The sequence below is a fragment of the Triticum dicoccoides genome, chromosome 7A (genome assembly GCF_002162155.2).
Source record: "Triticum dicoccoides isolate Atlit2015 ecotype Zavitan chromosome 7A, WEW_v2.0, whole genome shotgun sequence".
NCBI lineage: Eukaryota > Viridiplantae > Streptophyta > Magnoliopsida > Poales > Poaceae > Triticum > Triticum dicoccoides.
The window spans coordinates 103,364,745-103,436,833 of NC_041392.1; the positions used below are offsets into that span (position 1 = coordinate 103,364,745).

Genomic DNA, 72,089 nt, shown 5'->3' on the forward strand with positions numbered 1-72,089 from the left:
CTTGGGCATCAGCCCATCTGGCATGCATCCCCCGCGTCTGGGCCAGATGCAGCTGTGGCGGCAATGCATGGGGTGTTCATGTTGGGGAATGTAGTAATTTCAAAATTTTCCTACGCACACGCAAGATCATGGTGATGCATATCAACGAGAGGGGAGAGTGTTGTCTACGTACCCTCGTAGACCGTTCGCGGAAGCGTTATATCAACGCGGTTGATGTAGTCGTACGTCTTCACGTCCAACCGATCCAAGTACCGAAAGCACGGCACCTCCCAGTTCTGCACACGTTCGGCTCGATGACGTCCTCGCCTTCTCGATCTAGCAAGAGGGGCGAAGTAGTAGATGAGTTTCGGCAGCACGACGGCGTGGTGACGGTGTTGGTGAAGAACAATCTCCGCAGGGCTTCGCCTAAGCACTACGAAAACTATGACGGAGGATAAACTAGAGGGGACGGGGTTGCCGGCACACGGCTTGGTGTTTCTTGGTATCTTTTTGGTGCTAGCCCTACCCCTCTATTTATATGTTGAGCCCTGGGGTCGAAACTTGGAGTAAAAGCCTCCTCAAAGTCGGTTTCACCCGAAAGGCAAGAGTCCTTCTCGGACTCCAGGGCTAGACGCCAGGGTTCCCGGCATCTACCCCCTAGACGCCAGGGTTCCTGGCGTCTAGCCTCTGGTCTCCGCAAAACTTCCTTTTGCACTTTCCAAAAGCCCCGTGGGCTTTCCCCTTTGGCCCAGATAAAGTGTTCTTGTGCCCAAACATTTTGGGAAACATCCGAAACCCCTTCCAGTGAATTCCGGAACCCTTCCAGAGATCAAACACTACTATCCCATATATCAAACTTTATCTCCGGACCATTCCGGAGTTCCTCGTCATGTCCGTGATCTCATCTCGGACTCCGAACAACATTCGGTCATCAACATACATAACTCATATAGTACTATATCGTCAACGAACGTTAAGCGTGCGGACCCTACGGGTTCGAGAACTATGTAGACATGACCGAGACACCTCTCTGGTCAATAACCAATAGCGGGACCTGGATGCCCATATTGGCTCCTACATATTCTACGAAGATCTTTATCGGTCAGACCGCATAACAACATACGTTGTTCCCTTTGTCATCGGTATGTTACTTGCCCGAGATTCGATCGTCAGTATCTCAATACCTAGTTCAATCTCGTTACCGGCAAGTCTCTTTACTCGTTCTGTAATACATCATCCCGCAACTAACTCATTAGTTGCAATGCTTGCAAGGCTTATAGTGATGTGCATTACCGAGTGGGCCTAGAGATACCTCTCCGACAATCGGAGTGACAAATCCTAATCTCGAAATACGCCAACCCAACAAGTACCTTCGGAGACACCTGTAGAGCACCTTTATAATCACCCAGTTACATTGTGACGTTTGGTAGCACACAAAGTGTTCCTCCGGTAAACGGGAGTTGCATAATCTCATAGTCATAGAAACATGTATAAGTCATGAAGAAAGCAATGGCAACAAACTAAACAATCAAGTGCTATGCTAACGAAATGGGTCAAGTCAATCACATCATTCTCTAATGATGTGACCCCGTTAATCAAATGACAACTCATGTCTATGGCTAGGAAACTTAACCATCTTTGATTCAACGAGCTAGTCAAGTAGAGGCATACTAGTGACACTCTGTTTGTCTATGTATTCACACATGTATTATGTTTCCGGTTAATACAATTCTAGCATGAATAATAAACATTTATCATGATATAAGGAAATAAATAATAACTTTATTATTGCCTCTAGGGCATATTTCCTTCAGTCGCCCACTTGCACTAGAGTCAATAATCTAGTTTACATCGCCATGTGATTTAATACCAATAGTTCACATCACCATGTGATTAACACCCATAGTTCACATTGACATGTGACCAACACCCAAAGGGTTTACTAGAGTCAATAATCTAGTTCACATCGCAATGTGATTAACACCCAAAGAGTACTAAGGTGTGATCATGTTTTGCTTGTGAGAGAAGTTTAGTCAACTGGTCTGGCACATTCAGATCCGCAAGTATTTTGCAAATTTCTATGTCAACAATGCTCTGTATGGAGCTACTCTAGTTAATTGCTCCCACTTTCAATATGTATCCAGATTGAGACTTAGAGTCATCTGGATCAGTGTCAAAACTTGCATCGACGTAACCCTTTACGACGAACCTTTTGTCACCTCCATAATCGAGAAACATATCCTTATTCCATTAAGGATAATTTTGACCAATGTCTAGTGATCTATTCCTAGATCACTATTGTACTCCCTTGACAAACTCAGGGAAGGGTATACAATAGGTCTGGTACACAACATGGCATACTTTATAGAACCTATGGCTGAGGCATAGGGAATGTGTTACGACCCCGGCTCGCACCCACACAGGCAGCGCACTGGAGGGAATGGCCCAGCAGCCCACCAAGCGGATCCGCAGGCCCAGCACCCGGTTTCCGGCCCAACAATGGGAAACCTAGCCAGTACTTATGGGAGGAGGCAACGAAAGGAAGGCGAGGAGAAAGGAGACGACTCTGGCGGCGGCGGCTATCTCTCTCCCGATCCCCATTTCTTCTCTGTTTCTGAGCACAGCTACCTACCAAAATTCGTGTACCCCCGATAACTTTGTTCTAGATCGAGCAAGCGCGTAACAAGTGGTAATCAGAGCCTTTCTGCCCACCCCTTTCCGCCGACTGCCGCAAGCTGGCCGGTAGATTTCCGTCGATCATCCAGACGAGGCACGGCAAGGCTACTGCGATGGAGGAGCAGACCAAGGCGATCGCGGATCTGACGGCGGCCATCTCGGCGATGTCGGCCAAGATCGACGCGATCCACCCGGTTGTGATCGATCTTCAAGGGTGGAAGCCGGCAATAGAGCGATCGGTGGACGAGCTCCGCGCGGAGGTGGGAGATCTGCGGGGGCTGCTGCAGGACAAGGGCAAGGGCGCCGAAGGCGCGCTGCCACCTCTCCTGCCGTCGCAGCCACCTCTTCCGCCACCACCCCGGCTCCTGGACTTGCCGCCCTTGATCCCTCAGGCGGCGGAGGCGAGTCTCGTGCGGCCAGGCGACGGCCCGCCAGTGCAAGGTGGTGGCAACCACGGGCCAATCGGCCACGGCAGGACTACAGATCACCGGGGGATGTCTCCGGGGTACCGATCCCCGCGGGCGCCTCCGGTCACGGGTACGTTCGATTCCCGTCACCAGTTTGGAGAAGGTTCGTTCATGGGAGAGAGGGGGTTCGGCTTCGCCCGCTATCCTCCGCCGCCGCGCCTTGATTTTCCTCTGTTTGACGGGGATGGCCCCCGCGCGTGGCGTCTGAAGTGTGAGGCTTATTTTCGTGTGTGCACCCTGAGTCCAGATACTTGGGTGAGTTGCGCGTCGATGTATTTCATCGAAGGGGCGCTATCATGGTTGCAATCCACCAGAGCCCACCTGATTTACCAAGAATGGGATGAGTTTGCCAACGCTGTCTGTGAGCAGTTTGGGCGAGAGGAGTTCCAATCTCTGTTGCGCCAGTTCAATAGGCTACGGCAGAATGGGCCCGTGACCGAATATGCAGAGAAATTTACCCAGTTTATGCATAACCTTATGGCTCATTATGCCTCTTGGGAACCCACCTATTTCATTACTCACTTTATTGATGGGTTACAAAAAGAAATTCGTGCAGCAGTGGTGTTGCATCGTCCAAAAACACTCGATACTGCTGTCGATCTTGCTTGCCTGCAGGAGGAGGTGATGGAGGCGATGCGGAGGGAGGACAAGCGCGAGGATCGCCGGTACAGTGCGGCAGCGGCCACGCGATCGGTGCCGCGCACGGCGTTGCCCCTTCCACCTCCGCCCGCGACGGCGCCGCCCAAGCCAGTCGCACCACCGGAGTCGCGCAGCGCGGACCGTCGCGCTGTCGAGGCGGCTCACGCCCAACCTGAAGACAGAGTTGCAGCGCTGCGGGCCTACCGCCGAGCACGCGGTCTCTGCTTCACCTGCGGCGAACGATGGGGACGAGACCACCGCTGCGGGCCAACGGTTCAGCTCCACGTGGTGGAGGAGCTGATCGACATGATGACCAATGAGACTCCGTCGACGGACGAGCCCAGCCTGCAATGTGCGACACCAAGCGAGGAGGAGGCAGACTGCTGTATCATATCTCAGGAGGCAGTTGAAGGGGCTGAGTCACCCACCACCATGCGCCTCCATGGGTGGGTTCAAGACCGCGAAGTGCTGATGCTGGTGGACTCCGGCTCCTCACACAGTTTCATTTGTGAGAGCCTAGCAGAGCACTTACAAGGAGTGGAGGCGAGCAAAAATGCAATGGCAGTCCGGGTGGCGAATGGCGGGGTGATGCATTGCAACCGGGAGCTACCCGCCTGCTCATGGCGCACGCAAGGGGTGACCTTCCACACCGATCTTAAGGTCCTTCCATTGGGCTGCTATGATATGATTCTGGGCATCGACTGGCTGTCCCAGCACAGTCCGATGAACGTGCACTGGAAGGAGAAGACCATGCAGTTTGAGTATGACGGCAAACAAGTTCACCTCGCTGGAGCCCAGGCAGATACCACGCAGTGCCAGCAACTGTCAGGAGAGGATCTGGAGCGACTTCTTCAACGCTCAGGTGTGGCGCGAGTAATCCATCTCTGTGCGATGGCCTCAGAAGGAGTCAAGGCGACAGAACTGCCGGTACCGACGGCTGTGACTGATCTCCTCCGTGAATTCCAGCACCTGTTCGAGGAGCCACGCGGATTACCACCCAGGCGCGCCTTCGACCATGCCATTCCCCTCCTTCCGGGCGCGAAGCCCGTCAACGTCAGGCCGTACCGCTACAGCCCCGCGCAGAAGGACGAGATTGAACGCCAGGTGGCTGACATGCTCGCCCAAGGGATTATCGTGCCCAGCTCAAGCCCCTTTGCTTCGCCGGTGCTACTGGTCCAGAAGAAGGATCTTACTTGGCGTTTTTGTGTCGACTACCGACACTTGAACGCGGTGACTGTGAAGAACCGCTTCCCATTGCCGGTGATCGACGAGCTGCTTGACGAGCTAGCAGGCTCCAAGTTCTTCACCAGCCTCGACTTGCGCTCAGGCTATCACCAGCTTCGCATGAGACCCGAGGACGAGCACAAGACGGCGTTCAAGACCCACAGCGGCCACTATGAATTCAGGGTTCTCTCGTACGGCCTCACGGGCGGCCCCTCAACCTTTCAGGGGGGAATGAATATCGTGATGGCACCCCTGAACCGACACGGCGTCTTAGTCTTCATTGATGACATTCTCATCTACAGCGCCACGATGGAGAAGCACATTCAATTGCTGCGGCAAGTTTTCCAATTGCTGGAAGAGCACAGGTTGAAGGTCAAGCTGAGCAAGTGTTCTTTTGCTCGCTCAAGCCTCACCTACCTGGGTCACGAGATCAGCGGAGAAGGGGTGCGCACCGACGGCAAGAACATTGCAGCAGTACAGAAATGGCCGACGCCTACCAATGTCAAGGAAGTCCGAGGATTTCTGGGCCTAGCAGGGTACTACCGCAAGTTTGTGCAGAATTTTGGCATCATCAGCAGGCCCCTGACGGACTTGTTGAAAAAGAACACTGTGTTCTGCTGGACGGAGCTGGAGGATGCTGCCTTCCAGGAGCTCAAGAAGGCACTGGTGACAGCTCCGGTGCTGGCCTTACCTGATTTCAAGATACAGTTCGAGATCGAGACCGATGCGTCGGACAAGGGCATTGGAGCTGTATTGCGCCAGGGCAAGCACCCAGTTGCTTTTCTCAGCAAGGCACTTGGCCCCAAGAACAGGGCGTTGTCCACATACGAAAAAGAGGGGCTAGCTATCCTGATGGCAGTGGACCATTGGCGCACTTACCTTCAGCATGATGAATTCATCATCCACACGGACCAGCGTAGTCTGGTGCACCTGGAGGACCAGCGTCTGGCCACACCCTGGCAACAAAAGATCATGGCCAAGCTGTTGGGACTCAGGTACCGAATTGTGTACAAGAAAGGTGTGGACAACAGAGTCGCGGACGCCTTGTCGAGGCGCCCAGGGCCGCCCCAAGGCGATCTGGCAGCAGTGACAGTGGTGGTGCCTGCTTGGCTGGAAGCGGTCCAACAAGGCTACGCCGAAGATGAGGCTGCCCAGAAATTGCTGGCTCGTTTGGCAACTAAAACAGAGGGACATGACGGCTTCACCCTGCAACAAGGTATTATCAAGCAGAATGGGCGTGTCTGGTTGGGCAACAACGTGGAGCTGCAGAAACAAGTCCTCACTGCTCTCCATTCGGGAGCTATTGGTGGTCATTCGGGGTTCAACGCCACCTACAGGAGGGTTAGGCGACTTTTCACATGGCCGGGCATGAAGCAGCATGTTAAGCTTTATGTGGAGGAATGCCAAGTTTGCAAGCAGGCCAAACCCGAACGGGTGCGATACCCCGGCCTGCTCGAACCCTTGCCCGTACCTAAGCAAGCATGGGAACTGATCACGATGGACTTCGTCGAAGGGCTGCCACGGTCAGCGCGCTACAACAGTATTCTAGTCGTGGTGGACAAGTTCTCCCGGTATGCTCACTTTATACCCCTGTCCCACCCTTTCACCGCGTTTCAAGTGGCGCTGGCGTTCGTCAACAATATTTACAAGCTCCACGGACTACCAGAGGCTATAGTGTCCGATCGGGATCCCCTTTTTACCAGTACCATGTGGAAGGAAATTTTCAGACTGACCCACACTGAGTTGAAGATGAGCACCGCTCGCCACCCCCAAACAGACGGGCAATCGGAGCGGGTGAATCAGTGCCTGGAAACTTACCTTCGCTGTTTTGTGCATGCGTGCCCCTCCAAGTGGTCATCCTGGTTAGCCTTGGCTGAATTCTGGTACAACACTTCTCCTCACTCAGCTTTGGGCACCCCCCCCTTCGAAGCACTATATGGACATGCCCCAAGACACTTTGGCATCATCGACCCGTTGGCATGCGCGGCACCGGACCTGGCAGACTGGCTCCAAGACCGTGCACAAATGGAAGCATTACTCAGGCAGCACCTTCTCCGCGCTCAACAGCAAATGAAGCAGTCCGCGGATAAGCACCGGTCCGAGCGCACTTTCAACGTCGACGACTGGGTTTTCCTCAAGATGCAGCCATACATCCAGCGCTCTCTGGTAACGCGAGCTAACCAAAAGCTTTCCTTTCGGTACTTTGGCCCCTTCCAGGTGATCAAGCGAGTGGGGCAAGTGGCGTACAAGCTCAGGCTGCCGGCAACATGCACCATCCACCCCGTCTTCCACGTCTCGCAGCTTCGGCGCGCTCTTCCTCCCACGGAGCAGGCGCTGCCCGATTTACCGGAAGACGCGGCACCAAGCCCTATTCCAGAAGAGATCCTCGACACCAGCCTCCATGTTCGCGACAAGACTCAAGTGGAGCAAGTGCTGGTGCGCTGGACGGCACAACCGGCGTCGCTAGCAACCTGGGAAGACCGGGAGGAACTACATCAGCACTATCCAAGAGCACCAGCTTGGGGACAAGCTGTTTCTGAAGGAGGGGAGAGTGTTACGACCCCGGCTCGCACCCACACAGGCAGCGCACTGGAGGGAATGGCCCAGCAGCCCACCAAGTGGATCCGCAGGCCCAGCACCCGGTTTCCGGCCCAACAATGGGAAACCTAGCCAGTACTTATGGGAGGAGGCAACGAAAGGAAGGCGAGGAGAAAGGAGACGACTCTGGCGGCGGCGGCTATCTCTCTCCCGATCCCCATTTCTTCTCTGTTTCTGAGCACAGCTACCTACCAAAATTCGTGTACCCCCGATAACTTTGTTCTAGATCGAGCAAGCGCGTAACAGAATGACTTTCATTCTCTCTCTATCTTCTGCCGTGGTCGGGTTTTGAGTCTTACTCAACTTCACACCTTTGTAACACAGGCAAGAACTCCTTCTTTGACTGTTCCATTTTGAACTACTTCAGAATCTTGTCAAGGTATGTACTCATTGAAAAACTTATCAAGCGTCTTGATCTATCTCTATAGATCTTGATGCTCAATATGTAAGCAGCTTCACCGAGGTCTTTCTTTGAAAAAAATCCTTTCAAACACTCCTTTATGCTTTGCAGAATAATTCTACATTATTTCCGATTAACAATATGTCATTCACATATACTTATCAGAAATGCTGTAGTGCTCCCAGTCACTTTCTTGTAAATACAGACTTCACCGCAAGTCTGTATAAAACTATATGCTTTGATCAACTTATCAAAGCGTATATTCCAACTCCGAGATGCTTGCACCAGTCCATAGGTGGATCGCTAGAGCTTGCATATTTTGTTAGTACCTTTAGGATTGACAAAACCTTCTGGTTGCATCATATATAACTCTTCTTTAACAAATCCATTAAGGAATGCAGTTTTGTTTATCCATTTGCCAGGTTTCATAAAATGCAGTAATTGCTAACATGATTCGGACAGACTTAAGCATAGATACGAGTGAGAAACTCTCATCGTAGTCAACACCTTGAACTTGTCGAAAACCTTTTTGCGACAATTCTAGCTTTGTAGATAGTAACACTACTATCAGCGTCCATCTTCCTCTTGAAGATCCATTTAATCTCAATGGCTCGCCGATCAATGGGCAAGTCAATCAAAGTCCATACTTTGTTCTCATACATGGATCTCATCTCAGATTTCATGGCCTCAAGCCATTTCGTGGAATCTGGGCTCATCATTGCTTCCTCATAGTTCGCACGCTCGTCATGGTCAAGTAACATGACCACCAGAACAGGATTACCGTACCACTCTGGTGCGGATCTTACTCTGGTTGATCTACGAGGTTCAGTAATAACTTTATCTGAAGTTCCATGATCATCATCATTAACTTCCTCACTAATTGGTGTAGGTGTCACAGAAACCAGTTTCTATGATGAACTACTTTCCAATAAGGGAGCAGGTACAGTTACCTCATCAAGTTCTACTTTCCTCCCACTCACTTCTTTCAAGAGAAACTCTTTCTCTAGAAAGGATCCATTCTCAGCAATGAATATCTTGCCTTCGGATCTGTGATAGAAGATGTACCCAATATTTTCTTTTGGGTATCCTATGAAGACGCACTTCTCCGATTTGGATTCGATCTTATCATGTTGAAACTTTTTCACATAAGCATCGCAGTCCCAAATTTTAAGAAACGACAGCTTAGATTTCTTGCTAAACCATAGTTCATATGGTGTCGTCTCAACGGATTTAGATGGTGCCCTTTTTAATGTGAATGCAGCTGTCTCTAATGCATAACCCCAAAACGATAATGGTAAATCGGTAAGAGACATCATAGATTGCACTAAATCAAATAAAGTACGGTTATGATGTTCGGACACACCATTATGCTGTGGTGTTCCAGGTGGCGTGAGTAGTGAAACTATTTCACATTGTTTTAACTGAAGGCCAAACTCGTAACTCAAATATTTTTACTTCTGCGATCATATCGTAGAAACTTTTATTTTTGTTACGATGATTCTCCACTTCACTCTGAAATTCTTTGAATTTTTCAAATATTTCAGACTTGTGTTTCATCAAGTAGATATACTCATATCTGCTCAAATCATCTGTGAAGGTCAAAAAATAACGATACTTGCCATGAGCCTTAACACTCATCGGACCGCATACATCAGTATGTATTATTTCCAATAAGTTAGTTGCTCGCTCCATTGTTATGGAGAACGGAGTCTTAGTCATCTTGCCCATGAGCATGGTTCGCAAGCATCAAAATGATTCATAATCAAGTGATTCCAAAAGCCCATTAGCATGGATTTTCTTCATGCGCTTTACACCAATATGACCTAAACAGCAGTGCCACAAATAAGTTGCACTATCATTATTAACTTTGCATCTTTTGGCTTCAATATTATGAGAATGTGTATCACCACAATCGAGATCCAACAAACAATTTTCATTGGGTGTATGACCATAGAAGGTTTTATTCATGTAAACAAAACAACAATTTATTCTCTTACTTAAATGAATAAGCGTATTGCAATAAACATGATCAAATCATATTCATGCTCAACGCAAACACCAAATAACACTTATTTAGGTTCAACACTAATCCCGAAAGTATAGGGAGTGTGCGATGATGATCATATCAATCTTGGAACCACTTCCAACACACATCATCACTTCACCCTTAACTAGTCTCTGTTCATTCTGCAACTCCCGTTTTGAGTTACTACTTTTAGCAACTGAAACAATATCAAATACCGAGGGGTTGCTACGAACACTAGTAAAATACACATCAATAATCTGTATATCAAATATACCTTTGTTCACTTTGCCATCCTTCTTATCCGCCAAATACTTGGGGCAGTTCCGCTTCCAGTGACCAGTCCCTTTGCAGTAGAAGCACTTAGTCTCAGGCTTAGGACCAGACTTGGGCTTCTTCACTTGAGCAGCAACTTGCTTGCCGTTCTTTTTGAAGTTCCCTTTCTTTCCCTTTGTCCTTTTCTTGAAACTAGTGGTCTTGTTAATCATCAACACTTGATGCTCTTTATTGATTTCTACCTTCATCTATTTCATCATCATGAAAAGCTCGGGAATCGTTTTCATCATCCCTTGCATACTATAGTTCATCACGAAGTTCTACTAACTTGGTGATGGTGACTAGAGAATTCTGTCAATCACTATTTTATCTGGAAGATTAACTCCCACTTGATTCAAGCGATTGTAGTACCCAGACAATTTGAGCACATGCTCACTGCTTGAGCTATTCTCCTCCATCTTTTAGCTATAGAACTTCTTGGAGACTTCATATCTCTCAACTCGGGTATTTGCTTGAAATATTAACTTCAACTCCTGAAACATCTCATATGGTCCATGACGTTCAAAACGTCTTTGAAGTCCCGATTCTAAGCCGTTTAAGCATGGTGCATTAAACTATCAAGTAGTCATCATATTGAGCTAGCCAAACATTCATAACGTCTGCATCTGCTCCTGCAATAGGTCTGTCACCTAGCGGTGCATTAAGGACATAATTCTTCTGTGCAACAATGAGGATAATCCTCAGATCACGGATCCAATCTGCATCATTGGTACTAACATCTTTCAACTTAATTTTCTCTAGGAACATATCAAAAATAAAATAGGGGAGCTAAACGCGAGCTATTGATCTACAACATAGATATGCTAATACTATCAGGACTAAGTTCATGATAAATTAAAGTTCGATTAATCACATTACTTAAGAACTCCCACTTAGAAAGACATCCCTCTAATCTTCTAAGTGATCACGTGATCCAAATCAACTAAACCATAACCGATCATCACGTAAAATGGAGTAGTTTTCAATGGTGAACACCAATATGTTGATCATATCTACTATATGATTCACGCTCGACCTTTCGGTCTCAGTGTTCTGATGCCATATCTGCATATGCTAGGCTCGTCAAGTTTAACCTGAGTATTCTGCGTGTGCAAAAACTAGCCTGCACCCGTTGTAGATGAACGTAGAGCTTATCACACCCGATCATCACGTGGTGTCTGGGCACGACGAACTTTGGCAACGGTGTATACTCAGGGAGAACACTTTTATCTTGAAATTTAGTGACAGATCATCTTATAATGCTACCGTCAATCAAAGCAAGATAAGATGCATAAAAGATAAACATCACATGCAATCAATATAAGTGATATGATATGGCCATCATCATCTTGTGCTTGTGATCTCCATCTCCGAAGCACCGTCATGATCACCATCGTCACCGGCGCGACACATTGATCTCCATCGTAGCATCGTTGTTGTCTCGCCAATCTTATGCTTCCATGACTATCGCTACAGCTTAGTGATAAAGTAAAGCATTATAGCGCAATTGCATTGGATACAATAAAGCGACAACCATATGGCTCCTGCCAGTTGCCGATAACTCGGCTACAAAACATGATCATCTCATACAATAAAATTTAGCATCATGTCTTAACCATATCACATCACAACATGCCCTGCAAAAACAAGTTAGACGTCCTCTACTTTGTTGTTGCAAGTTTTACGTGGCTGCTACGGACTTAAGCAAGAACCGTTCTTACCTACACATCAAAACAACAACGATAGTTTGTCAAGTTCGTGCTGTTTTAACCTTCGCAGGGACCGGGCGTAGCCACACTTGGTTCAACTAAAGTTGGAGAAACTGACACCCGCCAGCCACCTGTGTGCAAAGCACGTCGGTAGAACCAGTCTCGCGTAAGCATACGCGTAATGTCGGTCCGGGCCACTTCATCCAACAATACCGCCGAACCAAAGTATGACATGCTGGTAAGCAGTATGACTTATATCGCCCACAACTCACTTGTGTTCTATCGTGCACAACATCAACGCATAAAACCTAGGCTCGAATGCCACTGTTGGGGAACGTAGTAATTTCAAAATTTTCCTACGCACACGCAAGATCATGGTGATGCATAGCAACGAGAGGGGAGAGTGTTGTCTACGTACCCTCGTAGACCGTTCGCGGAAGCTTTATATCAACGCGGTTGATGTAGTCGTACGTCTTCACATCCAACCGATCCAAGTACCGAAAGCACGGCACCTCCGAGTTCTGCACACGTTCGGCTCGGTGACGTCCTCGCCTTCTCGATCTAGCAAGAGGGGCGAAGTAGTAGATGAGTTCCGTCAGCACGACGACGTGGTGACGGTGTTGGTGAAGAACAATCTCCGCAGGGCTTCGCCTAAGCACTACGAAAACTATGACGGACGATAAACTAGAGGGGACGGGGTTGCCGGCACACGGCTTGGTGTTTCTTGATATCTCTTTGGCGCTAGCCCTACCCCTCTATTTATATGTTGAGCCCTGGGGTCGAAACTTGGAGTAAAAGCCTCCTCAAAGTCGGTTTCACCCGAAAGGCAAGAGTCCTTCTCGGACTCCAGGGCTAGACGCCAGGGTTCCCGGCGTCTACCCCGTAGACGCCAGGGTTCCTGGCGTCTAGCCTCTGGTCTCCGCAAAACTTCCTTTTGCACTTTCCAAAAGCCCCGTGGGCTTTCCCCTTTGGCCCAGATAAAGTGTTCTCGTGCCCAAACATTTCGGGAAACATCCGGAACCCCTTCCGGTGAATTCTGGAACCCTTCCGGAGATCAAGCACTACTATCCCATATATCAAACTTTATCTCCGGACCATTCCGGAGTTCCTCATCATGTCCGTGATCTCATCTCGGACTCCGAACAACATTCGGTCATCAACATACATAACTCATATAGTACTATATCGTCAACGAACGTTAAGCGTGCGGACCCTACGGGTTCGAGAACTATGTAGACATGACCGAGACACCTCTCTGGTCAATAACCAATAGCGGGACCTGGATGCCCATATTGGCTCCTACATATTCTACGAAGATCTTTATCGGTCAGACCGCATAACAACATACGTTGTTCCCTTTGTCATCGGTATGTTACTTGCCCAAGATTCGATCGTCGGTATCTCAATACCTAGTTCAATCTCGTTACCGACAAGTCTCTTTACTCGTTCTGTAATACATCATCCCGCAACTAACTCATTAGTTGCAATGCTTGCAAGGCTTATAGTGATGTGCATTACCGAGTGGCCCAGAGATACCTCTCCGACAATCGGAGTGACAAATCCTAATCTCGAAATACGCCAACCCAACAAGTACCTTCGGAGACACCTGTAGAGCACCTTTATAATCACCCAGTTACGTTGTGACGTTTGGTAGCACACAAAGTGTTCCTTCGGTAAACGGGAGTTGCATAATCTCATAGTCATAGAAACATGTATAAGTCATGAAGAAAGCAATAGCAACAAACTAAACAATCAAGTGCTATGCTAACGAAATGGGTCAAGTCAATCACATCATTCTCTAATGATGTGACCCCGTTAATCAAATGACAACTCATGTCTATGGCTAGGAAACTTAACCATCTTTGATTCAACGAGCTAGTCAAGTAGAGGCATACTAGTGACACTCTGTTTGTCTATGTATTCACACATGTATTATGTTTCCGGTTAATACAATTCTAGCATGAATAATAAACATTTATCATGGTATAAGGAAATAAATAATAACTTTATTATTGCCTCTAGGGCATATTTCCTTCAGTTCAGACGGTCGACGCCGACCCAGATCTAAGATCAAGGCGGCAAAGAAATTGGGCGACGATAGTGCAGCACTCCCACAAGGCTTTCAGGGGGCGAGCAGACGAAGTCGGACGATGGCGGGCGCATCGCTCCCAACGGATCCAACGCAGGAGCGGCGTCATGGTGTGGATCTGGAGCAAAACGCGATGGCGGCGAAGCTTCTCTGCCATGGCGGCTCGACTGGGTTCCTGCGCTGGAAGGGGAGAGAGAGACGAGGGAGGAGATAGACATGAGAAGATAAGAAGGAAGATGAAGGAGGAAAGGGAGGGAGAAGGCAGGGAAGAGGGTGGCGGTCGCGAAGCTATACTGCCATGGCGGCTCGGCTGAGTTCCTGCGTGGAGGGAGGAGAGAGACTAGATAAGAAGAGGACTAGGGAGAGGGAGGAAGGGAGTGGAGAAGGTATAGAATGATAGAAGAGGGCGGCAGCGCGAGGTTATCGACGGCAGTTGGGCTCGCCGGCCGGAGGTGAGAGGAAGGCGGCGGAGATGGCATCCCAAGGAAGAGCTCGGCCTCTCCTCGCTCGCTCGGGCGCAGCGGCGGCTGCTGGCTGTAGCGGGCACATGCTCCCATTTTTTAGAAGAAACATTTTTTATTTCACTTTTATTTAGGGGAAAGCGTTCTTTATTTGACGGGCACGGGATGTCCTATGATTCAACCCATCCAGTTTACTATTCTCTTTATTGGGCCAGCTTTTGGTACTATATTTTTTTTATTGATTAATAGTACCATCTATTCCTAAAAAGAAAATTAGTAGTACCACCCCGCAAATATACACATGATCTCACTAATTTATATATGGCCTTAAATAGACAACCAACAAGCCTCTTCAAAAATAATAAAAAACTGCGGGTGAGGTGTAGCTATAATCTGGCAATGACGGAAATAAACAAAACAAAGAATGAGGTGTGGGTATAATCCGACAATGACAGACACATGCAAGTCAGTGGTTAGGTTAGTAAAATCTTGAACCACGTATTATATTTTTTTCTCGTTACAACACACGGCCCTTTTGCTAGTAATAACTAGTAAAAATGCCCGTGCGTTGTAACGGGGCAAAAAGATAGCAGAATCTGCTTTGTGTGTGTCATTGCGCAACATTTCTTATATTCAATTCTGATTATCTCTTTTTCGGAGTATGAAGTGTGGATTTGAATAAGCCACCTTAACATCCTTCATCTGATTAAAGGGTACTTGTGCATGGAATAGTTTTTCAAATTTTTTTTTACTTTTCGAGAGAACATGAATATTTATTTATTTTAAAGTAACATATTTGAATTTTTTTTATCATTTTTTAAATGGGATTTTTTACAATTCACATTTTTAACACATGATTTTTAAAAATAATTTTGATTTATATAATTTTTGAAAATATTCTTAAATACAAACATTTTAAAAAAACTGGTACATTTTTAGGACATATTGAATGACGAGGAGACACGAGCAGGCGGCGGCAGTGCTTGGCCCAAACAAAACACTTCATACTCGTGTCTCCTCATCGTTCTAGGGATACAAAGCACTTCATGTCGTGTTCTTTCACCATGGCCATCAGACTATATTTTTAAAAGCGAACGGGCAACCAAACCGTTGCAGCTGTCACAAGTTGGACCGCCGGTTCATCGGTTTGTTTGTGACAAAAAAAAAACCAAGTTATTAAAAATAACCTTAGATCAAATGAGTACACATAATATGGGATGTAATATAAAAATAACCAAGCATAATTTATATGTACCCCACAGATTCAAAACAACAGAAAAGTATGAATGGTCATTGCCGGCCAACTATTTTGTATGCGAGAAGAGAAGGGCCATTGAATTAGACCATGTGCAACTGCACGCACGCAACCGATGTTATTTATTTTAATTGCTCCCTTCTCAGCCCGTGCACATCCAGCAACAGCATCGTTTTTTTTATTCTTTTCCTTTAATGCTCATACATAAGAGCAAATTTTATTCCTTCATATTTCTTTCATTTTTTGCTTTATAAGAGCCGAATTTACTCCTTTTAATCTCTTCCCTTTCCTTATGAGTGAAATAATTTCTTTCCTTTCTGCTTATATAAGAGCCGAGTTTTCTCCTTGTTTTAATTTCTTCTCTTTCCTTATGAGTGGAATAATTCCTTTCCATTTTTCTTACATGAGAGCCGAATTTACTTCCTTTAATTCCTTCTCTTTCCTTATGAGTGGAATAATTTCTTTCCTTATTGCTTACATAAGAGCCGAGTTTACTCCTTTTAATTCCTTCTCTTTTCTTCCTGCTTGTATTCCGGGACCCACTCCTTGAGTTGGCTTATTGATTTCGAATCATACACATGTATAAATTGGTGGGACATGATGAAATTATCAAAATCGATGGCAGATTATATGACCCTCACTATTTTTATGTAAAGAACCCAGATAAGAGGTGGCCTTGTTGCCTCCAACTTTTCATTCCCTTTGAATCTTCTAACACAAAGGCCAGCCAGGTCACAGGGGCTGAGACATTTAAACTCACCTTCCCTTTAGTTGCCAATTTGAAGGGAGGTATTGAATTAGGCTGTGTTTATGGCCAATTAAGATGCCACTGTCCATGAGCGATCAATTTAAAATCAAAAGTGATAACCTAGCTTCTAATATAAATAAAAATCCATTTCTTCTGTAGTTGGATACCCAAATTTAGCATACTGCACATTCATCTCTCTTATCGTTAGTGTTTGGTTCTGCAAAAATAGGTTCAGTATTAAAAATCAAGGCAGCTTCTCTGCACACAATTTCCTGGGAAGAGACAGCAAACCTTTGCATCACTCAAATGTCGCAGGTGACTTGTTTTAGTTCGGGATCTTGAAAAAGTCAAACCAACATACCTTTCCCGCTAACAGCCAGCAGTGGTAAGCATGTGCCGCTGGAGCCCTACCAACTTCCCTTGATCCCATTTACTGTCTCCTATCCACGGCGACAAAGGGAAAAAGGTTTCAGCGGACTTAGGCGGGCATCCACGTTCAGGTTTCAGAGGGAGAAGACTCACTGTCTGCTGCTAAGGTCAGGACCGTGGTCATCCATCTCCGCTTTGCTGGCCAATAAGATCATTCAGATTGACCAGCCAGCTGGGTACTCATCACCTTGCTCTGCTGAATCTGCTTGAGGCTGTCATTGGTGCTCGCGAGGCCTGCAGCCAGGCTCTGAAGTCCTCGATTTGCTGTTCGATTCACCACAGTGAGCAGGGAACAATGTCAGGAGAACAATGCCGCTTTCCGATCAAGGCGGTAGAATAAATCGAGATTATTTCGAAATAAAACGAACAACAGACTTCATACATCTATGTGAAAAAAATTATAATCAGCAGGGAACATACTTATATTTGACAGAAGCCTCTCTAACCCGATTGAAATCACAAGCAGTAAAATTTTCTAAATTTGGTCTTCACAACTATAAAAAGAAGAAGAATAAATGTACACCATCATTTCAAATTCAAGACAATATTATCAAGGTTAAGAAAAATCGAATCACAACATAGTCCACTGCAATGAATTCTCAAAATATCTTGGAATTACTCTGCTTCGTGTTGTTTAGTATGCTTGTTCACCTTCCCATAGAGTGTCCTTTGATTCAGCTAGCTGGTGATTATTTTTAGTCCATAGTAGCAAATTCTTGTATATGCTTCATGCATGTAAAAAACAATGCACGGTGTTGCTTTTTTGTCTGTGAATCATGGGCACAGCCCATGACAACATAACTGAAGATATACTAAATGTTTTCTGGTTAACTCTTCAAATGACTAATCAATACGGTAAGTCCTTACTACCTCTGTTGGTGAGAACCGAATATCCCGGGCTATTTTCTCTACCAGTTCAGATCTCACAAAAGCAGTGAGTACGAAAAATATAGCAGAAGGGATAACCTGAAGTAGCTATTATCAACCATGCATCATGTATATCAGTTGCCCATTAATTAATGGGTAGTTCGTACAATGTGTACAATTTCTATTGAAGTAATAAAAGTGATGGAAGACCTCAATTAGGTTCAACCCAGATTACTTACACATGCAATGCACTTGCCATCAATCGGGCTTAAAATTGGTTCACACGAGACGGAGATATGATTCTAGGGTGGATGCAGTAGTAGGGCTCTCTTGAATCTGGATGATGTGCCGGTCAGGTGTGGGCACTGAAGGAGATATGTGAGTTCTTAATATAATCATGAAATATAGGAAGCTCTTAATATAATCATGAAAAATAGGAAGCTTTAGTTCACAGGACCAAATTGGATCTTATAGGCCGATCGATCGGCACAACCAAGACAGTTGTTAAATTAACAACAAAATTGAAGGTCATGGCTTTGTTGGAGCAAAGGGCTAATCTCCACATCTTGAATATGTGGGAACCAGATTAGGATGACAATGTTGACAACATCCTACAAATTCAATACTTCATTTTTCTGTGATCAATGCAGATGTCTTCTATCACTCTATAGGCTTCTGGCTACTTATTGGCAGCAATAGTAGGTTGGTGAGCAACTGAGCCTGCTTCCTTGTTTAAATATTCGGACATGCAATGGAAAGGCTGAACAAGTATACTTATATAATACTAACAACCTGTCAGTACCAGGGTAATATTTGTTGGTGAAGATGCCTGAAAACCAAAGTTGAGAGTCTAGCTTGTTTCCACTTGCATCATCTGTGTGGAGGTCATGGCTTTCCTCACAGCGGAACAAGACTAAACTCCACACCTTCAACCAACCACAGAGAGGTAGTTAGGAAAGGTTAGGCAGATGCAAATGAGGTTACAGTACATTAGGAAAATTGACTGGTACAACGGATTTGCTATTTTGAAACTTATGTTCAGGACTGTATATGCCAATATTTTCAGATCATGTGCAGCCTCTTCAAATTGGTAATCTCGTTGACATGATCTGTGAAAGAATCCTGCAGGCACAAATTATTGATGCAGTAGTAAGCTAATCAAGTTTTGTCCAGCCCGTGGATGCGTCGTCGATGTTGCCGCTGCTATTGCCGGCTTCCGAAGTATAGCAAAAGAATCTGCGTCATGCAAGTTGTGACTCGCACAATCTTGCCGGGAAGCTTGGGAGCAGCATCATGAACCGCAGTGTGATGATAGTCTACCTGATGGATAACCTCAGGGTGCAGTCGGGGTGCTTGTGACGTGCTCCATCTCCTACTCGTCAAAATCGCCGCACTGCTCCTACGCCGACTGAGCGGAGGCAGAGGGGGAGGAGGAACACGTCAACGAGCAGCAAGAAATTGAAATCGAAGCAGGCCAAATTGGCGGAGGGAGGCGGGCAGGCGCAGATCTCGCGGCCCGGCGGCTCACCTTGTCATGCACTGCCGCCGCCTCGTCGTCCGGCTATCCGGGGTGTCCGGGCTATCTGCCGCGGGCTTCTCGGACGGCGGTGCCGCTAGGGCCTTCCTCGGCTGGCGCCGGCCCCATGAGGGGATCTCTGGCCGCGCCTGACTCCTACTGACTGGCCCGCACGATGGACTACAGTTCCGCGAGAATGGCAGCCACCTCCAGCTCACGCTCATCGAACTCCTCTCGCGTGCGTCCGCTCCCAGCTGACGCGGCCGTCTTGGATCTCGCCGAGAGAGCGAGGGATTGGGTGTGTAGCTCTGGGGGCGATGGAGAGTGCGCAGGGGAGCAGACAGAGGATTGCAAAAGTTCCGCCACGATGAACTCCCAGAACAGGCCCATTAGCCCTCGATGTGGCCCAGGGTGTCTGCGGGCAAGCGAGCAGGTGCGACGTTCGATGCAGAGGACCTGCTTCCTCGAATTAGTACCACCTTGCTGCGTATCTCTACTTCATTGTTAAGGAAATCGTTAACTGGTAGCTGCTCGGTTGGCTAGTGAGTAGGGGATTAATCAGCTAATCGACAAGTTAATCGGTCATTTAATCAATTAATCGGACGATTTTTTGGTTTATCGGCTACTCGGTGACCCTATGAGTAGGGATTAATCGGTAAGTTAACTGGTTATGGATGAATTCTTCAACAGGGCTCTACTCCTAATGTCTCAGTTGGTAGTCTGCGTTCCGGATTTTATTTTCATCTCACCTATTATGGTCTTTTTTGGTACTTGCTCTCACCTCCCGCTCAGTCGCGAAAAAACGAAGAAAACCCCGCGATCGAGTGCGGCACACTCCCAACCTCCTGTCGCAATTATCTGACACGATCGAAAATAAACCACCGAAAACAAACTGGCGAAAATTAACCAGCGAAAAAAAACCTACGCTCCTCTCGATCCGCTCGACGCACGCTCCTCTCGATCCACCCCTCCCGCCGGGGCCTTTCTCTCTTTCCCTCCTCCCCCGCTCCACCGCCGTCGGCCCATCTCCCGCCCCGTCGCCGCCGCCCCATCTCCCACCCCGCCGCCGCCGCCCCATATCCCGCTCTGCCACCGCCCCTACTGCTCCACCGAACCGACCTCTTCTTCGAGCATGAGCCGCTCCTCTCCCTGACACCCTCGTACTCACTAGGGTTTCGTGCGCCGCCGCCGCCGCCGGTCCTCTCCAACACTGCGACGGGCTTCACGGCCTACTTCGACCTCGGGCCTTAATGCTTCCTCTGCTTCTGTGTCGACCTGCTATTCAGCGAGGAGGACGTACATCAGGCAGCGGGTGACGCGCGGTGGCTGCGCAAATTCCTCTGCGGCGGAGATCTCCAGGATGGGTGCTTGTCTTCTCAGAAGAAGGAGATGATGAAGGATGCAGAGAAGGAAGGCAACGTGGTGTGTTCTTGCTGCAAAGTTCTCGTTCATATTTTTCTTGCTGTAAAGTTCTCGTACATATTTTTCTTCTTGGTAGGAAGGCAACGTGGTGTGTTCTTGATGATGATCGAAGAAGATCTGCTGGCTGCTGTTCAAGGGACGATAGCCAAAGAAGAAGAAGATGATTGCTATGTTCTGAGAAATCAGGATTCTGGAAGACCACGAAGAGGAATAAGACAAGCAGGCACATGTGTACCGTCACGAGCAGCAAAACGAAGAGTAAACCCAAGAATATCAAGGGGGGATTATGTTGGCTGCCGTGGAGGACGAGATGCAAGGGTGCTCCGGCAGCGGCTGCAGCAGCGTGACAGATCAAGCGAGCTAGGTTGTGCCATCTCTGGTCCTCTCTCTTCAAACGGTCGACACCGGGTGCTTACGATCGACGTGACGGCGGCGGTGCAAGAGCATGGCATAGCTGGTCTGAGAGTGGCGATGGACTCACTGCCCGCTGCTACTATATCATCCAAAGTAGTGGCAGGGCGCAGCGGCACGAACGGCTCAGCCTCTGCCTTGTTCATCCCATTACAACGGAGGCGCTTTAATTACTGACACATATGTTCTTATTATGCAACTGCAGGTGATTTCTCATCTTTCAACTCGGTCTATTTTACTTGTCATACATGGAGAGAGTTTATACAATGTTAGATGAAGAGTTGGCGGTGCCACGGTGCCAAGGTTTGCTTCTCAAAACTGATAAGATCACATGATGCTTTTATATGCTTATTATTAAATCACAGGCAAATAACCCACTTCAACCTGCGTGATAATTATGTAGTGAACGGAGCTTTTGTGTGAATAAACTACCCAACTTTGTCAAGTGACTTAATGGAGCAAGTCTTTAATTTGTAACTAGGTGTTGTTCAGAATTGAACTAGCGCTTCATACAGAACAATTTTGAGAGCAACTCCCCACAAAAAAATACATCAACTATAATTGTTGGAATCCTGAAGGTAGTTCCATCGAAGTTTGTGAGTATATTTGCAAACCTCTGTCTACCTATGAATACTATTATCGAGATAGTTTAAACCATGTTGTTGGCCTGCTACAATGCTCATTGGTTTACCCTTGCTCAGATCAATTCTGGTGTGTTTGTAATGGGAATGTGGGATGATGTATGAAGAGATAAAGAAAATTATGCTCGCGGAATATGAGTATGTAGTAACAGTTCTCTGTTATGGTTCGCGACAATTGTTCTGGTACATCTCATTGGTAGTTTATATGTAATGCAATGCCGTTTTATAATTATCATGCTAAAAAGTAATGTTACATTAGACATTTCAACATAAATGAGTTGGACAACTGAGCCCACAATATATAACCATGTATATTGGGACACAACGTTTTGCCTCTGTGTCCAGATGAGCCGGTCATTCATCAGTTGGAATCCGCGCCAAAGAGTTTCAGTGGTGTTGATGTTCGCCAGTAGTCCAGTACATCGAGTATAGAACAACCATGTATGCTGCAGGTGGTTACGGCGTATAGCGGATCTGACAGAACTATTTTGAATCTCGGTGGCTCTGTATCAGGGTCTTCCTGTACTGATGGTTGAAAGATTTCCATGTGGTATGTGATATGGTACAGATTTTTCGTTTCCTCGTAACTGTGATCAGATAATCATGGATGACGAAAGGCAAACAGATTCCTTGCCTTCCAATTTATCAGTCTTCAGTTACGCTCACGTACCGAGTGAATAGATTGCAATGTTCTGTGCTTCTTATTTCTAATTGATTTCATTCTCTAATGGTTGCATTAACTTGCCAAACATTTCATCTGGCGGATGCATGGGAGGGGATATGCATCCGTCTATGGTGGCAGTGGAACAGTCCTCACTGTAAGTGATCTTAGATAGGGATGAGGTTAGCAACGAGGGCGAAAGATGATGAGGCTCCAGAATCTAGAGAGTTGTTGTGAAAGCTGATCCACAAGCACCAGGGTTTGTTATAAAAGGAAAACTCTCTCGACCCGGATGGAAATAATATTCCTGGTAGGTATTGTTGAGAGATGATAAGCTAGCTTACAGCTGAATATTGCACTGTTCCATAGTTTTCCGGACTACGGATGTTGTCGATGAGCAGTATGTTTTCTAATGTATGTTGTCAGCCAGGTCTGCCACATGTCGTCGCATCGCTAGCGAGGTTTGCCTGCGCCGTAGAAAGGGGGGAGGGGTGTATAGAGGGATGGTCTAGGTGGCGGCTTGGGTGGGGATGGTGGTGGTGGTGGTGGGTGGGGGGTGGGGGTTAGCCCCGTTGCGTCTGTCTGGTAGACAACTTGAAGTATTTAGAGATATAATGCACTATCTGGAATCGATACACATTCCTGTGCCACTGTTTCTCGGGGTAGCCCTCTAATTAGCAAGTGTTTTGTCATGTGTGTGTGATTATGACAGAAATTTGAACAGTGTGTCGATTTATCTCATAAATAAGTATTCACTCTTACAGCACCACCATGCATGTATTTTCACGTTTTCAACAGTTCATCTTTCAATTTTGATTTCCATAACCATGCATATATGGTGTATTGAATCAGCAAATGATATTTAAGTGCTTATTAGTTGTTGTATGAACATTTTCAGCTTTCATTAGCCCAATCGGTGCTTTGCACCGATGCTTTCCTTTGTAGCCGGCAGACAACTCAGACAAATGCATCATTATCATTTTGTTTTGATGGTTTTGTCAAAAAAATCAAATGAATTGATCCTGTTTTTCTATGTGCAGAATTGCCTGAGATGGTTAGTGATAGTGAAAGTTATGATGACAGATAATTACTCCTCCAAGAAGAAGAATCAGAAGAGGTATACTAATGTCACTTTGTTTAAAATCTCTCCATACATATATCCTATATCACTAAGCTCCCTGGGGAAAAATCGCTCAGGAGCGATTCAGGCATCGATTGACCTGGACTCCGATTTTGACCTGGTCGTCCGCTTTGTGCCAGCTGGCTATTTGTGGGCCTTTTTCGTCAGTGGTAAGGTGACATGGGCCGCGTTTGTTAGTGGCTAAGGAAAGGCGGTTCGAGCCTGACGTGGTCGTCGATGAGGAGCTTTTGGATGTCACCGGCGCCGGCAATCCTCGAGGGCAAAGGCTGCGACAAGCGGCGGCGGCGGTGCTTGGGCAGCAACAATCTGAGCATGATGAGGTCAGAGTTCGCTATCAAATCCGCTACATTTATCTTGGATCCATGCCCAGCGTCTCAAACTGGCTAGCAATTTATTCAAAGGATGGGCGAAATCACGTCACCTCAGCTTGCGATGCATTTGCCTGCTAGGAATTGGGATCGATCAATTCTTTGCTCCGTTTCTATTCAGGCTTTCATGTCTTGATTGATTTTGCAAATTTTCCTCTTTGTAGCCACTGCGTGAAATGAACCTAGCATTGTGCATGGTCGCAGGAGTCTCAGCAAGTTACTTGCTTGTTGATTCTGCATATTGGAATAATAAGTAACTACTTTGTGAAGTTCTTCTAATTTCGAATGTTATAGACAGCTAGAAAGACAGCCCATTGTACAAGTTGTCTATATCGATATCTAGAGATGATATGGAGAGCCGCTACAGATAGATACTATCTAGACTATTGTACTTGCCTTTATTGCTGCAGGTCGAAGGCGTCGTAGTGGTGCATTGGAGCTGGAGGAGGAGGCGGGCCAGTGCTGTTTGTGCTCAAGACGTACGAGATGGTGGACAGCCCATCGACGGAAGCAGTGGTCTGGTGGAGTGATGCGTTGGACACAACCTTCGTGGTTTGGTGCTCGCTGGAGTTTGCATCTTCAAGCACATAATTTTCTCCAGTTTCATCCATGAGCTCCCCCCACCCCCTCTCTTACTGAATCCCTACGCACCCCAAGCAATCTCGGTCAAGTTTGTGCGGATTTGGGGTTTAAGATCTGTGCATGTGCGGGGAATTTATTAGTAGGAGTTGGTCTGGGTTTTATTTGTCAGATTTACTGGAGAATTTGGCATTAGATTTTGATCTTGGGTGGGGGCGAGGGTCCTCAAATGTCTACACTATTGTGGTGAAATGCTACTCCATTTTTACTAAAAATCATTTAGGATGCTGATTTTCTTAGTTGGTCTTGATTGCAGTTAAATGCCAAAAATCAGGACTCGGTATGGTGCCAAAATATGTTCATAATTTTGTGCGCTGGGCTGGTGGGATGCTATGTGAATCACTACATTCTTACTCCTTTGGTTCGCCGGGGGTTCGGATTGCATTGACCACATTCAGATTTTTCCTAGAGATTCGGGCTGGCAACCAAAGATGTCCAGCCTTGATGGCTTGTGATATATTATCATGTTTAGGATAGACGAAAATGAGATTGCAAAGGTACATTCTTTTCCTGCATAAACTAAATAGTGTTACAAATGGTGATAAACATGGGTAGTTTTCACTTCTTTATTACTGCTGAATCATGACATAAAATGCATGTTTCTTGTTGTATACCTTCAGTGTGAATTATTACGTGATGTACCTTGTCATTAACTTTCTTTATTTAGGACTAATTTTGTCTCATATTCATACTAAAACTTTTCTCAGGATACTAAAATTTACCCTTGCACTCAATTTTTCTAGAGCTAATAAAATATCTCGTTTTAGTGAAATTTGACTTTTACTAATTTTTTTGTCAAGATACTCAGTTTTCTTGTGTTAAAATTTATCTTCTTACTGAAATTTTATAGGAACGAAGAGCTCAAGATTTTGTTTTGTTCATGAAGATGCATAATCAAGAGGAACCACAAGGATTCCTAAGAGCAGAGGTGCAGCAACATCACTTAACCTTTTCATGTTACTCTAGATGATTTATCATCCTTGCTTGCCCCTCCTGACAAGGATTCATATCAAGAGTTCAATACTTGTTGGGGGTTCCTCGCAATGCACGCACAGAGAGGCATAACTTCTTTGCTTCCCCCATCATCTCTGCAATAATATGGCGTGCATGTGCAAAAAGAAGGATCTGATGGTCTACTAAGGGCTTATAGGAATGAAGAGCGGCTTATCTTCTTTACGTGTTTATCTGGTAAATATTCATCTGTCAGGCAATACAAATCATATGGTTACAAGTTCAACAACAGCATGGGGAGCGCTGGCGTGGTAGTCCGGCGGTAGAGGGATGGCTGGGCAGCAGCCTACCGAGGAGTTGGAGGGAGGGCTTGATTGGACCACATCTGTCCATGAGGGCTCGTTGGTGGGCTAATCAAGAAGGGGGGAGGGGCTGGGTGTATCTGTGTTGCGCGGTTCCGGCTGGTGTGCTCCTCGGCGGCGTCCTGGACAGGTGGATGTGTGGGCGGCTGCGTGTGTGCGTGTGCTTTGGCGGTGCGTGGTGAGGTAGTGGGGTGGCCAGCGCGGTGCCCTGGTGAGCAGGTGGTTAGATCCGGACGGATTTGGCCATGGTGGCTCGACGTTGGACTTGCTGGTGCATGTATGGTTTATAATCTGTCCGGACGGAAGATTGTAGTTTGTGTATAGTTTATAATCTGAGGAAATGTTTGCCGTCTGTGTTAACCTTCAGTCTTGTACTGCTGAAGATTGTAGTTTGTGTTGTATCATATGTGGACATGTTCTTTACTTCAATGGACTTGCGTGCCTTTATGTTAAGTTGTCTTACATCTCAAGTTTTGTATTTTCATGTTTCATGAATTATGTGGGTATGTGGCAGCCCACATAATACCACATACAGTATGTGGACAACCCACTTAATCCCACTTAAATAAGTGGACATATGTGGCAGGAAGTGGGCACCTGCAGGTTGTCCCACCTACAAGCTGAGTGGAAGAGAGTTTGTATTTGCCGTTGTATGATGAAAACTGGATGCCACCATGCTTAACGTGTATTTCTAAATAAAAAGAATAATTTGATCAATCTGTTCTTATTTCTATTATTCGGTGACAACTCATGGTTATTCGGATCGATTTTGCCCGTAGCAACACACGGGCCTGACGACGAAGAAACTTTAGCTAATTTTGATATCGAGATCCTGGAGAATCCATCTGACATAGTCAAAGACAAACGTCTTGCCTCAATCACTATCATACCCACGGACCAACGTGAATTACTTGCCGGCCTCTGCAACTACATCATGTCTATCGATGATGACGGGTGTTTGGAGTAAGTATCATGTATCAATATTTAATGTGTGGATTTATAATATTTTTCTTCTTATCATCCAATTTATAGGAAGGTATGGGTCCGGAGCTCGACACCCGATCCAATGGGCTTAAGTCTTAAGAAACTTCAGTGCATACTTAACATGGAGCAGACCATGGACAATGATTGCTTCAACACAGCCGTGCGTATGCTGACATGTGACGGGGGAGTATTGTTCATAGACCCTCCCGTGCACTACATGGATCTACGATTTTGTGTAAATTATCTTAACTCTTCATTCTATGTGTCATTACTATCAACATGTTGAAACAATATTTCTTTTTTTACTTAGTCCATGATGCTAGAGTCAACACGAGGTCAGAAGTTTTGCGAGAAGGAAACTATTCAGAGGTTGGCAACATTATTTGATACCTGGCCTGAGATGGACAACGACATCTCATCGTGCAACAAGGTAAGTAAAGTATTTTGTCCATTGTTATCATGGTTTATTGTTGTTTCTAATACCTCCACTTGTAGATTTATCTTCCCTATGCATCCATCGGCCGATACATTTTGTACGTCATCGACAAAGAGGCACATCGTCTATATATTATGGATCCTATTCAAACATCACAATCGTTAGAGGAGAAAAATTGAGGCATGCACTGAAATTAAAAAGTTTTGCAAGGGATTTCAAAGAAGCACTCAAAATAAAGCTGCCTGGTTGGAATTATGATCTATCTAAATGGCAACGTTTATTTCCGTCCAGCATTCCAACGAGTATAGATGGGTAATGAATTCATAACAAAAACAATTACTTTTGTTATTACTGAAAGATCGTGGATGTCGCCTAGAGGGGGGGTGAATAGGCGTTTTAAAATAATTACGATTTAGGCTTGAACAAATGCGGAATAAACCTAGCGGTTAATATGTCAAGCACAAAACCTAAAACAACTAGACTCACCTATGTGCACCAATAACTTATGCTAAGCAAGATAAGCAACTATGTGATAGCAAGATATATGACAAGAAACAATATGGCTATCACAAAGTAAAGTGCGTGAGTAAAGGGGCTCGGGTAAGAGATAACCAAGGCACGCAGAGACGACGATGTATCCCAAGTTCACACCCTTGCAGATGCTAATCTCCGTTTGAAGCGGTGTGGAGGCACAATGCTCCCCAAGAAGCCACTAGGGCCACCGTAATCTCCTCACGCCCTCGCACAATGCAAGAAGCCGTGATTCCACTAAGGAACCCTTGAGGGCGGTCACTGAACCCGTACAAATGGCAACCCTTGGGGGCGGTCACCGAACCCGTACACTTTGGCAACCCTTGGGGGCGGTCACCGGAACCCGTCAAATTGCTCGGGGCGATCTTCACAACCTAATTGGAGACCCCGACGCTTGCCTGGAGCTTTACACCACAATGATTGAGCTCCAAACAACACCAACCGTCTAGGGCACCAAGGCACCCAAGAGGAACAAGCTCTAGGGTGCCCAAACACCCAAGAGTAATAAGCTTCTCAAACTTCACTTCCACGTATCACCGTGGAGAACTCAAACCGATGCACCAAAGCAATGGCAAGGGCACACGGAGTGCCCAAGTCCTTCTCTCTCAAATTCCACCGGAGCAACTAATGCTAGGGAGGAAAATGAGAGGAAGAACAAGAAGGAGAACACCAAGAACTCCAAGATCTAGATCCAAGGGGTTCCCCTCACATAAAGGAGAAAGTGATTGGTGGAAATGTGGATCTAGATCTCCTCTCTCTTTTCCCTCAAAAACTAGCAAGAATCCATGGAGGGATTGAGAGTTAGCAAGCTCAAAGAAGGTCAACAATGAGGGCAAAAACAAGCTCAAGAGATAGGAAACCATTGGGGAAGAAGACCCCCTTAAATAGGTCCCACGTATCTGCCCGTTATGTACAGAACAACATAGGAGCGGTATAACCTCTGTGAGCACCAGTACAACCGGTAACTGGCAATAAGCGGTACAACCGGCCCACAACCGCCCAACAACCGTACCACAACAGAGACCAGTCTGATGGTAGAGCGGTACATGACCGGTACAACCTTCGGACCAATTCTGGAGCGGTACAACTTCTCCAAACACCTGTTGTACCGGTCAAGCGGTACAACCTCTCCATGGGGCGGTACAACCTCTCTGTGTAAAACAGGCAATATCAAAACAACCACAACTTTCGCATGCGAGCTCCGAATTCAACGAAACCAAGTTTGTTGGAAAGCTAACGACAAGGGCTAACACAATCTTGAGAGAAATATCAATAAGAAGCAAATGAGAAAAGTACCATAATAAAATGGTGAGAACCCTTTCTTGGATAATACCGGTAAAACCTCCAACACCGAAAACATCATAGAAGATGCATGCGAACTCCGTTTTCGATGAACTCAAGCTTGTCATCAAGATGACCATAAGATCTAAGACTCACAAATGGAACCAAACAAGAACCAAGAAAGATGATGCAAGGACGCAATGGTTTGAGCTCTCGACTAATGATACGATCAAGCTACTCCCTAGGGAGCCCCCTTGATAGTACGACAATCGATCCTACAACCCGGTCTTCCAACTACCACTACGAGACCGGTAAAATAGAAAACCTATCAAGGGCAAACCTTTGCCTTGCACATAGTCCACTTGAGCTAGATGATGACGATCTTGACTTCCTCAAGTTGGACCACCTTTCTTGATTGTGTTGGCTCGATGAAGACTAGTTGATTGCTCCCCCATACTCCATTATGGGTAAGCCACTCTTTGGCACATCTTCACAATTCCATTGACACCACAATGGACGGCAAGCTTCAAGCTTGATTGCTCCCCCATACTCCATTATGGGTGAGCCACTCTTTGAGTTGCTCCACTTGAACTTGCACACTGCAAACTTGATGACGATCACCACTTGATGTCATCCTCCATGGGTTGTATGAGATCTTCCTCTTGACGCAAGACCATGGAAACATACCTAACCCCACAAAGAACTCTCACGTAGACCATGGGTTAGTACACAAAGCGTAATGGACAATTCTTACCATACCATGGGATCACTTGATCCCTCTCGGTACTTCTTCTACGCTTTGTGAGTTGATCAACTTGATTCACTCTTGACTTAGTCTTAATCAACATTGAATCTTTCCAGCTCTCTTCATTTGGATGCTGTCTTGAAGGTAAACATGAATGATCACACAATATTCTTCTTCAAGACATGCTTGCAATAAGCTCAACTCACACATGACCAATCTTTGGATAATCCCTTGAAAATCACTTTGGCCATCTCAACTCACACATGACCAATCTTTGGATAATTCCTTGAAAAGCACTATGGCCATCTCATAAACTCCTTGAAACCAACACATGGACTTCAAGACAATCCTATGGACAAATGCTTCAAATATAACTCAAGGCAACCGTTAGTCCATAGAGATTGTCATCAATTACCAAAACCACACATGGGGGCACCGCATGTCCTTTCAATTACTATATTATTTACATTGTTAATTTAAAGTTTTACAAAGAATTTGTCTGGCTATTTTGTTTTTCATTTTATGCTCCGGTGGAACGGTGAAGATTTGGTCAAGCCGATTTGTGCGGTGAGTATTGTCCGTTACATGTTTTAAGACCTTCGACATGAAATTTTCATACTAACTACATGTATGCGTTTGTGCAGGATGGGTATGAATTGAGGAAGCAGTTTTTGTTATACTTGCTAAAACATTGTGGGAATGAAGCTAAAGGAAACTTGCCGGATATTGTGAAAGAATTTCTTAAGCGCATCATCTAGATATTAATACTTTTGTAATAGATGTTTAGTTGGAACATCGCTCAGTTTGTTACATGGACATGTCTTTAATTTTTCTTATGTTATCAATTTACATTGCAAAAATAAACTTCAGTTATTAAATAATTATGTTTCTGTTATATTGTTTGTACATGTGGAATTTAACATGTAACTCCTGCAAACTTTTTCAAAATCCCGTGGCAACGCACGGGCACTCTACTAGTAGGTTTTAGATTCAAACTGAAAGCGTAAATTCACGTGAAGAAACGTATTGTGAAAGCGTAAATTCACGTGAAGAAACGTATTGTGACGGTGAACCCACGGAGTCAATCCGTGCTTTATTATTAGGGAAAGATAAAACACGGATTGACTTCGTGGGTTCACCTTCACAATACGCTTTCTTCTCATGTCATAATACGCTTCTTCTTATCCGTTTTTTCTTGATTTTGATATTTTTCTTAATATCCGAGGTGGTACTATTTATTTATTCAACGGTGCGTTTGATTTTCCTGTACGTTGCTCGATTGGGCCTCCGCATGGCTGCTTTCTTCACTTGGTTGGGCCTCTGGCTGGGCTGCATCGAGCCTGCGTCACATATATCATAGGCTGCTCAAACCGCCTTCTGGCGTCGCCGGGGTTCCCCGGCCGCCGTGTCTCTCTCTGATGCCCCCCCTCCGTGCGTAGCTCGATCCTTCTCAAATTGGAGATCTCATCGCACGTTTGCCGCCATGGAGCACGAGCTGTAGAAACACGGCCTCCTCATCAGCCGCTGCGAACCCGAGCAGCCACACCAATGTTACCCCGCCGCCGGCCATCACCCGTGTTGTGCCTCCGCTAAGCCCTCGCCTTCCTCTGCTCGAGACCTCCCCATCTTGCCTCACTCCTCTTCGGCCGTCATTGGGTTCGACGGGCTGAGGCAGGGAGGCCGGGGATAGCTGCTTGTACGAGCAGTGGGCATGCTCGGTCCTGGAGGAGAAAGAAGTTGTTGCGGCTGTCGTGCGCAATGGAAGCTGGATACGGCGGTCGGCGGATGGGATGCAACGGCTGCAGGGGCAGCGTCTTTGGCGGCTGGCGCTGGGGCATTGGATTCTACTTGTGCGTTACAGTCAGTTCGCATGCTGATTGGACAGTGCGCTAGCTTGGTCTGTAGTTACTGTGTAGCTACCTGCTACCAGTGATCGAAGTTGGAAGCTCAATGTAAGTTGCCCACTTACCTTGTTTACTTGTGATGGTTTTTCCATGCGTGATTCTTTGGGGCATAGGAATTTTACTAAAACAAGCTTGATTTCCACAAGAATCAGAACAATTTCCTGGTCTGGTCTGAAAGATACATGTTTGGGTAGATAGGTTTCAGTGATTGAAAATATTGCATGTTATTATTGGTGAATAAGTTCATGGACAAACAAAATTGGAAGATCAGGGAAAAATTTGCTATCAATTTTTGATTTGATACTTTGACGTATTCTGTTGTCGACAAAATTATATTGTCGAATGAGGCCTGTAGCACAGGTATTCATAGAACGCTGATATTTGGCAGTTGTAGAATATCATATACATTATTTATTTGAAATATGACATCTTCATTGTTACTGTAGAATATCATATACATTATTTATTTGAAATATGACATCTCCATTGTTAATACTGGAGCTGAAAATATATTTCACAGCTACCTAAATTAATCCATAGAGATTGTCATCAATTACCAAAACCACACATGGGGGCACCGCATGTCCTTTCAATCTCCTCCATTTTGGTAATTGATGACAATCACTTTCAAGAGAGTTTATATAAGGAATTATTTATCACCATGCAAAGCAACAACCAATAATGCATGTGTATGAGATGCAAATGCTTAGGTACAAAACCAAAGTAAGAAGAAAAAAACTCTCTAAACTTATCCACAAAACTCTCTGAAACTTCTCCTCCATTGGCATCGATTGCCAAAATTAGCGAAAAGCTTAGAAGGCCAATATAAATTGTGATCCTCCATAAGTTGTGTATTTCTCAACAAGAGAGTGGAATGCAATACACATATCCAACGGTAATTCTTGGAGGAAGACCAACTATATTGAGGCACCAAGATTGCTAAAGGAATGATATGCCACAAGGACATAACAAAGAGAGACACAAGCAATCAAGCAATTAAAAGGTACCAATTGAAGCAAGCAATCAATGGGTATCAATTGAACCAACTAGACCAAAGATCCTACGAGCTACATGAATAAAGGATATTATGATATGAGCAAAGGAGTGTTCTAAAGAAACTAGAGAAGCTCCCCATGATTTGTGCACACATAAGAATTTTTGTATTTGGATACAAAGTGCACAAAATAGGATCACAGCTCCCCCAAAATCAATAGAAACTTACAACAAGTGCAAGTGAGCATATAGGAAACAAAACCTAGTACTTGCAACAAACACATGGTTGAGCAACAAGTGAAAGAGGCAACTTAAGAAAGGGCTCAACAAAAATGATGTGTGTGAGTCAAGGCAAAACACTTGAGAAGACTAAAGTACGGATGAGCATTAAGCATCAATAAAGTCTTGAAAGAATGAGGCACATGGTGCAAGGACTATCATTCCCACACACAACTACAAATGGGTTCACAAGCTTACTAATAAGGATATAAAGAACATATGCTTGTGACAACCCGTCGTGAAGATAGAAGATGAAAGCCTCATCAAGACGAGGGATACCAATTAAGATGGCAAAAGCCTCGTAAAGATAAGCATGAGGAAAATAATCTTCACCACACAAGAGTGCATCAAGATGCAATGATAGAAGACACACACTCAAGGCAAAAGCTTTCACGGAGCCACCAAAGAAATAACATAAAAAGACAAGGTGGACGTGAAAGAAAGGATATCAACTAGATATGCAACTTATCTCAAGTGTATAAGATTCTAGGTAGACGAAATCATGATGATATATATCTACAAAGAAGGATGTACACCCAAAATAGTTACAACACGAGGAACAAGATATCCAAAGGGAGGTCATACATATACCAATAAGATATTTTCTTGAGATCATAGCACATGGCTAGATATGGTCTTATTGTATATAAATGAATTCCAACCACACGAACATCAAAGACATCACAACTAGCAACAAGACATCATTGTTGGGATGCTTTGAGAAAGGAAACAAGTATCACTAGAAAGAATGGATAACATGCCATGATACAACCTACACAAGGTTGATGCAAGAAATGTGTGCATGAAGTATATGAAGATACTTGTTACTGAGATAACATTGGAAGGATGTAGTAGATACCAATTGAAGGTACAAAGTAGTTCATTGATCATCCTAGCTTGACTCCAATAAGCACATGGTGACAACACCTTCCTTGTGAGTGAGCCGAGCATCCAATGCATCTCCACTTGTTCCTAGAACAACAACACAAACAAAATGGTACCCAAACTCATTGGGACCAAAGAGTTAGAGAACCAACAACACATAGGACAAACTCCACATAAATATGTGCATATAGATATGAAAATGAATTTTATGCACATCTCATCCAATTTGAGACTTGGTGGAGTTCCCCCTATATATTGGGTCAAAGAAAGAAAACATGCCAAAGAAACTACAAGAAGTAAATATGCATGCTCAAGACTTTCAAGAACCGAGACCAAAAGACAAAGAAATACCAAGCGAAGAAAAGATACCAAATGAATAAATCATCACTTGGAGGATATCCATAAAAGATACATCAAGGAATGAGATATCCATTGATACACTCAAAAAGAAAGATGTCAAACTCCCAAAAGAGAGAATGGTTCCAAACAAACCAAGCCCTCTACAAAGTTTCATGATGGCACAAAGTAGCAAAAAGAAACGGCTTGCCTTCCACAAACACACACTTGATAAGGATCACAAGATGAGTGTTTTATAGAGAATATGATAGCTCCCCCAAGACTAATGCATTATAGAGAATTTGCATTTGAATACAAAATGCACGAGGTGGGATCACCCCTTTCACTATATCTAGAAAACACTAGACAAGGTCAAGAAATTAACAAGATCCACAAGTGGTATGGAATACAATGGGAGTTGACACAACCCTAGGCAAGAGATAAAGCAAAGGCCAATGTAAAGATGATCAATAATTTCTACCACACATAAGTGAGTACCAATTGTCAAAATACAAGAAGTATTTGGGAATAATTCCCGGTGGTAGATAACAAGGATATCCGACATAATCTTCACACCAAACAAAAAGCAAATTGCAACTTGTAGAGCTAACATGCCACCTAGGAACAAGATAATTTACAATATCAATTCTAGGTGACAATATCTCAAATGTACACATTTTCTAGGCTAGTAATATACACATAGCATATTACTCCCCCATAATGTGATATTCCATTAATCTCTCACAAGAGCCAACTAAGAAAAGAACAAGATGCAAAAGGCTCAACGCATGACACACACGTACATGATGTGGAAACCAACACACACATACTTGATTGCTCAATATAATCAAGTTGGAAGCACAACATATACAAACACATGCAAGGAACAAAACCAAAACATGCAAGGGGTCAAGTAACTTTCAATGTAAGCAACTGAGGTACAAGTTACCGCAAGGAGGCACATTGGATATAAGATATAATCTTGATGATTCAATTGACTTGGCTTGAGACAATAAGAATGATGAAGTACCCTTAATTCTTCATAATGTAGCCAAGTCTCCAATGACCTCCAACATCACCTATTGATCAAGTTTGAGCTTGTTGGTCCCCAACCAAGTTGGGTCCTAAGAGGTTAGTCACAATAGGCTTGGCTACCCAAATGGTTTTTTGCTTCAAACCACTTTGAGTACCAACAAACTTGGCAACCACATTGCCAACCTTATCCTTCCCAAGAGAATAGACATCATCAATAATAATTGGGTTGGATAAGTTACCACTAGTGCATGAAGAGGCGAGGTGACCTTTCTCGCGACATAGGTAGCAATGTCTACTCCTCACTTTCTTCTCACTTGATTTCTCAACTTGAGAAGCATAAGCTTGAGTCTTCTTGAGAAGAGGCCTTTCTTAAACTTGAGGTTTAGCATGAGAATGAACTTGTGGCCTCTTCCCTTGTTGCTTGTCATTAACGGACTTCTTCTTCAATGGGCAAGATCTAACATGATGCCCTTCAATTTTGCACTTGAAGCAAATAATCTTGGCCGAATTCTTGACTTGTTCTTGGCCCTTCTTCTTGATCATGTTGGACTTCTTCTTATTGGAGTTGAATCCAAGTCCACCTTTGTCATTGGGGGATTTTTGCACACTCAAGATATTTTTGAGTGTGGCTTTCCCTTCATGACTCTTTTCCAAGTCTTTCTTCAAAGAAGTGACTTGGGCCTTGAGCTCTTTGATTTCCTCTACACGGTTAGTCTCAACACAAGTACTGGAGGAAGTATAAGCTTCATCGTTAGAACAACACGACAAGGAAAGCAATTCATCACAAGATGTACCAACATTGTGAGTAGATGAATTACAAGGACTAGCACATGGCAATATAGCATTTTGAATAGAAGTAGTGCTAGTATCCACATGAGGCTCACTAGATGTTACCTTAGCAAGCATGGCCTCATGAGCTAATTTTTGCACATTATGGGATACTAGAAGATCATCATGAGAGCTTGTGAGATTTACATGATTTTTTTCCAACATTCCATAATTGCTAGATAGCAACTCAAGTTGAGCCCGAAGCTCAACATTCTCCTTCAAAATGGATGCTCCACAAGTAATAGAGTTAGTATCCCAAGCATCATCATTAAAAACAATAGGAGAGGACACCTTGGCAAGCCCTTTTAAGTAAGAAGCTTCAAGTTGAGCATGAGACTCGGTGAGTTTTATGAGCTCACCCTTGATGACCCTTGAGCCATTTTCGAGGTGCTCAAAATCCTAAAGGAGTCTAGCACGAGCAACTTCAAGCTTAGCATTTTTAGTTTTGAAATCATTGGCCACCTCGAGTGCTCTATCATGAGATTCCTTTATTCTAGATAATTCTATAGCAAAGGTCTCCTCAAGAGATTCGGATGAGGTTTGTTCATGTTCAAGAGCTTGAGATAGCTCCGCGATCTCACTTGCGTAATCACGCTCATGAGCTTCCATTTTCTCAATGGTGACCTCATGCTCCTCTAGATGAGATTCCAACTCCTCAATGTATTTCTTGCCTTCAATGGCAATAGACATGATTTCCATGAAGTTGAAACGAGCAAGTTTATTTTTGTGAAGAGCTTTAAAAATCATTTCCCCCTTAGTTTTTAAGGAGGCAACATTATCATTCTCTTCATAATAATCAACATCATCATCACTCTTGCCATCATCAATATCATCACAAGATATATTGGGATTCAAAGTAGGAGATACCTTTGAAGCCTTGGCCATAAGGCAAAATGTAATAGATGATGATGTAGGATCCGTTGAAGGACCATTCAAGACCACATCTTGTTCCATGGGGTGTTGGGTTTCCTCTACATTGTTAGCACAACAATTCGAGGAAATATATGCATTTTTATCATGGCAACAAGACATAGTAAACATATCATCATGAGATTTAGTCAAGCAATTTCTACATGATATGAAAGGACTATCAACACAAGCATATGAAGCATTTCGAGTGCTCAAAGTGTTAAAGCCCAAAGAAGGAGCATTGCAATAAGATAGTGATGAAGGATCATCCACAATAAGCATACTATCATCATTGCAATGACCAACACTACTCACCATATCATTACCTTGTGGCAAACCACATGTAGGTGAAGTAGAAGAATTTGAGAAGACTATACAACCGGAGGTGGAGGGAGAACAATCATCCCCACAAATCTTGGACACACCATATTTTTCTTGAAGCTTCGTCCACAACTCATGAGCATCCCGGAACGGCATGAGTTGAAATATAACTACATTGCTCAAAGCATCGAAAAGCACATTAGAAGCTTGAGCATTGAGATAAGAGTTTTTCTCATCCTCTAAAGATAATCTTTGGGGATCCTTTGGAGGAGAAAAACCCATATCTACAATTCGCTCTAAATTTGAGTCCATGACCCTAAAGAGATTAAGCATGCGAATTACTCAAACATCAAAATTTGTGCCATCGAAACTAAGAGTGTCAGAGAATCCTAATCCCCTAGTCGACATCTTTACTCTCTAGGCAGTAAAGCTTAATAAAGAGAGACGAGGCTCTGATACCAATTGAAAGATCGTGGATGTCGCCTAGAGGGGGGGGGGTGAATAGGCGTTTTAAAATAATTACGATTTAGGCTTGAACAAATGCGGAATAAACCAAGCGGTTAATATGTCAAGCACAAAACCTAAAACAACTAGACTCACCTATGTGCACCAACAACTTATGCTAAGCAAGATAAGCAACTATGTGATAGCAAGATATATGACAAGAAACAATATGGCTATCACAAAGTAAAGTGCGTGAGTAAAGGGGCTCGGGTAAGAGATAACCAAGGCACGCAGAGACGACGATGTATCCCGAAGTTCACACCCTTGCAGATGCTAATATCCGTTTGGAGCGGTGTGGAGGCACAATGCTCCCCAAGAAGCCACTAGGGCCACCGTAATCTCCTCACGCCCTCGCACAATGCAAGAAGCCGTGATTCCACTAAGGGACCCTTGAGGGCGGTCACTGAACCCGTACAAATGGCAACCCTTGGGGGCGGTCACCGAACCCGTACACTTTGGCAACCCTTGGGGGCGGTCACCAGAACCCGTCAAATTGCTCGGGGCGATCTCCACAACCTAATTGGAGACCCCGACATTTGCCCGGAGCTTTACACCATAATGATTGAGCTCCAAACAACACCAACCGTCTAGGGCGCCAAGGCACCCAAGAGGAACAAGCTCTAGGGTGCCCAAACACCCAAGAGTAATAAGCTTCTCAAACTTCACTTCCACATATCACCGTGGAGAACTCAAACCGATGCACCAAAGCAATGGCAAGGGCACACGGAGTGCCCAAGTCCTTCTCTCTCAAATCCCACCGGAGCAACTAATGCTAGGGAGGAAAATGAGAGGAAGAACAAGAAGGAGAACACCAAGAACTCCAAGATCTAGATCCAAGGGGTTCCCCTCACATAGAGGAGAAAGTGATTGGTGGAAATGTGGATCTAGATCTCCTCTCTCTTTTCCCTCAAAAACTAGCAAGAATCCATGGAGGGATTGAGAGTTAGCAAGCTCAAAGAAGGTCAACAATGGAGGCAAAAACAAGCTCAAGATAGGGAACCATTGGGGAAGAAGACCCCCTTAAATAGGTCCCCACGAATCTGCCCCTTATGTACAGAACAACATAGGAGCGGTAGAACCTCTATGAGCACCGGTACAACCGGTAACAGGCAATAAGCGGTACAACCGCCCAACAACCGTACCACAACAGAGACCAGTCTGATGGTAGAGCGGTACATGACCGGTACAACCTCCGGACCAATTCTGGAGCGGTACAACTGCTCCAAACACCGGTTGTACTGGTCAAGCGGTACAACCTCTCCATGGGGCGGTACAACCTCTCTGTGTAAAACAGGCAATATCAAAACAACCACAACTTTCGCATACGAGCTCCGAATTCAACGAAACCAAGTTTGTTGGAAAGCTAACGACAAGGGCTAACACAATCTTGAGAGAAATATCAATAAGAAGCAAATGAGAAAAGGACCATAATAAAATGGTGAGAACCCTTTCTTGGATAATACCGGTAAAACCTCCAACACCGAAAACATCATAGAAGATGCATGCGAACTCCGTTTTCGATGAACTCAAGCTTGTCATCAAGATGACCATAAGATCTAAGACTCACAAATGGAACCAAACAAGAACCAAGAAAGATGATGCAAGGACGCAATGGTTTGAGCTCTCGACTAATGATACGATCAAGCTACTCCCTAGAGAGCCCCCCTTGATAGTACGACAATCGATCCTACAACCCGGTCTCCCAACTACCACTACGAGACCGGTAAAATAGAAAACCTATCAAGGGCAAACCTTTGCATTGCACATAGTCCACTTGAGCTAGATGATGACGATCTTGACTTCCTCAAGTTGGACCACCTTTCTTGATTGTGTTGGCTCGATGAAGACTAGTTGATTGCTCCCCCATACTTCATTATGGGTAAGCCACTCTTTGGCACATCTTCACAATTCCATTGACACCACAATGGACGGCAAGCTTCAAGCTTGATTGCTCCCCCATACTCCATTATGGGTGAGCCACTCTTTGAGTTGCTCCACTTGAACTTGCACACTGCAAACTTGATGACGATCACCACTTGATGTCATCCTCCATGGGTTGTATGAGATCTTCCTCTTGACGCAAGACCATGGAAACATACCTAACCCCACAAAGGACTCTCACGTAGACCATGGGTTAGTACACAAAGTGTAATGGACAATTCTTACCATACCATGGGATCACTTGATCCCTCTCGGTACTTCTTCTACGCTTTGTGAGTTGATCAACTTGATTCACTCTTGACTTAGTCTTAATCAACATTGAATCTTTCCAACTCTCTTCATTTGGATGATGTCTTGAAGGTAAACATGAATGATCACACAATCTTCTTCTTCAAGACATGCTTGCAATAAGCTCAACTCACACATGACCAATCTTTGGATAATCCCTTGAAAATCACTTTGGCCATCTCAACTCACACATGACCAATCTTTGGATAATTCCTTGAAAAGCACTTTGGCCATCTCATAAACTCCTTGAAACCAACACATGGACTTCAAGACAATCCTATGGACAAATGCTTCAAATATAACTCAAGGCAACCGTTAGTCCATAGAGATTGTCATCAATTACCAAAACCACACATGGGGGCACCGCATGTCCTTTCAATTACTATATTATTTACATTGTTAATTTAAAGTTTTACAAGAATTTGTCTGGTTATTTTGTTTTTCATTTTATGCTCCGGTGGAACGGTGAAGATTTGGTCAAGCCGATTTGCGCGGTGAGTATTGTCCGTTACATGTTTTAAAACCTTCGGCATGAAATTTTCATACTAACTACATGTATGCGTTTGTGCAGGATGGGTATGAATTGAGGAAGCAGTTTTTGTTATACTTGCTAATACATCGTGGGAATGAAGCTAAAGGAAACTTACCGGATATTGTGAAAGAATTTCTTAAGCGCATCATCTAGATATTAATACTTTTGTAATAGATGTTTAGTTGGAACATCGCTCAGTTTGTTACATGGACATGTCTTTAATTTTTCTTATGTTATCAATTTACATTGCAAAAATAAACTTCAGTTATTAAATAATTATGTTTCTGTTATATTGTTTGTATGTGTGGAATTTAACATGTAACTCCTGCAAACTTTTTCAAAATCCCGTGGCAACGCACAGGCACTCTACTAGTAGGTTTTAGATTCAAACTGAAAGCATAAATTCACGTGAAGAAACGTATTGTGAAAGCGTAAATTCACGTGAAGAAACGTATTGTGACGGTGAACCCACGGAGTCAATCCGTGCTTTATTATTAGGGAAAGATAAAACACGGATTGACTCCGTGGGTTCACCTTCACAATACGCTTTCTTCTCATGTCATAATACGCTTCTTCTTATCCGTTTTTTCTTGATTTTGATATTTTTCTTAATATTCGAGGTGGTACTATTTATTTATTCAACGGTGCGTTTGATTTTCCTGTACGTTGCTCGATTGGGCCTCCGCATGGCTGCTTTCTTCACTTGGTTGGGCCTCTGGCTGGGCTGTATCGAGCCTCTGTCACATATATCGTAGGCTGCTCAAACCGCCTTCTGGCGTCGCCGGGGTTCCCCGGCCGCCGTGTCTCTCTCTGATGCCCCCCTCCGTGCGTAGCTCGATCCTTCTCCAATTGCAGATCTCATCGCACGTTTGCCGCCATGGAGCACGACGCTGTAGCAACACGGCCTCCTCATCAGCCGCTGCGAACCCGAGCAGCCACACCAATGTTACCCCGCCGCCGGCCATCACCCGTGTTGTGCCTCCGCTAAGCCCTCGCCTTCCTCTGCTCGAGACCTCCCCATCTTGCCTCACTCCTCTTCGGCCGTCATTGGGTTCGACGGGCCGAGGCAGGGAGGCTGGGGATAGCTGCTTGTACGGGCAGTGGGCATGCTCGGTCCTGGAGGAGAAAGAAGTTGTTGCGGCTGTCGTGCGCAATGGAAGCTGGATACGGCGGTCGGCGGATGGGATGCAACGGCTGCAGGGGCAGCGTCTTCGGTGGCCGGCGCTGGGGCATTGGATTCTACTTGTGCGTTACAGTCAGTTCGCATGCTGACTGGACAGTGCGCTAGCTTGGTCTGTAGTTACTGTGTAGCTACCTGCTACCAGTGATCGAAGTTGGAAGCTCAATGTAAGTTGCCCACTTACCTTGTTTACTTGTGATGGTTTTTCCATGCATGATTCTTTGGGGCATAGGAATTTTACTAAAACAAGCTTGATTTCCACAAGAATCAGAACAATTTCCTGGTCTGGTCTGAAAGATACATGTTTGGGTAGATAGGTTTCAGTGATTGAAAATATTGCATGTTATTATTGGTGAATAAGTTCATGGACAAACAAAATTGGAAGATCAGGGAAAAATTTGCTATCAATTTTTGATTTGATACTTTGACGTATTCTGTTGTCGACAAAATTATATTGTCGAACGAGGCCTGTAGCACAGGTATTCATAGAATGCTTTTTTGTGTTCTTTCCTGATATTTGGCAGTTGTAGAATATCATATACATTATTTATTTGAAATATGACATCTTCATTGTTACTGTAGAATATCATATACATTATTTATTTGAAATATGACATCTCCATTGTTAATACTGGAGCTGAAAATATATTTCACAGCTACCTAAATTAATCTATTTTGTTATTTATTACTGACTTTTTGACTCCCAGGTCCAAAGAAAAAAGTTCTGCAAATGCAACCTTATGTATGAATGTACAAAACATTGTTGGTTAACCAATAGAAATGATCAGCAAAAGTATTTCATCATACGAAGTAGCCATGTGACAATATCTAGATTTTTCATCATCAAACATCTTCCTTCGACACATCATAACTTCGTCAAACATTGAAGAAAGGCCTTTTTTTTGTGATTTCACATTCCACGTGGCTGTAAGTGTTTATTAATGCTAGCAAGTAATTCAAGCCTTGACTTGCTCTTGCCAACTGGGTGAAGAATCATTATGAGAAACAACCAGATCACTCCACTAAGTTAAAATTAAAAAATCCAATAGCTTATGCAGCCTATAATTAGCTTTTCAAGATTATTAGATGATTTCTGTCAAGATAAATACATGGATACTCCACTATCTACAATTTTGTAATTTTTGCTCCGTGTTTAATTCAACTCCATGTTGACTGCATCTTCAAACAATCCGAAATATTGTCCGAACAAACTAACTCTTGGTGACTCTTTTATTCTTGTTGGAAGCTAAATTGACCATTGTAGAGGATTTTGATAACCGAACTTCAAAAAACAAGCAAAATGTTCTGAATCACGTGTACTGCTCTAAATTATCAAAATGATCAGGTGTCCTGCTATATGAACCTCCAGGCATTGGGAAGGTAGGTGTACTGAGTTTTCTACTTTGTCTGAATTGAGTTTTCATTCCCATTTTCCAAAAGTTAGTTGTATTCAACAGCAACATATACATGCTAACTGGGATGTTTTCTTGTGAATTTTTAGACATTACTTGCGAAAGCAGTAGCAAATGAGTGCTCATTAAACTTTCTTAGCGTAAAAGGTCCAGAACTAATAAACATGTATGTTGGAAAATCAGAGAAGAAATATCAGGGACATCTTTGATAAGGTAGATCGATATGCACAAGCTATGTAATTGCCATGAAATATGCACATACACTCAGGTTTTCAGTTTTCACTATCAATTTTAGGCTAGATCGGCACACCCATGAGTAATTTTCTTTGATGAGCTTGATCCCCTCGTTCCTGTATGAGGGTCCTCTGCAGATTCTGGCGGTGTGATGGATATAGTGGTTTCTCAGGTATAATTAATGGCATCAACGAGGTGGTGACTGTTGTCTCAGTCTTCCCTCTCTTTTTTTACTTGCGCCTCAGTTTCCCTCTTATTTTCATTGTTTAAATGTTAGATTAAGCTAATTTAGTTTCCTTTTTTCTCTCTTTACTAGCAAAAATGCCTGACAGAGATGCATATGTTTGGCATTCTATCAGAGTATCAGTAAGCATACACTTGTGCTAGCTTGCAGTACTACATTTTATGATTGTGTAGTATCCACAGCACTACTAATCATTAAGTCCGTTACCTTGTCGTGTAATTGTGTCAAATGCACACCAATACTGATGCTCTATGCTCTTGCCTGAGAGCACGTGTTGTGCTTTGCATCATCTAACAAATATGTAAACTCTGTAAGTATAAACAGACTTTAGCACTGTGATCCAATATGTATTTATTTAGTAGTGGACTAATGTATGTATTTGGTATGCTTGCAAGTGCTTATTTATTACTTGCACCAGAAATATCAATAAGTTACTATTGAAAATTCAAATATGCTATCAGAAAAATGAAGACACACACACGCACTGGTCTCAACTAGCTCAACTGCTATGCTGCCACCGCCCTCCCCTAAGAGCATGCAACCCTACAGCAAAGCGGGTTCTGCACCTCGAGCACTCAACCCTAAGATGGATTTGGTTCTGCATCCCATCATTTCCTCCCATTGCAATGCACGGGCTCAAATCGACTTTGTTTACCAGTTCACTTTTGTAGTGCCTCTTCTGGTGATCACATCTGTTGTTTATTCCAAGAAAGAAACATGTATGCAATTTTTGGGTTTGTCGTGAAGTTTGTAGGATATTGTAGGAATCGATCATGAACTTGATGCCATATCCAAGAAAGGTGAGGCTGCTTTGGGAGGGCGGGCGTGAGCCGTACTTAGCCGACTTTTGATTTGTATCACTACCACTGGCTTGATCTCCGTACATAGATGTATGATGTGCATGTAAAATCTAAGTTTTGGATTAGTATCATTCTTAATTCTCAAGAGCAAATAGGAGAATACATTGTCACAAATTGTACTACCCTGCTGAGTGGTTTCCTGATAAATCTCAGTTTGTTCTTAATGGGCAGATGATATTTTTTTGTAGTAATATGTATTGAAGATTTATAATGGAAATGTGCATATAATTAGCTGTTTTGTTAACAATTTAGATTTCTGTTGCAAATAATTATGTTTCATCTTTTTTTCATCTACTATACTCCAAATTTGAAGGTTGATGTTATACAAATTTTACCGAACTAAGAAATCTTGGTTGTGAGAAAATTTTCATTATGTAACAATGCACAAACATCAGGAAGCAATTCGTAGAAGGCAGCCCTCACAGTCTGGCTCGACAAGATTAGTTTTCTAAGTTTCATCGCCTTGAGATTGACCTTGTTCAGATGCGCCGTGACAAGGTGAACGGCCTATGTCGGTGACGACGAAAGGATGATAACTACGAGATGGATGGGTCACCGTGTTCAAGTGGATGTCGCAGATTGTGTGTGTGGTGACGGGTTGTGATGTTTTCATTTTTCCCCGTTGCAACACATACTTCCCCCGTTGCAACGCACGGGCATGTTTACTAGTTACATATAACTATTGTACTCCACAATTTACTCCGGAGCCAATCGTTGCTAGGATCAACGGTGCATGTACGGCATACATTACCGCAACGCCCACCTCAAAGCAACAACGCAAACAACATGTTACAGATGAAAGGAAACCAAACATAAATTATCTACCACGGGAGCAGAGGCGGTGGCGCCTGGAGTAAAGGCATTTGCCCCACCGGCGTGCTCGATTGGGGAGGAGGAGGCGCCTTGGGCGTCCTCGTCCCTAACGACCTCATTCTCCCCACCTTGACTCTCCGCCCACCACCATGGAGGGCTCTCTCCGCGGTGTGCCGCTTGACGTCTCCACCGCAGCGTCGGGGCACGACGAATCGGCGACAGACATGGTGCAGGCGCATAGCAGGAGGGCCGCTACGAGCAACGAAATGGTGGCCATGACTAGTGGCGGAGTGGTGCAGTAGCTGGAGCCGGGAGGTGGTGGTGCAAGTGTGCTGGTGTGGTGCCTGATGATCATGGACTCGAGCCATTTATATACGCGATGGACGAGGCTGGAAACCCCTCTTCTGGATTGTGCCTCCCGGAGCAAAAAATATAACGGATTCTCGGTAAAATGATTAATCGCAATACTCTGTTGAGGTCCACATGCTTTTGTTGGATTCGGGATCGTGACCGACATTTTGCAACCAGAATGGTGGCATACAGCATCTTGACAAGCAGAAACTGTGAGGTTCGATGCACCACGTAGCTAAGCTATCCGTGCCTAACTTCAACTTTGTTTCGGACGAGAATTAATTGATGAAGTGTGGCGAACTCGCAACCATCATCAAGTTGCATGATTGAACAGCTTTTCTTTCTGGAGACCACTAGGGATCCGACTACTGATCCATGCTTCTTATCAGACTAGTGTACAGCCGTTGGATTAAATGGATGGGAGTCGTTCGATTGTGTACCGGAGCCCGCATAGAATTAGTTGATCCCTGCACTAATTACGTGCATCCTCATAACTGCTCCCGTGAAGCAGTCTGATAGCCGATAAATAAACTAAGAGAAAATGGCATAACTGACGCATCAAAAAAGCATAATATCCATCCCCCACCTGCGGTGGGGATGAAGTGCGAGAGAAATCCTTGCCGGTTCTTCGGCTCCGATGCGGTGACACCTGCAGGTGCCATCATTTCCTGAAGGGTGTCGGTGATATCCATCCCCCACCCCCCTCTGCGTGTCGGGGAAAACTCTATGACATGTCCGGGCAGCAGCGACGTCGGCGCCGTATTCCTTCTTGGAAGTGTTGCTTGGTACACGGCGGTTCGGAGCCTCGGGTTGTGGTGGTTTGTTTCCGGAGGGCGTAGCGGTGGCGGGTCATCCGCACTTTGTCAAGCTGCCGTTGTTGGCATTTGTTTCTTCTTCTTTTTCTTTTGAGATTGATGTACTATTCGCCCCAGCGATCCCTGTATTGGTGTTGGTTGCTTTGGAATACAAAGCGGGGGAAACCCCTTTTTCGGTAAAAGGCATAATATTTTGGATTATATAATTTTTTTTATTGGAAGCAGCACCACCGTGGGCATTGACATGGTGGATGCATGGCGAACATGGTTTTCGAACCACTTGATGCATCCACCTTATTTACAGTAACGACTGCATCCACCATACGAGAAGTATGCATCCACCTTAGGTGCCATTTGCATCCAGCGTATTAATAGATTTTCCTTTCTTCCGCCGTGATGGAAATTTGGTTTGATTTAGCATGATTTTTTGTACTGTGTGCCAATATACTTTGCTTCCAAACCAATATGAAACTATTTTCATTGACTCAAGAATAGCTTCCATGAAAATATGGATTTGTTTCATCGATTAGAAAATGTTATATTGATTTCAATCACCATGCTTCCTCACTGATCAATATTGCTTCCATTAAATAGAGAATTTGCTTCCATGATGATCATGAAGCAATACAAAAAAAATTCAAGTGGTAATGACGTATTTTATCATTGTTTAGGTTATTGGCTTCCTACATAGTGCTGGTGCTTCAAATGGTGTAGCACGAGGTAATGTGTCCGCACATTGCATTGATGCCGAAGATATCATGGCACCAGGACAATGTGAGGAATCATATGAGAATCCAGTAAAACATGGTTGGCATCGTGTACAGTAAAACATATATGTAATATAGAAGAACATACAAGAAAACAAGGAAGCATGACTTCTTTTGAAAAAAGAGGCGACATTGAATAATATTGTACTTATTTAAACAATAAAATACAAACTATTACAACAACGTTGTTTTCACATCCTCTAGCCAGCATCACAGAGGACGTTGAATGGAGCATCTCACATGCACTGTGAGCTTGCGATCATCAACAAGGCAATCACGTCTCGGCTATATTGCAGCCGACATATTCACAACACATCAGGCTGTAGAGAAATCTGCATAGTAAAAGCATCAATGAGAAACAATCAAGCACACATAGTGTTCAGTGGTTGAGACAAAAGTTCACTCCGAAAAGCAACACCGGCAATGGTTGAAGGGCACACAGGGGGTAGTGGGTGAAGCAAAACTATGTGAGAAATCAAAAGTAGGAAGCATGGCAACACGAAGCAATTATTGGATGCGCATGCGCCAGAAGCATAAAAGATCGATTTGACAGATCTGCACACTTGCTGGGCAAGATTTCTGTGCTAAAATTTAATGTCTGTGAAATATTGTTTCAGTTCCGCACTACATCTCTACACTAGAAGCATATGTTAAAACTCAAGGAAGCATGGTTAACAAGAAGCACTAATTTGGTTCTATCATAACATATATGAGACGCATCCGAAGCATACATATTTGAATTCACAAATTAACATGCCAGAGAACATATGCACATTTGATGCAGTACATCTAATTAGATGTGGACATGAACAAAGTGTTTCTAAACCATTCGCAACATATGGGAGGAAAATTTTGTGCATACTATACTTCAGTGCTTCAAAACTACAAACAAACAGAGAAAGCAGGAAGCATTATTAACATGAGTTTGCACTGAAGAAATACAAGAAGGAGACATAGGAAACATGTGTTATTTGGAAGAAAAAAATGAACACAATCCCAAAACACCCGTGCTTATATGCCAAAGCATCAAAGTCATGATGTCTCAACATACCTGATAGTTAGTAAAAGCATTGCAATTAAAATTTGAAAATTAGAAGTGCTTGCCGTCAACAGGTGGGTGCATAATTTTGTGATATACTCTGTATGAGTCAATGACATCAAAACTGCAAAATAAAATGGTGATTTTGTTAGTTTACATAGTAAAACGACACCAAACATTAATCAATACATGTCGGGTGGTAGGTGCGACATATGCCAACGGGTGGCTTATCGTTGTGGGTGCCAGTAAGACGTCGCCGGTGCCTGGAAGCGGGATGAGGCGAAGACATGCACGCCGGCGAATCTTACCCAGCTTCGGGGCTCTCCGTGGAGATAACACCCCTACTGCTGCTCTGCGGGGTCTCCGCATGATCACTGGATGAACAAGCAGATACACGATGCTCCTTGAGCTGTTTGGTGAGAAGAAGAAGAAGGGCACGGCTAGCTCTCCTCCCCTCTCTATACGGTGTCTAGGACTAGCTTGGATCAACCCTTTGCATGGGTGCCCCGGGGGGTTTATATAGGCCTACCCCCCGGGGGTACAATGGTAATCCGGCTGGGTGTGGGGCCCAGCCGTCTGTGTCTACACTCGCCGGCTTCTGCGCCGGCTGCTGGGGCCTGCCGGCTGGTGGGTCCCGCCGGCTGCCGGCTCCTTGGTCGACAGGCAGGCCCCACTGTCATGGGCCTTGTCGGTGGCTGGTTACTGTTACTCAATCCTGGAGACGAGGGCTTCGCCGAGGTGGGCGTGGCTACAGTGCCGCCGTCCGGCGGGTGATCGCTGTAGCCTTACCGCGTCTTGTCTCCTTAATGGGGCGTCTCCTTCGAGGGAGGTGGCAAGCCGGCTGCGGGGAGCCGGCCCCGTCTCGGGCCGACTGGGGGAGGCCTGGCCGCCTTCGGGCGTCTCTCTGCCCGAAGGGGCCCACCGCCCGTGGGCCGCACTGGCAGCCCGTCGTGGATGACATCAGGGTCAACATGGCAACAATGCTGCGCCGGACGGGTCATGGCCACCCGTACGGCGCACTGTGCCAGGCGTGCTCCGGGATTCGGGGGTGGCAGGGTTTACTGTAGCCACGCCCCATCACATCGCCGTTATGTGGATGCGGACTTCGAGGGTACGATCTTGACCGCTTTGTGGGAGCCGGCTTCTTGGAGTCGGCCTTCTCGCGGCCGGCTTCTTGGAGCCGGCCCTCCCACGGCTTTCTTCATGAGGGCTAAAGTCGGGCCGCCTTCCGATAGTCGGTCTGGGAGACAGCCGGCGAGGGGAAGGCGGCCCCACGTCTTGGATTCTTGAGGGCCGGATCGGCTCGTAATTTTTTCAGAAGGGCCAGGGGGAGCCGGCTTGGCTACCCGTGTTCATTTACTCCGACAGTAGTCCCCGAAGCTGATCGAGCTTCGAGGCTGACAAAGGGACGAGAAGCTTGGTCAGCTTCCTATCCTGAGGGGCCGACTTTGCTAGTGCGCGCCGTCTTCGGAAAGCTCCGTTTCCCGTAGGCGGGGACGCGGGTCGGCCTGCGAGCTGACCGCGCGCCATCCCGCGGGCCACGTGGCAAGGAAATCCTGCCAACGCACGCGCGCGACGGGACACCGCCGCAGGCCCGGGCCCGCCACTCCTAGGCCTCGGCCCGAGCGCGGATCTTCTACGGCCCACACGGACCGCTCGCCTTCCCGCAGCGGTTTTATTACGCCATTAGGGAGCAATAATCGCGGGACGTGGGGGAGTGGGCGCAGTTGATCTCACGTTCCCCCACACCACGCCTCCTCGGCTCCGCCGCGCGGGTCTATAAGTAGGGGGAGCAGGGGGAGTGGCAGAGGCTCGCACGCTCTCCCTCGCTCCGCCCCTTCTCGCCTTCCTTCTTCTTCCTCATGCCACCGCAGCAACCCATTGCCGCGCCGTTCCGCCGTCGGACCTCTAGGTTCTTTTGGTCTCGCCGCAGCGGGGTCGTGCACGTCTCCGCCGTCGCATCGTCTTGCTCCTCGCTGCATCGCCCCCATGGCGTTGTCGAGCTCGTGGGATGGCTCCAACGTCCACGAGGACCACGTCGAGTTCCTCCGCCGGACGTGGCGCCTACCGGGCGAGAACTTCGTGTGGGTTCGTCAGGCGCCGGCAAGGGAGATCTCGCCGGCGCTGGAGGAGGGCGAGCGGGTGATCTTCCGCTTGCACTGCCTGCGCGGCTTCGGCCTCCCGGCGAGCGGATTCCTTCGAGCTTTCCTTGAATTCTACCACCTCCACCCGCATCACCTCACGCCCAACGCGGTGATGCTGCTGTCGGCTTTTGTCACCCTGTGCGAGGGCTTTCTTGGGGTTCTCCCCACTCTTGAGCTCTGGGGAGAATTCTTCCAGAGCAAGCTCGGCACCGTCGTCGCGGGCATGCCCGCCCCCTGCGGAGCCTTCATTGCCATGAGGCGGACGGTCGAGAACAATCCGTTCCCGCCCATCCCGCTGATCCAGTCGGTGAAGCTCTGGCAGAAGTCCTACTTTTACGTGAAGAATGTCGCCCAGCAGGGCGACTACATCAACCTGCCGGCTTACATAGCCGGCCCACCGGCTGGGAGGCAACCTTCATGGAGCTACCGGGCCAGGTCGTTGTCTCAGGCCGGGAACGCAGCCGTCTCCCGGCTCCGGGTGATGATCCAGTCGGAGGGCCTGACCAGAGCCGACTTGGTGGCCGCCTTCATGGAGCGCCGAGTACTTCCGCTCCAAGGCTGGCCTCACATGATTTGCCAGATGAGCGGCCGCTTCGATCCGTGCCGGCTGAGCACCAGGGAGATGCCTCATGCAGAGGTGTCTTACATGGTGAACTACATCTCCAACTGCAAGCTCGCCGAGGATTGGCGATACGGCAAGGGGCCGTATTCTCGCGCCAACCCTCCGCCTGCCGTAAGTTTTTCTTCTTTTCTTCCTTTTTGTAGCCGGCCTCATGATGGCCGACCTCTGATCAGTTGGTTTGCCCTTAGCAGAACCCTCTTCTTCCGCCGACGGCCGGGGCCGCAGGGGTAGAGCGCCAGCTCCTCCCCGACCGCACGGTGGACGACACCGATGATCCGGACCTGGGAGCGGCCGCCATGGAAGATGCCATCGTGGGGGAGGGCGACGAGGCAGGAAGCGCGGGGCTCGGGGCCGGCTTCGAGGACTGGTCGGACGATGACGAGGTCGAAGCCGCCCCGCACCGCCAGCCGACGCTTGATCATCAAGGCGCGGGCCCGTCTGCCGCGCCGGCTGCCCGTGGCGGCGCGCAGAAGCGCCGGGCCGCGTCGACCTTCTTCGGCAGCCGGCCGAAAAAATCCAAGGCTTCCACGGCGGCGACCAAGCGGGATGAGGCGGCCGTGAAGGCGGCCCGCTTCCGCAAGGCGGTGAAACAGCCGCAGGCGATCTCGGCGTAAGTCGTCGAACGTCTTGTATTTATTTTTTGTTGTCCTTTTCGATTGAAGCTCTTCTAAACCTTTCTTTGCTCGCCGGGCAGGGCACCACTTTCCCTTGAGCGAGGTCCTGGCGGCTTTGTACTCGGGCCGACTGGAGGGTCCTCAGGCTCCTATCGCGTGGATCCCCACGCCGACCTTAGGGAGGCCACGGAGCGGAACGCACGGGAGGCGCGGGAGGAGCGTGAGGCGGCAGAGCGAAGGACCGCCCAGGCGGCAAAGGAGCAGGCGGACACGGCGGCCAAGGCCCGGGCGGAGGCGGCAGCCGTGGAGACGGAGGCGGGGGCCTTGCACAACCAGCCTCCGCTGCTCGTCGTTCCCCTCCGCGCTGTGGCCCCCGACATCCCCGTGCCCCCGTCGGAGGAGGTCGACCAAGACCCGCCGGTGATGGAGAGGAGGGAGGACCACGTGGTCTTCGTGGAGGGGGCGCCGCAGACGGCGCCGACTGGAGCGGGCCAAAGCGGCCACTCAGCCGCGGCGCTGGAGCAGCCGGCCGGGGGCGAGCCGGAGGCAGGGGCCGGCCTCGAGGTGCAGCCGGCATTGCGCCGGCGCGCGGGGGGAGGCACCTCCGCGCCGGAGCCGCACCAAGCTGCGGGCGCCAGCCAGACGGCGGAGGCCCTGGAGGCGGCCAGCGTTAGCATGTCCGAGTGGACTCCGAGCGGGGGGACGGGCGAGCTAAATGTGGCGGCCCAGGAGGTCCGGAACTGGCTTTAAGCCCAGGCCACTTCGCTGCAGCGATACACCCAGGAGTTCCTCGCGACGCAGGCCGTCATCCGGGTGAGCCTTCTGGCCTTGGTTATTTTGCTCTTTTGATTTCTTCCGTGGGGGCGCGTCAGCGCACCCACTGGGTGTAGTCCCCGAGTTCCGAGTCGGCTACTGCGCAGGCGGCTTGGAACTTACTAGGTCCTGACAACTATCTTACCCTCGCCTCCTGTCTGATCTTCCAGGAGTATCATAACCTCCGCGCTGCTGCCTTCAACTCCCAGGCTCAGGAGCTGGGCCGGAAAACCGAGGACCTGACCAGCTGTCGGAGTGCGTGCTTTGTTTCGTTCATCTCCTGTGGGGGCGCGTCAGCGCACCCACTGGGTGTAGTCCCCGAGATTCGGGCCGACTGCTGAGCAGTCGGGTCGGATCTTCCTCGACGACTTCTTCTTTATTGATTTTTCCTTTGTCTTCATGCTTGCAGGAGCCAATGCCGACTTGAGGGGGCAGCTCAGCGGGGCCCAGGCCGCCCTTCGCGCCAAGAAAGCCGAGTACAACGCCTTGGTCCTGGAGCGTGACCGCCTGGCCAAGAAGTTGGCCGACCAGGAGGAGAGCCACAAGGCGGCCCTGAAGAAGGCGTAGGACAGCGAGGACGCCCTGAAGGCCGAGTTCGAGACCGAAGCGGCGGGCTGGGCTGAGGCAAAACAAGCGCTGAGCGAGGGCTTCGGTCGTATCGAGGATCTGATCGATGGTAAGCCGCCTTCCTCATTCCTTGCTTGCCCCTTGCCCCTGATTTGTATTCCGACTTGTGCTGCTTTTGTTCTCTGTGCAGACTACTTTCCCGGCTACTCCGTCCTCGCCACCCAAACCATCGAGGCCCATCGCGAGGCACGCCGACAGACGGGGGCTGAAATCACGTCGGACGCGAGCCGGACGCTTGAGGAGCAACTCTTGGCGGTCCAAGCCCGGCTGCAGCCGGCCCACCGCATTCTCCGCCGCCTCCAGCGCACCGGGGCGCAGGTGTTGGCCGCCCTCTGGCCAGGCGAAACGATTCCCCGCACCCCGAGTCGGACTGCCGACTGGCTGGAGGTTGCGGTTGGCCGCTTCGAGGCCTAGAAGGCATCGGCGGCCCGGCTTGGAGCTGGGCGGGCGCTGGAGTTCGTCCGAGCCTGGTATCCCGGGCTAAACCTGGACCAGCTGCGCACCTGGCGGCTGGAGGCCGACGAGGAGATGGAAGAGGTGCGGCCGACTATCGCTCAGCGTGCCTCGACGATCGCCGAGTGCACTGACATCAGCGTCTTCGCTCCTGAAATAAATGACGATGGCGTGGCCCAGACGGAGGAGTGGTTCGGGCTGGACCTGGCAGCGGGTGAGGCCTCGGCAGAGGAGATTGCCTCCAGCGATGAAGGCGAAGACGACGAAGGAGAGGAAGGCGAAGACGTTGAGCCGGCCGGTGAAGCGGCCAGCCAGCCTCAGCCTGACCATGCCTCCAGCAACGAGGCGCGTGCTAGCGCGCCCTCTGCGGGAGGCGGTGATCATGCCGAGGTTCGCCAGCCGGCCACTCCTCCAGCCGGCACTACCATCTCCACCGACCTGCCCGACTCGCCGGTCGCTCCCTTGGCCTAAACTGTCGTCCTTGCTTTTCCTGCTTGTTACCCTTTGAACAATTTTTATTAAACTTGCGCAGTTCCACCCACTGGTGTATTCAAACTATATTGAATGCTGGCCTTTTGAAGGCCTTTTGTGTAAATATGATCGTGTGCATGTTTGGTTTCCATTCGCGTATGCTTTTTATCCTTAGGCTATTTCCTTTGCCGCCTTCCCCTTTTGGGGAGGCAAGTACTCGAGATTTCTTAGATTGAAGCGAGGTGAATGGAAGCCGGCCGGCCGGCTACTCTGGTAGTCGGTCGGTGGTGGGAGAAAAACCGGCTTTTGTTATATTAGTCCATTAGTCCCTAGCCATTTTTCGTGTGGGCGTCCTTTCCTGCCTTTAACTCTTGCCAGCCGGACAGCCGGTTCTTTAAACTGCGACTTTTGGCAAAAGAAGGCTTGGGTGCCGGCACACTACTTGTCTGACCGCGGGTAGGACTTTTAATATAACTCCAGGCGGCCAGTCCCTGGGCTGACTAGTCGAACCCGGTGCCGGACGAAAAAAGTGAATGTAATGACAAGGTCATAAGCATGATATTCTTCATTTATAGATAAAAGACGGCAGTCCCCGAGCTCTCCTCGGGGGGCCTATTGTCTCGTACTTAGTACAAAATTTTAGCGTGATACATACTGCATTTCAACTGTAAAATCTTCGGAGGAGGTTGGCGTTCCATGGTCGTTCCGACTCCTTGCCGGAGTCGTCTCTCTTTCGTGCCTTCGGCTTCTGCGCGTCGATCAGGTAGTAGAAGTCGTTGCCTAAAGCTCTGCTGATGACGAAGGGGCCCTCCCAAGGGGCCGAGAGCTTGTGCTGGCCAGCTGTTCGTTGGATCAGCCGGAGCACAAGATCGCCCTCTTGGAAGGATCTTGGCTTGACCTTTCGGCTATGGTAGCGGCACAGGCCCTACTGATAGATGGCGGACCGACTGAGGGCTAACAGCCGGCCTTCTTCCAGCAGGTCGACGCCATCTTCTCGTGCTTCCTTGGCCTCTGCCTCCGTATACATGGTTATCCGAGGCGAGTCGAACTCGATGTCAGTTGGGATGACTGCCTCGGCACCATACACGAGGAAGAAAGGAGTGAAGCCGGTTGACTTGTTTGGGGTAGTGCGCAGACTCCAGAGGACGACCGGCAGCTCATCGAGCCAACAGCCGGCTGAACGTTCCAGTGGTACGACCAGTCGGGGCTTGATGCCGGAAAGGATGAGGCCGTTGGCTCGCTCGACCTGGCCGTTTGACTGTGGGTGGGCAATGGACGCTAAGTCCAACTGGATGCCTTGCGTCGCGCAGAAACGTGCCAAGGCTCCCTTGGCGAAATTCGTGCCATTGTCGGTGATGATGCTGTGTGGCATGCCGTACCGAGTTGTTATATCTGCGATAAATGTCACGGCAGTCGGCCCATTCAGCTTTTTGATCGGCTTTGCCTCAATCCATTTGGTGAATTTGTCCACAGCGATAAGAAGATGTGTCATGCCGCCGCGCGTCGTCTTGAATGGGCCCACCATGTCCAATCCCCAAACGGCGAAGGGCCAAGTGAGGGGAATGGTCTTGAGTGCCGAAGCCGGCATGTGTTGCTTGGAGCTGAAGAGTTGGCACCCTTTGCAATGTTTAACTAACTCCTTGGCGTCATCCAAAGCAGTCGGCCAAAAGAAACCATGGCAGAAAGCTTTGGCGACGAGTGATCTTGAGGCCGCATGGTGGCCGCATTCTCCTTGGTGGATGTCTTTGAGGATTGCAATGCCCTTCTCTTGCTCGACGCACCGCTGGAGGACTCCAGTGACACTGCGCTTGACGAGCTCTCTGTTGACGATTGTGTATGCTCCGGCTCGGCGTTGGACTTGTATTGCCTCTGTTTCATCAGCCGGTAGATCTTGGTTTATTAGGAAGTTGAGGATGGACTGAGCCCATGACGGAGCTGCGACTTCTTCTATTGCCAACACGGCTACTGCGACCAGGGCGGGCGGGCTGGGTGGTGAAATGCCGGAGTCGGCCGCCGCCTATTGTGTTGGTGCAGTCTCCGGGCCGACTACCGCAGTCCCCGAGCTGGGTGCGGCAGTCCTCAGGTCAGGCGTAACTACGAAAGTCCCCGAGCCGCCTATTGACGTCCCCGGGCCGACTATCGAAGTTCCCGGGTCACCTGCTTGGTTCTTCGAGCCGGATCCGGCCGCGTCGAGGTCAGGCGGCACGAAGATGAAATCGGACTCTAGAGATGGCTTGATGGACGGCTTGAGGAGACGTTCACTACAAGAAATCTGTTAGTCCACATGACGGTCTGATCCGTCATAGGTCTGTACAAAACCATCATAGATGTGCATCCTTGACGAATTACAAATCCATCATGTATATCGCGTCATAATTTGACGTCGTACCTTCGGTGACGGTTCTTGACCGTGATGGGTCTACCCCAAGCCCGCCCCAGCCCTAACTAGGCCCAAGCCTGTGTGACGAAACAAGCCGTCATGGATTGTGCCACGTAGGATTTTTGATTGGCCTATTGGAATGACGTGGCTGCCAGATGGACACTGTTTTTCGTCATAGAATTTGTCACGGGTTTTAGCACAATTTAAATTATTCTAGCACATTTTTTCACCTAATTTTGGCGCAGTACATTTTTCTAGCATAATATTAGAAAGATCTTAATGCCGGTTTTAGCCCAAGAATAAGTATTTCTACACAGATCATAATGACAATTTATGCAACGATCAGCCTGTATTATAATGCCAGTTTTACTCATAATGCTAGTTTTACACAGATCATAATGCCAGTTTATGCAACCATCAACTGTATCTACAGAATATACATCATTAATAAAGCAACATTGCAAGAACGTTTATATCAACCATTACAACCTAACTAGCACCACAGAATATATTCGATCGTGGAGATCCAATTCTACAGCTGCTCGGCTATGCCCTCAAGCTCATCCATCTCCCAACAATGATAAAAGGTGGGGTTCAGATCTGCATAAATTAGGAGAAGAATATTAAGTGAAAGTAAGATGATGAATTTTGAGCTACTAAAGTTTGCTAATTATAGCATTCTGATCTAAGCTAAATGAATTACAACAAACGAATTACATGCTGTCCAAAATTCCTTAACCTGAACATGACTACAAATGAGAATACCAAAGTGTCTATTGTATAAAATAATTATAAAGATGAGGTTTCTTAGAATTGATCCAAATAGAAGTGTGTCAAACAGAAGTCTAATCAAGTTGACCTATAAGTGACAACATAACAGAACATATATCACATAACTCCCAAGTACTACAGTAGTATGAGCTGAGGCAATATAAATCCGTTGAATAAAAAAATCAAATTAGAAATATATATAAGCAAGCATCATACTATAATGACAAAAATATGATACTTCAACTGACAACAAAAGATGTTCCAACTAATGCACTCTGTATAAAACTTTTAGAACTGTAGCTCGAATGGGTTGTGATTCTGGAAACTGGAACAACGGGAATTAAGGAGCTTATGACATATAGCACCGACCATCAGACCAAGAGAATTGGCTTCAGATAAGACCTCATACCAAGCACTAGGCGACATAATTTCATTATGTTCATGCTTGCTTCCTGAAAAGAGTTGAAAAACAATGGAGGAAAGATTGTCTAAATTTATTCAAGGATCTCAATCATTTCAAAGCAGCAAGGATGCCAGGAAGCACATGGTATATAGATTCAAAGTTGATATACCTTCTTAAGAATGTTGGATGTTAGATTTCAAAGCGGCACAAACAGTCGAGTATTTTTCCAAAGCCTGCACAAAATCAGGTGATGTGAATGCACCTGCAAGCACAATATTCAGACTGTGAGCTACAATATTAAGACTTAGATGTAAAAAAAGTTAAGAAGTCTGTTAGATGTTAGATTCACACTATCATTTACCAAAATTGAGATAGATACCAGTAGTATCAATCTTTTATTATTATTAATCTCTATTTCCTTTAGTTGGATCCTAGTTTTTTAGGTGTGTCTATAAAAACAGATCTCTTTAGCCAATAATAAACCTAAGTTATTATTCAAAATGTAGTGATTTTAATAGTTGCCTTTTCAAGCATGGTACATATTTTCCTGTGCCTAGAATATCCTTATAAGCTATTAATTTCGAAATTTATGCAAGATGCAAACAGTTCCACCAGTAAGCATTTGATATATTGTATATTCGTATATCACAAAACAAAGTCTTAGCTTATTGCAAAGCGATGATACAAAATTAAAACATATCATAGAGAACGCACTACACATGGTATGCCGAATAGAATAACTGATGAGAGGCAAGTTCCAACTCCATTGTCCAGAATATATAGAATGTGGGATATACCAAGTGGATATTGATCTGGCTGTCCAACATTCTCTGAAGGCAGAAGTACGACTACGAAAATACATGTTAGCTCTTAACACGTAAAAGACAGAGTCGACGGGATCAATGATTTTCTAAATTGTGTCCAAACGCCATACAGAACATGTAACAAACATGTTCTGCTTGAACCCTAGACACAATTGCAATTCAGATTCACATCTTAGAACAACGATCACCATTGCAGGTCCAAGAGTAATTTACAAGGCAGTGCAAAACAGTAAAACGGGAGTGAGAGAGCAGCATTTACATTTTGATGTGCACAAAATTCAAGAAGTGAGATACCATATTCAGACTCTAAAAAATCTAGATTCAGACTGTCAGTTACCAAAATCAAGATATACACTAATAAATCAATATGTCAATCACATGAAACAACAAAGAATACTTGTATGAACACAATGCATTTTCTCGACTAAATACATGCCTACAAAGAAGATAAGTGTAGGCATCAAAATCATCCATTTGAACCTGCAACTGTTCAGGATTATTGTGCAAAGGAGGTCGGGATCGCGACAGAGGAGGTCACGGTCGCCACCATCCAGCCCCAATGCGCGCGAGCACATCGAGCTAGGGCTCCATCCAGGAGGTGGAGAGGGCGCGGTGTGGGACGGAGAGGAACCGACGGAGACACGCCGGCGATGGTCGTGACGCTGCAGCCGAAACCCTAGCCACGGCTAGGGGTCACGGGCGAGCGCTGGACACTGGGAGCGGCAGATCTAGGCAGCCTGGAGGACCTGGGGGCGGGGATCACAGACAAGCTCGTGAGTGTGCTGTGCGGTGGCGGACGTCGCCGTAATCGGCGGGCTGTCGCTGCGCGAGGGATTTCATGAGAGGGAGACAGGTTGCGAGAGGGATGGGTGGGTGGGGGGTGCGACAGATCTGGTGGCTGGCCCGAGCTGCGAGGTGAGTGGAGGGAAGGGGACGACCGGCGGTGAGCTGTGGCAGGAGGAAGACTGGTGGCAGGTGGTGGGTGGCGGCGATGGGTGGGAGAGGAGGGAGTCAGGAGGGGCTGCGTATGAGGGGGGAGAAGGGACCGAACAAGAGGGTTTAGGGTTAGCCTTTTATACCAGGAATGGTTAGTCGGGCTTTCACGGGCTTGGGAGGGCTTGAGCGGGCTGTACTGGGCTATCCATGACAGTTTCTAAAAAGGTCATGGGAAATCCGTCATGCATTAACAAGTTTCTTGTAGTGGTTGCAGAGAGACACCGGTTGGTATTACCTGCCGAGTGGAGCCTATACGAGCCAGGGTATCAGCTGGCTCATTGTCGGCTCGCGGTACGTGGAGGAACTCGCATCCTTCAAAGTACCCGCTGATCTGCTGAACGAGGAAGCAGTAGCTTGCCATATTTGCGTCCTTGGTGTCCCAGTCGCCGGATGACTGCTGGACTACCAAGTCCGAGTCGCCGTAACATAGGATCCGGCGTATGCCGAGCTCTTTGGCAAGCCGGAGCCCGTGTATGAGCGCCTCGTACTCGGCCACGTTGTTGGAGGCGGCAAAGTGAATTTGCAGCGTGTATCTAAGCTTTTCGCCTTTGGGAGAGGTGAGGATGACGCCGGCTCCCAAGCCGGTGCGCATCTTGGACCCATCGAAGTGCATGCGCCAATGAGTGGAGTCGGGAGCTGGCGGTAGGTACTGGGTCTCGGCCCAGTCGACGAGGAAGTCGGCCAATGCTTGGGACTTGATGGCGGTGCGAGGCTGGTAGAAGATCGTGTAGGGGGCCAGCTCGATGGCCCATTTCGCCACCCGGCCGGATGCATCCCGGCTGCCTATGATCTCGGCAAGCGGGGCGGTGCATACGACCATGATGGGATGCTCTTGGAAGTAGGGCTTCAGCTTCTTGGTGGTGAAGTACACGCCATAGCACATCTTCTGGTAGTGCAGGTAGTTCTGCTTCGAGTTAGACATCACCTCACTCAAATAGTACACCGGCTTCTGGACAGGCTGGGCTCGGCCCTCTTCTGGGCCCTGGACTACGATGACGATGCTGACCACCCGGCTGGTTGCAGCAATGTAGAGGAGCATGGGCTCTTTCTCAGTCGGCGCCGCTAGGACAGGCGGAGTGGCCAGCATCTTCTTCAGCTCGTGAAAAGCTTGGTCGGCTGGGTTGTTCCATTCGAAGTGAGTGGTCTTCTTCATGAGGCGGTAGAGGGGGAGAGCTTTCTCTCCGAGCCGGCTGATGAAGCGGTTCAGGGAGGCCAAGCACCCGGTGAACTTCTGGACGTCTCGAAGTTTGGTGGGGATCGCCATTCTCTCAATGGTCTTGATCTTTACTGGGTTGCATTTGATGCCGCGTTCGGAGACCAGGAAGCCTAGGAGCTGGCCGGCTGGCACTCTGAACACGCATTTCTCGGGGTTGAGCTTGATTTGGAACCGGCGCAAGTTCTCAAATGTTTCCTTGAGGTCTTCCAGCAAGGTGCCGTGCTTCTCCGTCTTCACCACAATGTCGTCTACGTAGACGTGGGCATTTCTGCCGAGCTGCTTGAGGAGGCACTTCTGCATGCAACGCTGAAAAGTGGCACCGGCATTTCTTAAGCTGAATGTCATAGTCAGGTAGTAGAAGGCTCAGAATGGCGTGATGAAGGCGGTCTTCAGGCGGTCTGTCGGATCTAACTTTATCTGGTGGTACCCTGAGTAAGCATCTAAGAAACTCAACAGCTCGCATCCGGCCGTGGAGTCTATCACTTGATCAATCCTCGGCAGGGCAAAGGGATCTTTGGGGCAGGCCTTGTTGAGGCTCGTGTAGTCTATGCACATGCGCCACTTGTTGTTCTTATTTAGCACGAGGACCGGGTTGGCGAGCCACTCTGGAAAGAAAACCTCCATAATGAAGCCTGCCGCCAGAAGCCGGGCTATCTCTTCTCTTACAATCCTTCTTTTCTCCTCCGACAGTCGGCGGAGGGGTTGTTTGACTGGTTTTGCGTCTTCTTGGACGTGTAGCTTGTGCTCGGCGAATTCCTTTGGAACACCCGGCATGTCCTTGGGGGACCATGCAAAGATGTCCCGATTCTCACGGAGGAAATCAGCGAGCTCGCCTTCCTATTTGCTGTTTTTAGGTTTGCCCCGATGACGGCAAACCTCCCTGGGTGCTCGGGGTCAAGGGGTATCTTCTTCGTCTCCTTGGCCGGCTGGAAAGATCCTTGGGCATCATACTCCTTGGGATCGTGGGACAAGGCCGACTGTTTGCCGGCCATGGCCATGACTCGGTCCAACATCTTCTTTTCTTCGGCAATCACAAGGGACTCAGCCAGCCGGCTGCTGGCAGCTGCGCACTCGACCGATTTCTTGTAATCGTCGGCTATGGTGATGATGCCCTTGGTGCTCGGCATCTTCATCTTGAGGTAGGCGTAGTGGGGAACTGCCATGAACCTGTCCAAGGCAGGGCGGCCAAGCAATGCATGGTAGGGGCTCTCCAGGTCCACCACTTCAAACCAGATCGCTTCCCGGTGGAAATGATACTTGTCCCCAAAGAGTACATCGATCTTGATCTTGCCAATGGGGGCGCAGGACAGGCCAGGTACAATGCCATGGAACACAGTCCGAGTAGGCATGAGTTGCTTCGTCTTGACGTTCAGCTTCTCCAGGGTGTCACGGTACAGGATGTTGATGCTGCTCCCACCGTCTATCAGTACGCGGGAGAAACGGGCGGCGCGTTTGTCCGTTGCAAGGGTGGCATCCAAAACCAACACATAAGAGCCGGGAGATGGCATCACCTCTGGGTGGTCGGCCCGGCTCCAGCTGATAGGTTTTTCTGACCAGTGCATGTGCTCGGCAGGGTTGGCAGCGACCATGCTGACTTCCTGGTACTCTCGGCGTCTGCCGCGCCGGTCTTCGGGCTGGCTTGTAAAGACGACATAGGCGGCATGCTCGTCGGGGAACTCATCATGCACGGCTCCGACTGCAGGCCGAGCGGTCGGCGGCTGCGGAGCCGGAGGCGGCGAACCGGCAGGCGGAGGCGGCGCGAGCCCTTCGCCTTTGGAGATTCGGGTGAGCCAGTGGCACTTCCGGGTTGTGTGGTTGGACAGCTTCGCGCCACTGTGGAACTTGCATGGGGCGTCTAGAGTTTGCTCGTAGGAGAAGGCCGGCCGCCAAGCTGGCTTGCCGCCCCTCTGCTTCTTGGGTGTGGGCCGCCCTTCGGGCTGCTCGTCTTCGACTGTGGCCACCTGCCGACTGGTGGAGGGCGGCACGGGGCCCTTGCGCTTGTGGTCGTTCTGGTGTGGGCGTCGGCTGGAGTCCCCAGCCGGCGTCTTGGGTGCCGGGTTGAGTACTTTCCCGGACGCGTCTACCCGGAGTTCGGTCTTCATTGAGGAGTCGGCGGTGGCGTACTTGTCCGCTATGACCAGAAGCTCGTCGAGGGTAGTCGGCTCGTCGCAAAGGAGCTTGTGCTTGAGGAGGGTGCCTTCTCGGCACCCGGCAGTGAAGTATTCTATGGCTTGCACCTCGTGCACCCCTTCGCAACAGTTGCGGAGCTCGGCCCAACGCGTGAGGTAGTCACGAGTGGACTCGGCAGGGCCTTGTACACACAAGGAGAGCTGTTTGGGCTTGGGAGCCCGCTTGTAGGTGCTGGTGAAGTTGCGGACGAAGGCTTCTGTGAAGTCTAGCCAGTTGTTGATGCTGTATGGCTTGAGGCTGTTGAGCCAGGTCCGCGCCGTGCCTTGCAGCATGACGGCCACGTACTTCACGGCAACGCGCCTATTGCCGTTTGCTATACTAACCGCCATGGAGTAGTCGATCAACCAATCTTCCGGCTTCACGGAGCCGTTGTACTTGGGCGTGTCTCTTGGGAGCGAGAACCCTTTGGGGAAAGGCTCGTCGCAGATGCGGGGGCCAAAGCAAGGTGGGCCGACATCATCTTCTTCTTCCAACGCCAGGGATCGCGCTAGGCGGTCGATCCGATGGCGGGCGTCGTTCTCACCGACTCCTTCGCGGCGACCTAGTCGGCCGCTGAGAGTCGGATGTGCAACAGGCGGTGGGGTGGGATGTCTCTCCCCATGGGGCCGAGGGGGAGGCGGGTTGCCCCGCCACTCCACGGCCCGGGGATGGCCTTCTGCGTCTTGCTCGATGGAGATTCGGGTTTGGCTTCGGCTGGCAGCCGACTCTTTCTCGTGCCGCGCGCGGGTTTTACCCATAGTCGGCGTCCAAGACGTCGCGCCATGATCTCGGCGCGGGGGAGGGCTTTCCGCGCGGGCGTCGGCTTCGTGCTGCTGCGCGGCCGCATCGATTAGCTGCTGGATGCATCTGGTCATGTGAGGGAGTTCTTCGGCCCCCAATCCGTCTAGCTCGTCTACGGCCGCCTGGGCGGCGCGCAGGTTCTCGAGTGGAGTGGCGTAGACTGGGCGGTCGACTCATAGCGTGTCGGCGACGACAGCGCCGCGCTGTTTGACAACGCCGGCCCGGCTGGGCCCGCCTGGGGGCGGCATGCCAAAGGCGGCGCGATCGGCTTCGCGCCGGTGGGCCTTAATGAGGCGTCTCATGGAAACCAACTTCCGGCCCTCCGCGAGGAGGGCGAGGCGGCGAGCCTCCAGTGCTTCAGCGTCGGCATCGGCCGGGAGGGGGATGGACAAGTCGTGGACCGCCGCATGCGGAGCGTCGTGGGCGCTCTCGCCAGAAGAGCCGCCGTGGCCAATGACCATCACCTCGGTGGTGACAGCGTCACGGCCATCGGCACGGGGAAGCGGGTCATTGTAGATCGTGACGTCGGTAGGGAAGGTGTCGACCGAAGCCGTGTCGGAGTCAACAGGCATCGGATCGGTGGAGCCAACAAACTCCAAGTCCGCAGCAGGCTCGCCGGAGACGTGAAGCTGGCCAAGGAGATCGGCGAGGCCGTCGGTGCCCGCGTCAGAGGCGAGCTCGTCGGAGATGAGGGTCTTGTCAAGGAGATCGGCGAGGCCGCTCGCTGCGCAGACGTTGGTGACGCCTTGCAGCGCGTCGTGGCAAGCGGCGTGCCGGGCTGGCTACGCTCGCTGGGGAGGAAGAGGGTTCCCGTCCAGAACAGGTCTCCGGACGACGGTGCACCTGGCCCCACGGTGGGCGCCAAATGTCGGGTGGTAGGTGTGACATATGCCAACGGGTGGCTTATCATTGTGGGTGCCAGTAAGACGTCGCCGGTGCCTGGAAGCGGGATGAGGCGAAGACATGCACGCCGGCGAATCTTACCCAGCTTCGGGGCTCTCCATGGAGATAACACCCCTACTGCTGCTCTGCGGGGTCTCCGCATGATCACTGGATGAACAAGCAGATACACGATGCTCCTTGAGCTGTTTGGTGAGAAGAAGAAGGGCACGGCTAGCTCTCCTCCCCTCTCTATACGGTGTCTAGGACTAGCTTGGATCAACCCTTTGCATGGGTGCCCCGGGGGGTTTATATAGGCCTACCCCCCGGGGGTACAATGGTAATCCGGCTGGGCGTGGGGCCCAGCCGTCTGTGTCTACACTCGCCAGCTTCTGCGCCGGCTGCTGGGGCCTGCCGGCTGGTGGGTCCCGCCGGCTGCCGGCTCCTTGGTCGACAGGCAGGCCCCACTGTCATGGGCCTTGTCGGTGGCTGGTTACTGTTACTCAATCCTGGCGACGAGGGCTTCGCCGAGGTGGGCGTGGCTACAGTGCCGCCGTCCGGCGGGTGATCGCTGTAGCCTTACCGCGTTTTGTCTCCTTAATGGGGCGTCTCCTTCGAGGGAGGTGACAAGCCGGCTGCGGGGAGCCGGCCCCGTCTCGGGCCGACTGGGGGAGGCCTGGCCGCCTTCGGGCGTCTCTCTACCCGAAGGGGCCCACCGCCCGTGGACCGCGCTGGCAGCCCATCGTGGATGACATCAGAGTCAACATGGCAACAGTGCTGCGCCGGACGGGTCATGGCCACCCGTACGGCGCATTGTGCCAGGCGTGCTCCGGGATTCGGGGTTGGCAGGCTTTACTGTAGCCACGCCCCGTCACATCGCCGTTATGTGAATGCGGACTTCGAGGGTACGATCTTGACCGCTTTGTAGGAGTCGGCTTCTTGGAGTCGGCCTTCTCGCGGCCGGCTTTTTGGAGCCGGCCCTCCCAGGGCTTTCTTCATGAGGGCTAAAGTCGGGCCGCCTTCCGATAGTCGGTCTGGGAGACAGCCGGCGAGGGGAAGGCGACCCCACGTCTTGAATTCTTGAGGGCCGGATCGGCTCGTAATTTTTTTAAAAAGGCCAGGAGGAGCCGGCTTGGCTACCCGTGTTTATTTACTCTGACAATACAACTCAGAGGATATTACCTTAGCAGCGGAAGCTTTGATTCGAAATTTGTACTGGACCTTGTCAGTCTGATTGTTTATTTTCTCTTATGTTTTTCCTTTCTTTCTCTTGGTGGACGTGTAATAGAGAAGCATCATCAATAACAACATGCCGCCTCATCTCTCCATAGCAGCAAGGTACCACACGCAACCAGCAGGACTGAGCTCGTGCGCCGCCGTGAATAATGGCAGGCGCATCTATCGGAAGGGACATGGCACCGATGCGGTGAATCTCATGCCGCAGTGGGCGGCGGAGAGATCCGAGGCGGCCAGGGGCGTGGCGACCTCGGCGGTGGGGACAAGGGTTTGTTGAGATTAATGCGTGATTTTAAAACAGACGAGAGATTACGTGATCTCGGAAGCACTCAGCCGTGAGATTAAAAATGAATCGACGTCGCTCGACCAGTCTGACGAATGTCTCCTATCACACGTCGGGGAGGAAGTGTTTCCCTTTCTTTTATTATAATTCGGAATGTATATTTCTGTTACATCTTGCTAGCCAGAATATGGCAGTTTCTACACAAAGCCCAAAAATAACAGCATGCAATATAAAGTGTGGTAAACTGGCAAAGGTCATCAACTTTTTTTTGGCAAACTTGCAAAGATCATCAACTTACTTAGTTAGACATCTTTTTAATCATTTTTAACACAGTTTAATTACAAATGCTTACATAGATGCACATATACTGCTGTAATTTAGTCTATTTTGGGCAGCCAATAACTATTTCAGAAATTCCTAATAAATCCTAAAGGCCCACTTAGCCCATTTGTGCAAGGCAAGTGATACTACTAAAGTTTAGTCCCATATTGCTAGTTTAATGGGAGTTGGACCTCCTTATAAGGAAGGTTTTTTCCCCATTTGTACGAGCATGAGAACAAGAGGGATATCCACGCGCGCTCCTCCTCCGCCGCCACGCCTCGCCTCGTCACGACGCGGGTTGCGGGAATGAGCCGATGTCTAAATTTTTGCCACGCACTACGGGTATACGAGAGGTCACTCGGGAGCTGGAAAGGTGGATATTGAATATGAACGCTGCACCCTTCGGCTGCTGCCTGTTCGTTTCATCTCCCGCATTCCCTTCAGCTCCCGGCGCAGCCTCTCGCCTCCTTCTCTTGCGCCTATAAAAGGGAGGTCGCTCCTCTCAGAGAGACGCACCAGAACTTCTCCTTCCTCTCGCCACCAGTTCCAATCTCTGAGCTGTTGTTGTCTTCCTCATCCCGGCTTGCGGCGTGCACCGCAGGTCGGGACAGTAGGCCTCCGAAACCGCACCTTTTTGAGTCCTGTACGGGAGAAGGGTGATAAGGTTTTTGGGGAGCGCTCTACGCGACTACTGACTGACTCCTTCGTCACGGACGCCCCGGACTCCGACGACTACTTCCCCGACGACGAGTTCTTCCCCGACGTGGACAACCTCCTCGACGACATGGCTGGCGAGGACACCGACCCCAAGTCCAGTGCTACTACTGCTGCTGTCCCGTATGTGTTCTTCTTTCTGTTAGATACCCTGCCACAGTTTCTCGTACTAATACTTGCCCTAAATATGTTAGGTTCTACCTCATATATGCAACTAGTTCTACTGTCTGCTATAGATATGATAAGCTGCGGTTCATATATGCAGAAGCTATTTTCCTTCTCTCTGTCAGAAGGCATGACTTGTTTTATCTCTACTATATTAGTCATGCTTTATCTAGTATTTCTGTTAATAAAATCATTCGGTAAATTGCTCATATTTCCAACAATCCAAAAACCTTATTATAGGCAATTTACCTCGAGTGGTTTTGCTGCTTCCATGAGACCTCCTATGTTTGAGGGTATCCACTATAAGAGGTGGCGCGTGAGAGCAGTCTTATGGTTTCAAACCATGAGTTGCTATGACGCCACTCTCGGCAAACCTGAAGGAGAGCTTGATGCTCAACAGGCACAAGCTTTTCAGAAAATGGATACTCTGTTTAAGGCTGCTCTTTTGAGTGTTCTTGGTGAGAACATAGTTGATGCTTATGCGTTAATTGATAATGGAAAAGATATGTGGGATGCACTCGAGGCCAAGTTTGGGGTCTCGGATGCTGGCACTGAGCTGTACATCATGGAACAATTCTATGATTATAGGATGACTGAAGAGCGCTCCGTGGTTGAGCAAGCTCATGAGATACAGTCATTTGCTAGAGAACTTGAGCACTTCAGTTGTATGCTACTGGACAAGTTTGTTGCTGGAGGTATCATCACTAAGCTTCCTCCTTCATGGAGGAACTTTGCTACCGTGCTGAAGCATAAGAGGCAGGAGTTTTCTGTCCCGGATCTCATTGGCACTCTTAATGTGGAAGAAAAGGCGAGAGCAAAGGACACACATGCTCGAGGTATTGAGGGAGGATCTAGTGCCAATGTGGTACAGAAGCAGAACTTTCAGCCCCACAAGTTCAAGAACAAGGGCAAGTTTGATGGAAAAACAAAGTTTGATGGGAAGAACAAGGCTGTGCAACACACGAACTTCAAGAAGAAGAATGACAAGAAGAAAGGTGCTTGTCATGTGTGTGGGGATCCTGATCATTGGGCTCCTAGTTGCCCTAATCGCTATGACAAGCGTCATCCTGGGAAAGGCGGCAAGACCGCTAATGTTGTCATTGGAGACACTGACATGAAGGATGCTGGGTATGGTATATTTCCCACTATTCTTTCAGTATGTCATTCTCCTGACTGGTTGATTGAAACGGGTGCTAATGTGCATGTATGCGGTGATATTTCCATGTTTTCGTCTTATCAGACCGCAGGGACTTCAACCGTGCTGATGGGCAACGGTTCAAGTGCTTCTGTTCGTGGTGTTGGCACGGTCGATCTGAAGTTTACTTCGGGGAAGATCGTGCGGCTGAAAAACGTGCATTATGTCCCCTCCGTCAATAAAAATCTTGTTAGCGGATCTCTTCTGTGTAGAGATGGCTACAAGCTTGTCTTTGAGTCGAATAAATTTGTAATATCCAAGTATGGAACCTTTGTTGGTAAAGGCTATGAGTCAGGAGGCTTGTTTCGTTTATCCTTATCAGACGTTTGCAATAAAGTTGTTAATCATATTTGCAACGATAGTGAATCCAATGTGTGGCATTCACGTCTTTGTCATGTTAACTTTGGTTGCATGTCGCGACTAGCGAAGTTGAACTTAATCCCTAGTTTCACCACCGTCAGGGGATCTAAGTGTCAAGTGTGTGTGCAAGCTAAGCAACCTCGTAAGTCTCACACGACTGCGGAAATAAGAAATCTTGCACCACTAGAGCTCATACATTCAGATCTATGTGAAATGAATGGTGTGTTGACAAAAGGTGGAAAGAAATATTTCATGACGTTAATTGATGACTCCACTAGATACTGCCATGTGTATCTTCTGAAATCTAAGGATGAGGCTTTGAACTTTTTCAAGATCTATAAAGCTGAAGTGGAAAACCAACTTGATCGAAAAATCAAGAGGCTTAGGTCCGACCGTGGTGGAGAGTATTTTTCCAATGAGTTTGATGCTTTTTGTGCGGAACATGGTATAATCCATGAGAGGACTCCTCCCTACTCACCTCAGTCAAATGGGGTGGCCGAAAGAAAGAATATGGGGTTGTTTGGCGAAAGTCAATGTTCCAATTCCAAAGAAGCAGAAGCTTGGACCAAAGACTGTGGATTGTGTTTTCTTGGGATATGCTTTTCATAGCATTGGATATAGATTCTTGGTTGTAAAATCTAAGGTACCTGACATACATGTCGGTACGATCATGGAGTCGAATGATGCGACTTTCTTTGAAGATATATTTCCCATGAAGGATATGGCTACCTCATCTAATCAGGAGATGCCTAGTTCATCGAATCAGGAACCAGTTACAATTATCGAACCTGCCATTTCGATGGAACACTTTGAAAGTCCTGTGGAGGAGAACAATGAAGTTCCTACTAGGAGCAAGAGATAGAGGACCGCAAAGTCTTTTGGTGATGATTTTCTTGTGTATCTCATAGATGACACTCCCAGTTCTATTTGAGAGGGCTATGCATCTGAAGATGCTGACTACTGGAAGGAAGCGGTTCGTAGCGAGATGGATTCCATCTTGGCGAATGAAACCTGGGAGATAACTGATCGTCCTTATGGGTGCAAACCTATAGGATGCAAATGGGTATTCAAGAAGAAGCTTAGGCCTGATGGTACTATTGAGAAGTACAAGGCTCGGTTCGTGGCTAAGGGTTATACCCAAGAGGAAGGTGAAGACTTCTTTGATACTTACTCACCTGTGGCTCGACTGACCACTATTCGAGTTCTACTTTCACTAGCTGCCTCGCATGGTCTTCTCGTTCATCAAATGGATGTTAAGACTGCTTTCCTAAATGGAGAGTTAGACGAGGAAATTTATATGGAACAACCAGATGGGTTTGTACTAGATGGTCAGGAAGGAAAAGTGTGCAAGTTGCTAAAGTCCTTGTATGGACTCAAGCAAGCACCCAAACAGTGGCATGAGAAGTTTGAAAGAACTTTAACAGCCGCAGGCTTTGTTGTAAACGAAGCTGACAAATGTGTGTACTATCGCCATGGTGGGGGTGAGGGAGTTATCCTTTGCTTGTATGTTGATGACATACTGATTTTCGGAACAAATCTGAATGTTATTAAGGAGGTCAAGGATTTCCTATCTCGTTGTTTTGAGATGAAGGATTTAGGAGTGGCTGATGTCATTCTGAACATCAAGTTGTTGAGAGACGATGATGGTGGGATTACATTGCTTCAATCTCACTATGTGGAAAAGATCTTGAGTCGCTTTGGCTATAGTGACTGCAAGCCCTCTCCAACACCATATGATGCGAGTGTGTTACTACAAAAGAATTGAAGAATTGCTAGAGATCAATTGAAATATTCTTAGATTATTGGCTCGCTTATGTACTTAGCAAGTGCTACAAGACCTGACATCTCTTTTGCTGTTAGCAAACTGAGTCGGTTTGTCTCAAAACCAGGAGATGTGCATTGGAATTATGGAATTCACTACACCGGGCACCCAAAGGTGCTTGAAGGGTATAGTGACTCAAACTGGATCTCAGATGCTGATGAGATAAAGGCCACGAGCGGTTATGTATTCACTCATGGAGGTGGCGCTGTTTCTTGGAAGTCTTGCAAGCAGACCATCTTAACGAGGTCAACAATGGAAGCAGAACTCACAGCACTAGATACAGCTATGGTCGAAGCAGATTGGCTTCGCCGGCTCTTGAATGACTTGCCGGTTGTTGAGAAACCTATACCGGGTATTCTTATGAACTGCGACAATCAAACTGTGATCACGAAAGTGAGAAGCTCAAAGGATAAAATGAAGTTATCAAGACACGTTTAGAGAAGGTTAAAGTTTGTCAGAAAATTGAGAAACTCCGGAGTTATTGCATTGGATTATATCCAAACGTCTAAAAATCTGGCAGATCCTTTTACTAAGGGTCTATCACGTAATGTGATAGATAATGCATCAAGGGAGATGGGTATGAGACCCACAATATGAGTTGTTCAGAGTGGTAACCTATTCTTTGTGATCGGAGATCCCGTGAATTAGATGTGGAAGACAAGCTGTTGGTCAACTTGGAGGAGAGTACCCTTACTGTTAAAATACCACTCCATAAAGATGCAATACTCTCCTAATCTACATGGCAGGTTGATGTATATCTTAATGTATTCTAAGTGGCTCTTTGAAGCAGAGATGTTGTCCTGCAGAACATCTTTTGAAGAACGCACCTATGTGAGTCTGATTGTTAAACGTCGCAATCTATGAGAGTAGGGTTCTCTCTAGTAAACTCATGAAAGGTCTCGGAGTATGACGCATAAGCTCCACCCGCGGGGAAGACCCACGGTAGCCACGTATCGGTCAAGGCTTTATGTGAAGCTAGATTCGCAGAAAACTTGCAGTTCAAGGCCCAGTCCACTGTTCAAGTTGCTTACTAGTGTAGCGTAGAGTTGTAGGTGGAAGTTCAACATAACAGTCTCCACTGCAGTACCGGTATATAAAACAGTGTTTTGGAACCAAAGGCAAATTTCTGTGCGCCTCTGGGATCTGGTGGGGCATTGCTGGAATTTAGTCTATTTTGGGCAGCCCAATAACTATTTCAGAAACTCCTAATAAATCCTAGAGGCCCACTTAGCCCATTTGTGCAAGGCAAGGGATGCTACTAAAGTTTAGTCCCACATTGCTAGTTTAGTGGGAGTTGGACCTCCTTATAAGGGAGGTTCTTTCCCCACTTGTACGAGCATGAGAACAAGAGGGATATCCACGCGCGCTCCTC

General features: G+C 47.5%; 1 protein-coding gene and 1 long non-coding RNA gene across 10 annotated transcripts; one reads left to right on the plus strand and one right to left on the minus strand.

The window, feature by feature from the left end:
- Positions 1 to 15,539: 15,539 nt before the first annotated feature.
- Positions 15,540 to 19,835, minus strand: LOC119334694. 6 transcript variants are annotated; one of them, XR_005161503.1, is made up of 5 exons: positions 19,408 to 19,834; positions 18,682 to 19,287; positions 17,106 to 17,276; positions 16,945 to 17,023; positions 15,540 to 16,855 (listed from the first exon to the last, which is right to left on the minus strand). XR_005161503.1 is itself a non-coding variant. In XM_037607235.1 (5 exons), the coding sequence occupies exons 1-4, from the start codon at positions 19,617 to 19,619 to the stop codon at positions 17,164 to 17,166; spliced, it is 537 nt and encodes a 178-aa protein (XP_037463132.1). In that variant the 5' UTR covers positions 19,620 to 19,834; the 3' UTR covers positions 16,802 to 17,023; positions 17,106 to 17,163. The 6 variants fall into 6 exon arrangements, 1 of the variants encoding a protein (XP_037463132.1); XR_005161500.1 differs by adding an exon at positions 17,433 to 17,506 and having other exon boundaries at positions 16,802 to 17,023; positions 19,408 to 19,835; XR_005161499.1 differs by adding an exon at positions 18,119 to 18,244 and having other exon boundaries at positions 16,802 to 17,023; positions 19,408 to 19,835.
- Positions 19,836 to 20,348: 513 nt separating this feature from the next.
- LOC119330233 lies at positions 20,349 to 26,424 on the plus strand. 4 transcript variants are annotated; one of them, XR_005159959.1, is made up of 7 exons: positions 20,349 to 20,817; positions 20,894 to 21,531; positions 22,215 to 22,419; positions 23,571 to 23,647; positions 23,791 to 23,991; positions 24,450 to 25,175; positions 25,529 to 26,424. It is a non-coding gene; the product is annotated as an uncharacterized LOC119330233 (long non-coding RNA). The 4 variants fall into 4 exon arrangements; XR_005159958.1 differs by lacking the exon at positions 22,215 to 22,419 and having other exon boundaries at positions 20,352 to 20,817; positions 25,529 to 25,606; positions 25,886 to 26,424; XR_005159957.1 differs by lacking the exon at positions 22,215 to 22,419 and having other exon boundaries at positions 20,353 to 20,817.
- Positions 26,425 to 72,089: the final 45,665 nt, after the last annotated feature.

Excerpts from the sequence above, each read along its gene's own strand:
- LOC119334694 (XM_037607235.1), bottom strand. The coding sequence starts at position 19,619 with ATGAGCGTGAGCTGGAGGTGGCTGCCATTCTCGCGGAACTGTAGTCCA. Across the intron at positions 19,288-19,407 it reads CGGCGGCAGTGCATGACAAG|TCGGCGTAGGAGCAGTGCGG; the intron begins GTGAGCCGCCGG and ends GCCTCCGCTCAG. Across the intron at positions 18,806-19,199 it reads ACCCTGAGGTTATCCATCAG|GTGTGGAGTTTAGTCTTGTT; the intron begins GTAGACTATCAT and ends GGTTGGTTGAAG.